This window comes from Erythrolamprus reginae, chromosome 6 (assembly GCF_031021105.1).
Source record: "Erythrolamprus reginae isolate rEryReg1 chromosome 6, rEryReg1.hap1, whole genome shotgun sequence".
Classification (NCBI taxonomy): Eukaryota; Metazoa; Chordata; class Lepidosauria; order Squamata; family Dipsadidae; genus Erythrolamprus; species Erythrolamprus reginae.
Window position 1 is genome coordinate 5,770,954 of NC_091955.1, and position 60,545 is coordinate 5,831,498.

The following is a 60,545-nucleotide window of genomic DNA, read 5'->3' on the forward strand; positions in this document are numbered from 1 at the left end:
GGAAGGGAGAAAGAGAGAGAGAGAAAGAAAGGAAAGGAAGGAAGGAAGGGAGAAAAAGAGAGAGAGAGAAAGAAAGAAAGACTGGGAGTTATTAAGCAGATGTTGGATAACCATCTGTCTCAAGTAGTGTAGGGTTTCCTGCCTAAGCAGGTGGTTGAACTAGAAGACCTCCAAGTCCCTTCCAACTCTGTTGTTGTTGTTTTTGTTGTGGTTATTATTATTATTATTATTATTATTATTATTATTATTATTATTATTACATTATTATTATTATTAAACTGCAAGAGGGATCTTGGAGTCCTAGTGGACAATCCATTTAAATATGAGCCCCAAAAATCCAATGCAATCCTAGGCTGTATTATCAGAGGGATAGAATCAAGAGGCTGACACAGTTCTACAGAGGAATCGTTGAGTCTGTCATCTGCACCTCTATAACTGTCTGGTTTGGTGCTGCAACCCAATAAGACCGACACAGAATCAGAACTGCAGAAAACACAATTGCTGCCAACCTGCCTTCCATTGAGGACCTGTAGACTGCACGAGTCAAAAAGAGGGGGGGGGTGAAAATATTTACTGACCCCTCACATCCTGGACACAAACTGTTTCAACTCCTACCCTCAAATACCAACTTTGTTGGTGCGTCCTTATTTTGTTGAAATTATCTCCATACAATTCCTGCATTGAGCATTGGACCCGATGACCCTGGAGGTCCCTTCCAACTCTATGGTTCTATGATTCTAAATATAATCTAACTCTATCACAGCAAATCGGAATGCAAGATTTATTTTATTTTATTTTATTTTATTTTATTTTATTTTATTTTATTTTATTTTATTTTATTTTATTTTATTTTATTTTATTTTATTTTATTTTATTTTATTTTATTTTATTTTATTTTATTTTATTTTATTTTATTTTGTCCAATACATAATACACATTGAAGAGAATAGATATGTAGTAATATAAATAAAGAAAAGAAGAGAAGAAAAGATATAAAAGTATAGGTGAACATATTTGAAAGGAAGAAAAGATAAATGAGATAAGGAGAGACAATTGGACAGGGGACGGAAAGCACACTGGTGCACTTATGCACGCCCCTTACTGACCTCTTAGGAATCTGGAGAGGTCAACCGTGGACAGTCTAAGGGTAAAATGTTGGGGGTTTGGGGATGACACTACGGAGTCCGGTAATGAGTTCCACGCTTCGACAACTCGGTTGCTGAAGTCATATTTTTTACGGTCAAGTTTGGAGCGGTTAATATTAAGTTTGAATCTGTTGCGTGCTCTTGTGTTGTTGCGGTTGAAGCTGAAGTAGTCATTGACAGGTAGAACGTTGCAGCATATGATCTTGTGGGCAATACTTAGATCGTGTTTTAGGCGTCATAGTTCTAAGCTTTCAAGACCTAGGAAAAGGCCTTGCAAAGCCTAGATCGGTATTGTCATTTCCAGTTATTGGAAGATTCCTATTGCTATTATCAGTTGGAGTTCCCAAATTTTACAAGGTTGGATTATTTGAGAAAGCCGTTGTTGAAAAGAAACCTTCTGAAACACACCATTATTTCTTAAGTCGGCGCCCTACTAGAGGTGTGGAAGTAGACGTCACACAGTTACTAAACGTTAGGGAGGATTAGCTTAAATCATTGCATTTATAGAATCTTGTCCATTTACCACTCATCAATTGAGCAAGAAGGGAAAGATAAGTCTAAGTACAGCTCCCCGCCAAATAACAGCAAACATTAAGGAGTAGGAAAAATTTCCACTGTGTGTACATAGCTGCAAAGAAGCTTCAAGAGTTGTTAAATTAATCTTACGCAGCTTCTGCACCGGTAATCTCACACTACTAACCAGAGCATACAAAACTTTCACCAGACCAATCCTTGAATACAGCTCATCCGCCTCGAACCCACACCCCATATCGGACATAAATACATTAGAAAGTGTCCAGAGATACTTTATAGAGGAGTCCTCCACTCCTCTACTCGTAACAGAATAATTTACGCAACCAGACTTGAAATCCTGGGCTTAGAAAGCTTAGCCTTATTATTATTATTATTATTATTATTATTATTATTATTATTATTTATTAGATTTGTATGCCGCCCCTCTCCGTAGACTCGGGGCGGCTCACAACAATAACAATAACAATGTAAAAAACAAATCTAATAATTTAAAAAACACTAAAAACCCCATTTTTAAAAGCAAACACACACACAAACATTCCATGTATAAACTGTATAGGGCCGGGGGAGATGTGTCAGTTCTCCCATGCCTGACAACAGAGATGGGTCTTAAGAACTTTACGAAAGGCAAGGAGGGTGGGGGCAACTCTGATATCTGGGGGTAGTTAGTTCCAAAGGGTCGGGGCCGCCACAGAGAAGGCTCTTCCCCTGAGTCCCGCCAAACAACATTGTTTAGTTGACGGGACCCGGAGAACGCCAACTCTGTGGGACCTAACTGGTCGCTGGGATTCGTGCGGCAGAAGGCGGTCCCGGAGATATTCTGCCTTATGTTGCCTTCCGCACGACCTAAGAATAGCTCATAAAATCATCTGATATAACATCCTCCCTGTCAATGACTACTTCAGCCTCCACCACAACAATAGGATAGAAAAATAGAAAGATATGAATAGAATAGAATGGAATGGAATAAAGTGGAATAGAATAGAATAGAATAGAATAGAATTTATGTCATTTATCATATATATTTTCTTCCTCTCATATACTTTCTCTTCTATATTACATATTATTTTTATATATACTACCCAATGTCTATTCTCTTCCATATGTATTGTATATTGGACAAAGAATAAATAAATAAAATAAAAAGAATAGAATAGAATAGAATAGAAAAATAAGAATAGAATAGAATAGAAAAATAAGAATAGACTAGAATAGAATAGAATAGAAAAATAAGAATAGAATAGAATAGAATAGAACACAAGTTACACTAATCTTACACTAATCTTGACTGTGCTGCTGCTGCAATAATAATAATAATAATAATAATAACAACAACAACAACAATAATTTGAAAACCATCGGAATTGACAACATCTCCACCTGTCAATTGCAAAAGGCCGCTTTACTGGAATCGGCAAACATAATTCGCTGCTACATCACGCAGTCCTAGGTGCTTGGGAAGCGCCCGACTGGTGATGAAATACGAAATCCAGCATAGTGATCTCGTTTGCTGTGTTGTATTGACATAATAATAATAATAATAATAATAATAATAATAATAATAATAATAATAATAATAATAATAATAATCCTAGGTGCTTGGGAAGCGCCCGACTGGTGATGAAATACGAAATCCAGCATAGCGATCTCGTTTGCTGTGTTGTATTGACATAATAATAATAATAATAATAATAATAATAATAATAATAATAATCCTAGGTGCTTGGGAAGCGCCCGACTGGTGATGAAATACGAAATCCAGCATAGTGATCTCGTTTGCTGTGTTGTATTGACATAATAATAATAATAATAATAATAATAATAATAATAATAATAATAATATATTAGATTTGTATGCCGCCCCTCCCTGGAGATTCGGAGTGGCAACACTGGAGGTTTTTAAGAAGAGACTGGACAATCAGTCTGAAATGACATAGGATTGCCTGCTTGAGCAGGGGATTGGTCTAGACTAGAAGACCTCCAAGGTCCCTCTCAACTCTGTTATTTTTTTTAAAATTACATTAAATTGGCTTGTGATAATTCTCATTGATGACTCTCTTCACTCTCCAGAGAAACAGCGTCTCCCTCCCAGCAGAGATTTGGTCCTTTCAAAAGCTATTCTTGTACCCTAGGTGCGGTGTCATCATCCTAGGTATAAACATGCTTGTGCCACACCTGTAGTGTCAAGGCAATTAACCCTTATCCTTTCTACCATGCCTCAAGAACAGTGCACATGAAGGTTGCTCAAGATATTATTACGTTCCAGTGAAAGAATCTTCCCAGTTAATTATTTACCTGGCCATATTGGAGAAAGAAAGAAAGAGAGGGAGGGAGGGAGGGAGGGAGAGAAAGGGAGAGAGGGAAAAGGAGAGGGAAAGAGAGAAAGAAAGAGAAAAAGAGAAAGAGAGAAAGAGAAATGAGAAAGATAGAGAGAAGGGGAGAGAGGGAAAGAAAGAGAAAGAAAGAGAGAGAGAAAGAAAGAGAAAGAAAGAAAGAGAAAGAAAGAAAGAAAGAAAGAAAGAAAGAAAGAAAGAAAGAAAGAGAGGGGGAGGGAGGGAGAGAAAGGGAGAGAGGGAAAAGGAGATGGAAAGAGAGAAAGAAAGAGAAAAAAAGTGTGTGAGAGAGAGAGAGAAGAGAGAGAGGGAAAGACTAAGAAAGAGAGAGAGAGAAAGAAAGAGAGAGAAAGAAAGAGAAAGAGAAATGAGAAAGAGAGAGAAGGAGAGAGAGGGAAAGAAAGAGAAAGAAAGAAAGAGAGGAAGGAAGGAAGGAAGGAAGGAAGGAAGGAAGGAAGGAAGGAAGGAAGGAAGGGGTGGGAATGGAGATTTTGCAATATCCTTCCCCCAGGAGTAAGGTGGGGGATGGAGATTTTGCAGTATCCTGTTAGTACTATGTACAAGACAGTTGGGTTTGCAATATATAAACAAGCTAACAATGAATGTTTGTTTGTACTGAAGTACTATAGCTTTAACAGGTAATGCTGCAAATTTCCATAAGAGGGAGCCAGAAAGAATGATTCTCTCTCTTTCCTTTCTCTGTTCTTTTCTGCTGATTAACTGTGACTGATGTAGTAAGCTCGGTGTGTTTAGAAACATACAAACATAGAAGACTGACGGCAGAAAAAGACCTCATGGTCCATCTGGTCTGCCCTTATACTATTTTCTGTATTTTATCTTAGGATGGATATATGTTCATCCCAGGCATGTTTAAATTCAGTTACTGTGGATTTATCAACCACGTCTGCTGGAAGTTTGTTCCAAGGATCTACTACTCTTTCAGTAAAATAATATTTTCTCATGTTGCTTTTGATCTTTCCCCCAACTAACTTCAGATTGTGTCCCCTTGTTCTTGTGTTCACTTTCCTATTAAAAACACTTCCCTCCTGGACCTTATTTAACCCTTTAACATATTTAAATGTTTCAATCATGTCCCCCCTTTCCCTTCTGTCCTCCAGACTATACAGATTGAGTTCATTAAGTCTTTCCTGATACGTTTTATGCTTCAGACCTTCCACCATTCTTGTAGCCCGTCTTTGGACCCGTTCAATTTTGTCCATATCTTTTTGCAGTTGAGGTCTCCAGAACTGAACTATTGATGATAGTTTGATGTATTCGAAAGCTGTGACCAACGAGGTTACAACCAGATGAAGACTTCAGCTATAATGTCTAAAAAGAGGAAAACTTTTGAACCCTCCCTCTAACAAATATCCCTCTGGGGTGTTTGAAAAGTTGATTTTCTGCACAATCTTGCATAGCGACAACTGGATAGGTCTTAGCAATCACACTGCGATAATCGTGTTATTAATTTACAGAAAGTAGGTTTTAAAGACTTCTAATAAGGTAGGTAGGTGATAGCAGCTACACGCAGGCATGATACAACCAGCCAGTCAGCCGCACAAAAGCCTGTGTGCGTTATCTCAAGAAATAATTACTCGCCGTATCAAAAGTAGTCAATATTCGAGTTCATTAGCTTTCGTCTCTAGGTAATAAAAAAATCAGGCCAATATTCCCTGCTCAATCCTGTGTAATCTCTGATCAGAACTGCAGAAAAAAACAATTGCTACCAACCTGCCTTCTACTGAGGACCGGTATACTGCACGACTCAAAAAGAGGGCCGTGAACATATTTACTGACGCCTCGCATCCTGGACATAAATTGTTTCAACTCCTGCCCTCAAAACGACACTATAGAGCACTGTACACCAAGACAACTAGACACAGTTTTCCCCCGAACACCATCACTCTGCTAAACAAATAATTCCCTCACCACTGTCAAACTATTCACCAAGTCTGCACTACTATTGCTATTAGTCTTCTCATCATTCCTATCACCCATTTCCTTCCACTTATGATTGTAACTTGTTGCTTGTATCCTTTTGATTTATATTAGTATTGATTTATTGATTTTTGATTTATATTTTATTGATTTTTGATTTATACTTATATTAATATTTATATTAATATATTAATATTCCTGGTTGCTTATTTCTACCTTATGACAATCATTAAGTGTTGTACTTCATGATTCTTGACAAATGTATCTTTTCTTTTATGTACACTGAGAGCATATGCACCAATGACGAATTCCTTGTGTGTCCAATCATACTGGCCAATAAAGAATTCTATTCTATTCTATTCTATTTATTCGGATCATAGAAGATTGACGGCAGAAAAAGACCTCATGATCCATCTAGTCTGCCCTGATACTATTTCCTGTATTTTATCTTAGGATGGATATATGTTTATCCCAGGCATGTTTACATTCAGTGACTGTGGATTGACCAACCACGTCTGATGGAAGTTTGTTCCAAGCATCTACTACTCTTTCAGTGAAATAATATTTTCTCATGTTGCTTCTGATCTTTCCCCCAACTAATCTCAGATTGTGCCGCCTTGTTCTTGTGTTCACTTTTCTATTCTATTCTATTCTATTCTATTCGGAACATAGAAGATTGACGGCAGAAAAAGACCTCATGATCCATCTCGTCTGCCCTGATACTATTTCCTGTATTTTATCTTAGGATGGATCTATGTTTATCCCAGGCATGTTTCAATTCAGTTCCTGTGGATTTACCAACCACGACTGCTGGAAGTTTGTTCCAAGCATCTACTCCTCCTCCTTCAGTGAAATAATATTTTCTCATGTTGCTTCTGATCTTTCCCCAACTAATCTCAGATTGTGCCCCTTTGTTCTTGTGTTCACTTTTTTATTCTACTCTACTCTACTCTACTCTACTCTAACCCACCCTACCCTACCCTACCCTACCCCACCCTACCCTACCCTACCCTACCCCACCCTACCCTACCCTACCCTATCCTAATACTATTCTATTCTGATTTGTCACTGGCCGGATTTCAAGGAACCAAGCAGTTAATAATGGGTAAACGAAAGAGGTGGAGTGTGGTTTTGTGGATTTATGTACAGCCCTTTTAGGATTGTCCATGAAAAATTGCCAAAAACCCAGTGATGGAAAATCTATAACATGGGAGACAGAGGTGGCACACAGAGTCATCTCTCCGGGACAACCGACATGTTTCAGCTCCAGTGCGCATGCCACCAGTATTCCTTTTGCTAAGTTCAGCCAAGTCCACAGGTCACTCCGGGGACAGGATTTGAATTGATGTCCTCTCCGAATGCGGGCAGGCGGCAATTATTAACAGCCGGCATCCACCCTGTTCTCACCAAGCGGCACTCCTTGTAGAAAAAAAAGGAGGAAGAAGAAGCGACAACTGTTTTATATGTTTTCCTTTTCATTGTTTAATTTTTTTCCTTCCATTTAATAGTGCATGAACCAATATCGTAATTTGCACTTTTATACATTAATTCCTGGCCTGTTCCCTCTTTATATCCTATCACGCCCATCCCTCTCTCTCCCTCTCCCTCTCTTTCTCCTTGTCTCCCATTTCCCTCCCTCCCAGTGAAGGGATGCAAAAAAATTTACTACCACACCATGGGCATGGCTTATTTTATGGGTGTGGCTTGCTGGCCATGTGACCAGGTGGGAGTGGCTTGATGATCATATGGCTGGGGGTGGCTTAAAGGTCATGTGACTGGCTTAGCCGCTCCGTGTCTTCGGAGAGGGGCGGCATACAAGTCTAATAAATAATAATAATAATAATAATTATATAATTATATAATTGATTATAATAATAATAATTATTATTATTATTATTATTATTATTATTATCATTATCATTATCATTATTATCATGATTATTATTATCATTAAAAGTGGCCAACTTGACGTCACTCACGTTAAAGGTTTGGGTTAAGATTACGGTGCCTGGCCTCTCCTCACCTGAAAGAGATTTCCCTATCTGTTTATTATTATTCATTATTTATTATTATTTATTGGATTTGTATCTGTTTTATTATTATTCATTATTTATTATTATTTATTGGATTTGTATGCTGCCCCTCTCCGCAGACTCGGGGCGGCTAACAACAATGATAAAAAACAACATGTAACAATCCAATTTAATAAAACAACTAAAAACCCTTATGATAAAAACCAAACATACACACAAACATACCGTACATAACTTGTAATGGCCTAGGGGAAGGAATATCCTAACTCCCCCATGCCTGGCGACAAAGGTGGGTCTTGAGTAATTTGCGAAAGACAAGGAGGGTGGGGGCCATTCTAATCTCTGGGGGGAGTTGATTCCAGAGGGCCGGGGCCGCCATAGAGAAGGCTCTTCCCCTGGGGCCCGCCAAATGACATTGTTTGGTCGATGGGACCCAGAGAAGGCCAACTCTGTGGGACCTTATCGGCCGCTGGGATTCGTGCGGTAGAAGGTTTACTATTCCTGAACATCCAAAATATACTATTTAATTCTATGTACATACGTGTACATTCATATTACACACCGGCACATAAAAACATACATTATCAACTATATAAACTGTATGTGTATGTGCACAAACATACATACAAGCACAGCTCTTCTAAAATGATACATATTCAACCTCATTTACCGCGATAGGAAAAACATACAAAGATGGGCTACAAGAATGGTGGAAGGTCTTAAGCATAAAACTTATCAGGAAAGACTTCATGAACTCCATCTGTAGAGTCTGGAGGACAGAAGGAAAAGGGGGGATGTGATTGAAACATTTAAGATTTCAAGGGACCAAGCAATTAATAATGGGGTAAACGAAGAAGATGGAGTGTGGTTTTTGTGGATATATGTACAGCACTTCCAGGATTATCATGAAAATTGCCAAAAACCCAGTGATGGAAAACCTATGGCACATAAGACAGAAGTGACACACTTTCTATTGTATTGTATTGTATTGTATTGTATTGTAGTCTACTCTACTCTACCCCATCCCATTCCGTATTTTGCATTCTGTTCCATTCTGTTCCATTCCATTCTATTCCATTCTGTTCCAAAAACAACCAACCAACGCTCTTCATTCTCTACATCAATGACCTTTGCGATTACATCACAAGCAACTGTGTCCTCCTCGCCAACAGTGTAAAACTCTTCAACACCACCGATAACACAACTACTCTCCAAAAAGACCTGAACTCTCTTTCTGAGTGGTCCAACACATGGCAACTCCAAATCTCAACTAGCAAATGCTCTGTCCTACACATTGGGAAGAAGAATCTGAACTCCAAATACGAACTGAATAATCAAATTATCACAGATAATCCCCACTCGGTTAAAGACCTTGGTATACTAATAACAAAAGATTTAAGTGCCAAAGCCCACTGCAACAACATAGCCAAGAAGGCTTCAAGAGTTGTAAACCTAATCCTACGTAGCTTCTGCTCTGGCAATCTCACACTACTTACCAGAGCTTACAAAACTTTTGCCAGACCCATCCTCGAATACAGCTCATCTGTTTGGAATCCATATCGCATCTCAGACATTAACACCCTTGAAAATGTCCAAAGATACTTCACCAGAAGAGCCCTTCACTCCTCCATTTGAAACAGAATACCCTACGAGGTTGAAGTCTATGAGACTAGACTTTCAATCCTGGGCCTAGAAAGCCTAGAACTAAGATGCCTTAAACAAGATCTTGTTTAAGATCTTTGCCCACAAGATCATATGCTGCAATGTCCTGCCTGTCGGCGACTACTTCAGCTTCAACCATAACAACACAAGAGCACACAACAGATTTAAACTTAATATTAACCGCTCCAAACTTGACTGTAAAAAATATGACTTCAGTAACCAAGTTGTCGAAGCGTGGAACTCATTACCGGACTCCATAGTGTCATCCCCAAACCCCCAACACTTTACCCTTGGATTATCCACGGTTGACCTATCCAGATTCCTAAGAGGTCAGTAAGGGGCGAGTACAAGTGCACTAGAGTGCCTTCCGTCCCCTGTCCTATTGCTCTCCTATATCTCCTATACCTTTCTTCTATTCCTATATCTCTTCTTCTATTCTTTCATTAATATGTTCTATTCCTATAACTTCTCTTCTATTCTTTCTTAGATATATTTTACTATGAGTATATCCTCTATAACCTTCATCATGTATTTTACTATGTGTATACCCACTAAAACCTTCATTGTGTATTGGACAAAATCAATCAATCAATAAATAAAATCTAGAATTGAAATTCTACCAACCCAGAAAAATCTGCAAGGCTCTTGCCCGTGTATTCCTGCTTTTGTCTAGTCTCTTGCCACAAAATTATGTCCCTTGGATCAGTTTTTATTTTATTGGAGTCAGAGTGACAGACAGCTGATAAGTAGACAGGCATGCGCGCAACCTGTCAAATCCAAGTGAGAAACAAGCTGTACCATGAGTTTCTTATAAGGAAAGGCAATCTACTTATCAGCTGTCTATCACCCTGACTCCAATAAAATGCGATCAATGATCAGAAGGGCATATAGCTCACCTAACTAAAAAAAATAGGGGAGGTAGGTTTGAAGGTCAACAAGGTTTCCCGTGCAATAATTTCACAAGTTGGCAGAATTAATATTGTTACCCGTGAGTTTATAACACACTCATTACACCATTGTTGATGGGAATGTAAATAAAAAGATGAGTTAAAGGATGATCTGGCTCAAAGAGCATTAGGAGGAAATTCACAGAAACAAAGCTCAGGAAAAGCCGAGATTCGCTGAAGACGTTTTTTTATTAACTCTGCAGACAATGTCGACTTATCACCTACTGGGTAGAACATACGAGGGTTATCCGGAAAGTAAGGCTACAAGGTACGTAGCTCTTGATGGGAATGCTCACGGGGGAAGTTGGTATTACTAACGTGTAGTGGGAAGCCAGCAGAAGAGAATGAACAGTGCCAATGGTCAGTAGATCATCGACTGGCGTTGTGGTGAAGGTTAGAAATGAGCGTCCTCATTCCGTTTCCCTCCAAGGGCGAAGTGCGCGCTGTAATAATTTATTTATTTATAGAAACATAGAAACATAGAAGACTGACGGCAGAAAAAGACCTCATGGTCCATCTAGTCTGCCCTTATACTATTTTCTGTATTTTATCTTAGGATGGATCTATGTTTATCCCAGGCATGTTTAAATTCAGTGACTGTGGATTTACCAACCACGTCTGCTGGAAGTTTGTTCCAAGGATCTACTACTCTTTCAGTGAAATAATATTTCCTCACGTTGCTTTTGATCTTTCCCCCAACTAACTTCAGATTGTGTCCCCTTGTTCTTGTGTTCACTTTCCTATTAAAAACACTTCCCTCCTGAACCTTATTTAACCCTTTAACATATTTAAATGTTTCGATCATGTCCCCCCTTTCCCTTCTGTCCTCCAGACTATACAGATTGAGTTCATTAAGTCTTTCCTGATGCGTTTTATGCTTAAGACCTTTCACCATTCTTGTAGCCTGTCTATTATTTATTTATTTATTCATTTATTTATTCATTCATTCATTCATTCATTCATTCATTTATATGCCGCCCCTCTCCGAAGACTCGGGGCGGCTAACAGCAATCATAAAACAGCGTACAATAATAATCCAATACTAAAAACGATTAAAAACCCATTAATATAAAAAACCAAACATACATACAGACATACCATGCATAAAATTGTAAAGGCCTAGGGGGAAAGGGAATCTCAATTCCTCCATGCCTGGCGGCAGAGGTGGGTTTTAAGTAGCTTACGAAAGGCAAGGAGGGTGGGGGCAATTCTAATTTCTGGGGGGAGTTGGTTCCAGAGGGCCCGGGGCCACCACAGAGAAGGCTCTTCCCCTGGGTCCCGCCAAGCGGCATTGTTTAGCTGATAAACAATTGTCATTGTCAAACCAACGAATTGTCATTGGCAACAAAAGTCGTGTGACACCCAGAGATCAGTCCCACCATACATAAAATTAGAATAGGTAAATTTAAAAATAGAATAAAAAAACAGAATAAAATGTCCCACCCACTACAAATTTCCCACCCTAAACCACTCAACCATCTACATGACAAACCAAGTAATATTGTCCAACATGTTCACTGATGGTGACCCTTTAGTTCGTTGTTAAGTGCGAGTATAGCTCTGGGATAAAAACTACTCAGGAAACGTATGGTCCGAGCTCCAGTTGTTCTGTATCTTCTGCCAGAAGGCAACAGTTCAAAAAGATTGTAAGCAGGGTGAGAAGAGTCTTTGAGAATGGTATGCGCCTTCCTAGAACAGCGAGATGTGAAGATGTCATCCAGGACACTCTCAATGGTGCTGCGATAGTAGGACAACAGTAGATGCTGAGATAAATTTATCTTCCTGAGCATTCTCAGGAAGTACAGCCTCTCTTGTGCCTTCTTCACAAGCATATGACTACTTCAGCTTCAACCGCAACAACACAAGAGCACGCAACAGATTCAAACTTAATACGAACCGCTCTAAACTTGACTGTAAAAAATATGATTTCAACAATCGAGTTATCGAAGCGTGGAACTCATTGCCGGACTCAATTGTGTCAACCCCTAACCCCCAACATTTCTCCCTTAGACTCTCCACGATTGACCTCTCCAGGTTCCTAAGAGGCCAGTAAGGGGCGTACATAAGTGCACTGGTGTGCCTTTCGTCCCCTGTCCAATTGTCTTTCCTCTCTTTCACCTATCATATATATTACTGATTTATAGATAGAAATTAATAACCGAAATAATTAGTTTGGATACCGACTGTATTTGCTAAAAATATAAGTGGATGGAAAGGAGTGACACCCTATCTTCTTTTCGTTAAGTAAATTTATCTTAGGTGTTATTCATATGTGTTTTTTCTTTTTATATATATATAGTATATTTTCATACCCAGCTCCCTTAAAACATTATATTACATTTCAAACTCCCTTAGAAGATGGTCTACGGTGATTCTCGGTCATCCAGATCATGGTTGTCCCAAAGGTGCTTTTTCAAGAGACAACTGGATTTAATAATTAATTCACTTGTAGGAAGATGTCTTTGTCTCAGCAAAAGGATATCAGAAGACACCGGTCAGGCTCTATCGAGATGTCTTCTCTTGTTTGAGCAAGTCAAGTCGAGATATTACCTCTTCAGTTCTCTAACGCAAGCTTGCAACTCAACAGGGCAACCAACAAAGAGTGCAGAGAAGAGCAACAAAGATGATTAGTTGGCTGGAGACTAAAACGTATGAAGAACCAGTTGTAAGAATTGGGGTTATGTCTAGTCTAGTGAAAAGAAGGACTAGGGGTCACATGGTAGCAGAGTTCTATTATCTGAGAACTGCCACAAAGATGAAGGTGTCAAGCCGGTGTAGAAGTTGGTGATAAATCAATGGCTTGCCACATTATCTGTAGAAAGTACAGTGGTACCTCTACCTACGAACACCTCTACTTATGAACTTTTCTAGATAAAAAACGGGTGGTCAAGATTTTTTGGCCTCTTCTCAAGAATCATTTTCCACTTACAAACCAGAGCCTCTGAAACTGTAACCAGAAAAGGCAGGGAGAAGCCTCTGTGGGGCCTCCCTAGGAATCTCCTGGGAGGAAACAGGGCTGGAAAAGGAGAGGAGAAAGATAAAGGGATAGAAGAGAAGATATATAGGTTACAGGAGAGACAATAGGACAGGGGTCGGAAGGCACTCTAGTGCGCTTATGCACGCCTCTTACTGACCTCTTAGGAATCTGGAGAGGTCAACCGTGGACAGTCTCAGGGTAAAATATTGGGGGTTAGGGGATGACACTACGGAGTCCGGTAATGAGTTCCACGCTTCAACAACTCTATTACTAAAGTCGTATTTTTTCACAGTCAAGTTTGGAGCGATTAATATTGAGCTTGAATCTGTTATGTGCTCAACAACTCTATTACTAAAGTCGTTTTTTTTTAATTTATTTTTTAAAATCTTAATTGCCTGTATTTGTGCCAATATCCATTGTTTGGAAAATTGACTCCTTTTCTTTTAAAATTATAAAGTTTATTAAATATAAATATAAAATCACATAACTACAATACATATACTGTAATACAACACAACGTACACACAATTGAAATAGAGAGAAGAAAAAGAGTAAGAGAGAAGAAAAAGGTGTGAAATTGAGAAAAATAAAAATAAAGCACTCTGCTTTATCAATTACATTTTGATATCGTTATTTACATTTGAACTACTCTAAGAGTAGTACATTTAATGTGCAGCTTAAGTCTAGTCCTTTTATTACTTTATTAAACATCAATTGCATATATACATTTTTTCACAGTCAAGTTTGGAGTGATTAATATTGAGCTTGAATCTGTTATGTGCTCTTGCGTTGTTGTGGTTGAAACTGAAGTAGTCGTTGACAGGCAGGATGTTGCAAACTATGATCTTTTAGACAATACTTTGATCATGTCTTAGGTTTTTTTAGTGAAACTACTACTTATAGTGGTTTTAGGCACAAAATTGCTGGGTTTTCCCCTTGGTTATTCAGCTTTTTGAAATCTTTGAAATGACATAAGAGATAGATAATCTGTCTGGGATGCTTTGCTTCGGTAATGAAATATCTGTAAGAAAGCAAACAAACAAGGCCGGAGAGGCATCAAGGACCCCTTTAAGACAATAAAATGTTTCACCGTCACTTCATTCATTGTGGGCGTAACAATGACGGAAGGATAGCAACATCTGATTAATGCCGTTGATTTTTCTCTCCGTGAGATATCTCTACTCTCAGCAAAATGGAATTCTATTTGCCAGACTCTGACGGGAAACAATTAAGTTTTAAATATACAGTAGTACCTCGACCTAAGAACTCCTCTGCTTACGAACTTTTCTAGATAAGAACCGGGTGTTCAAGATTTTTTTGCCTCTTCTCAAGAACCATTTTCTACTTACAAACCTGAACCTCCGAAACTGTAACCAGAAAAGGCAGGGAGAAGCCTCTGTGGGGGCTCTCTAGGAATCTCCTGGGAGGAAACAGGGCCAGAAAAGGCGGGGAGAAGCCTCCATGCGGCCTCTCTAGGAATCTCCCGGGAGGAAACAGGGCCAGAAAAGGCAGGGAAAAGCCTCCGTGGGGCCTCTCTAGGAATCTCCTGGGAGGAACCAGGCCCAGAAAAGGGAGGGAGAAGCCTCCGTGGGGCCTCTCTAGGAATCTCCTGGGAGGAACCAGGCCCAAAAAAGGCAGGGAGAAGCCTTGGTGGGGCCTCTCTAGGAATCTCCTGGGAGGAAACAGGGCCAGAAAAGGTGGGGAGAAACCTCTGTGGGGCCTCTCTAGGAATCTCCTGGGAGGAAACAGGGCCAGAAAGGGCAGAGAGAAGCCTCCGTGGGGCCTCTCTAGGAATCTCCTGGGAGGAAACAGGACTGGAAAAGGCAGGGAGAAGCCTCTGGGAGGGCCTCTCTAGGAATCTCCCGGGAGGAAACAGGGCCAGAAAAGGCAGAGAGAAGCCTCTGTGGGGCCTCTCTAGAAATCTCCTGGGAGGAAACAGGGCCAGAAAAGGCAGGGAGAAGCCTCCGTGGGGCCTCTCTAGGAATCTCCTGGGAGGAAACAGGGCCAGAAAAGGTGGGGAGAAACCTCCATGGGGCCTCTCTAGGAATCTCCTGGGAGGAAACTGGGCCAGAAAAGGTGGAGAGAAGCCTCCGTGGGGCCTCTCTAAGAATCTCCTGGGAGGAAACAGGGCCCGTGGTTTCCCCAATGCACACATTATTTGCTTTTACGTAGGACTAGGTTAACAACTCTTGAAGCCTTTTTGGCGATGTTGTTGCAGTGGGCTTTGGCACTGAAGTCATTTGATATGAGTATTCCAAGGTCTTTTACAGAGTAAGGGTTGTCTGTAAGTTCTTGTCTATTCAGCTTGTATTTGGTGTTTAGATTCTATTGTCTGAGTTTTGGTGGTTCTATGGACCAAACCTCTCCACAACTTTTCTGAGTTGCTCTGTACTCTGGCTGGCTTTGATGGTGTCCACGCTTAGACATTATTTCCAAAAAAACTTCCTAAATGACTCCATGGTATCCCAGAATTTTTCCCCTCTCTAATATTTTATTTTTATTTACTATTTATTATTATTTTTATTTATTTTGTCCAATACACAATGATGGTTATATATCTAAATATCTTTAGCAATGGAACCTCTGAATAGAATAGAATAGAATAGAATAGAATTTTTATTGGCCAAGTGTGATTGGACACACAAGGAATTTGTCTTGGTGCAGATGCTCTCAGCGTACATAAAATAAAATATACATTTGTCAAGAATCATGTGGTACAACACTTAATGATTGTCATAGGGGTCAACTGAGCAATGAAGAAGCAATATTAATAAAAATCTTAGGATATAAGCAACAAGTTACAGTCATACAGTCAACATGGGAGGAAATGGTTGAAAGGAATGATGAGAAAAATTAGTAGAATAGAAGTGCAGATTTAGTAAAAAGTCTGACAGTGTTGAGGGAATTATTTGTTTAGTAGAGTGATGGCGTTCGGGAAAAAACTGTTCTTGTGTCTAGTTGTCTTGGTGTGCAGGGCTCTGTAGCGACGTTTTGAGGGTAGGAGTTGAAACAATTTGTGTCCAGGATGTGAGGGGTCAGTAAATATTTTCCCCGTCCTCTTTTTGACTCGTGCAGTCTACAGGTCCTCAATGGAAGGCAGGTTGGCAGCCATTGTTTTTTCTGCAGTTTTGATTGTCCTCGGAAGTCTTATCTTGACCAAGTAAGCATCATTCTTCTTCTAGTCCCTTGATCTTCTATAGGTTGGTGTGCACCAATGTGCCTCTCTCTGCCTTCCTGCTCTTCTTCGCCACAGGTCTCGAGGCGAACCTGCGCAAACCAATCTTGCAATTTTCTTCATGGTGTTAAGCAACGCTGGAGGAAACTCCAAGGAGCCACCCCTTATCATCCTTATTGATCAGAGAGGGCTCAATGGTCAAGGCCATCATGAAATCTTCATGCCCTGTAAAAGTTAATGGGAGTTAACTATTAAAGCGGCACATATTGTGTTCTCCCCAGCTGTATAAAGGGAGGCGTTTAAATGGACAGGGTCATAACTCAGACTGCTTCTGTCTTTCTCTGCTGGGGAGGAAATCTCTAACTGGATGCATCTTCGGTTCCACGGAGGACTCTTCTGGGGTAAGGAACGGATCTGTTTACAAAGTGCTTGCAGAACTATAAAGAAGCTATAATTGGATAGATAGATAGATAGATGGATAGATAGATAGATAGATAGATAGATAGATAGATAGATAGATAGATAGATAGATAGATAGATGATAGATGGACGGACGGACAGACAGATAGATAGATGATAGATAGACAGACAGACAGATGATAGATAGATAGATAGATAGATAGATAGATAGATAGATAGATAGATGATAGACAGACAGACAGACAGACAGACAGACAGACAGATGATAGATAGATAGATAGATAGATAGATAGATAGATAGATAGATAGATAGATAGATAGATGATAGATAGATAGATAGACAGATGATAGATAGATAAATAGATAGATAGATAGAAAAAAAGAAAGAAAGAAATATAGATGATGGATGGACGGATGGATGGATGGAAGGAAGGAAATAAATAGATAAGTAGATAGGCAGACAGACAGATTGCTGTGTTGACAGGAGGACAGAGAGAGATGAAGAGAGGGACAGACAGACAGACAAGAGACAGACAGACAGGATAGCTAGACAGCTAGAGAGAGAAAGAGGATAGATAAATATGAATTACTGCTCCTGCAACAATACGATTGTTATTATCTATATTTAGAAGTCTCTGAATAGGAGAGGTCTACGCAATGTGTAGGACTGTCTACTCCTGTGTAGGAGGTCTACACAATCTTTTCGCAGCTCAACTTTTCTTTCTTCGCAATCGCAAACTTTGGAGTTATATTCTTCACATTATATATATATATACAGTATACTGTATATATCTTTTGTAAGTATTGTGGAACATCATGGGACCAATGGTGTTGATTGCTGTAGATATGTTCTGCATGGCACCTAAGCCTTTCAAAGAAGCAGAACTCAAGCGAAATGGATATTCCGAATAAATCTAGGATTTCTGCCGAGTGGAACCTATGGGTTTGGAGCTTCTCATAGGTATTGCCAATTGGTCTTTCAACCTGGGTGAGTCTGACGCTGAGCTGGAACCGTTCCCAAAAACACACGATCCATAGGAAACGTAGAATCCTTGAGAAACGTAGAATCATGGACTTGAAGAAACTTTGGCGGCCTTCGAAACCAATCTCCTGCCCAAGGCAGGCCTGCTTATAAAGTGTTGTGGTTAGCTCTGGCCCAGCTCCTGCCCCAAGGATTGTGGATGTGGGGGAGACATCCACATGCTGTAGGCCTGTTTTGCCCCCGGTGGAATCTGCTGATGAAGGCTCCTCTGACCAAGAAGACATGAGTGACAGGGAGGAGGAGTGTGCGGCAGACAGCTCAGAAGGAGATCAATTATCTAGCTCCTCCTTGGATTCGGAACAAGAGTTAATGATACAGCCACGCATGCAGAGAGCGATGCATAGGCAACAACAACTGAGAGATTATTATCAAAGAAAATGAGGCCACCTGTGGTTGGGCGGGGCTGTGGTCCTTAGTGAGGCTGCTATAAAGAGCAGCCTGTGGGTTTGGCCATTGAGGAGGATTATCTGATCGTTGTGATTCGTGACTGCTTTGCTGACTTTGACCTTTTGTGTGCTCATTTCCCCCCGCTTTGAAACTAAACCAGAGCAAAGTGTGTTTCACTTTGTGAAAGAAGAAGGACTGTGAATTGCCTCACAGCTGCAAGCTAAGTATCACAGAACTGATAAGGGACTTGTACAAATTACCAGTTTGTTTGGAGACGAGTGCTCTTTGCTATACCAAAAGAGGGCTTAGTTTAAGTGAATTTTCATTATAAAGAACATTGTTTTGAATTTTCAAACGTGTGTGTGTGTGAAATTTGTACCTGTGAATTTTTGGGAGGAGTCTACCAGAGAGCCCGACAGAACATAAAGTATCCCACACAAGATTGTCCACGTTTTTCTTCAAACCTGCACCCATAATTCCAGGAGTCGAGCTATCCCATTGTTCCCACTATCAGGAAATTTCTCCTCATGTTCCAGATTGGATCTCTTCAAAACAAGCTTCCACTCATCGCTTCTTGTCCTGCGCTCTGGTACTTTACGGGATCGACTCCTGCCGCATACCTCCTAGCAACCGATTAGAGCCCACAGATTTGGCCTCCTCCGGGTCCGGTTGGCTAAGCAATGGGCCTGCGGGGGAAGGGCCTTCTCTGTGGTGGCCCCAGCTCTTTGGAATCAACTACACACACACCCCGAGGTCCGTACTGCCCCCCACACAACTGGCTTTCCTTAAGGCCCTGAAGATCTGGCTTTGCCAGCAGACCTAGGGGCCGTGAGACTGGAAAAGAGGCCTTTAAAACTACTTTAAACTACTGAAGTTTGCAGATGATACAACAGTGATCGGACTCATTCAAGACAACGATGAATCCGCATACAGACGGGAAGTTGAACAACTATCCTTGTGGTGTGACCAGAACAATCTAGAACTGAACACACTCAAAACCGTAGAAATGGTGGTAGACTTTAAGAGAAACCCTTCCACCCTTCCACCTCTCACAATACTAGACAACACAGTATCAACAGTAGAGACCTTCAAATTTCTAGGTTCTATCATATCTCAAGACCTAAAATGGTCACCTAACATCAAAAACATCATCAAAAAAGCACAACAAAGAATGTTCTTTCTGTGCCAGCTCAGGAAGCTCAAACTGCCCAAGGAGCTGCTGATTCAGTTCTACAGAGGAATCATTGAGTCTGTCATCTGCACCTCTATCACTGTCCGGTTTGGTGCTGCAACCCAACAGGACCGACACAGACTTCAGAGGAGAATCAGAACTGCAGGAAAAACAATTGCTGCCAACCTGCCTTCCATTGAGGACCTGTATACTGCACGAGTCAAAAAGAGGGCGGGTAAAATATTTACTGACCCTTCACATCCTGGACACAAACTGTTTCCACTCCTACCTTCAAAACGTCGCTACAGAGCACTGCACACCAAGACAACTAGACACAAGAACAGTTTTTCCCCGAACGCATCACTCTACTAAACAAATAATTCCCTCAACACTGTCAGACTTTCTACTAAATCTGCACTTCTATTCTACTAGTTTTTCTCATCATTCCTTTCACCCATTTCCTCCCATGTTGACTGTATGACTGTAACTTGTTGCGTATATCCTAAGATTTTTATTAATATTGCTTCTTCATTGCTTATTTGACCCCTATGACAATCATTAAGTGTCATACCACATGATTCTTGACAAATGTATATTTTATTTTACGTATGCTGAGAGCATCTGCACCAAGACAAATTCCTTGTGTGTCCAATCACACTTGGCCAATAAAAATTCTATTCTATTCTATTCTATTCTATTCAGAGGTTCCATTGCTAAAGATATTTAGATATATAACCATCATTGTGTATTGGACAAAATAAATAAAAATAATAATAAATAGTAAATAAAAATAAAATATTAGAGAGGGAAAGAATTCTGGGATACCATGGAGTCCTTGTGTGTCCAATCACACTTGGCCAATAAAATTCTATTCTATTCTATTCTATTCTAAAAATCATGGAATATTTCCACTGATGCCTGCTAAGCAATAAATAGTAAAGACCTTACTTTTGAACCTTATCGGATTAGATAAAGGCACAGGGAGATGTGAAAGTGTATTTTTCATTTAGATCCTGCATTCAGATGGCATTTCATTATCATTTACTGCATGGGTCATATTCTGGTTCTACAGATTTTATCATATGAAACTTTAGACCTGGTTTCTTCACCTGGTGTCCACATATTCACCAATAGCTTTCCAAATGTACACGGACTTTGATGGGAAACAAAAATACAATTTATTTATTTATTACTAACCTCTAAGTGAAATGTAATTTTTCCTTCAATGATTCTCAAGCAGGCAACAAAGTGGTTTATGGCCTTTAAAATCTACCATATAAAATTACTATACTTTAAAAATAGAATAGAATAGAATTTCATTGGCCAAGTGTGATTGGACACACAAGGAATTTGTCTTGGTGCATATGCTCTCAGCGTACATAAAATAAAATATACATTTGTCAAGAATCATGTGGTGCGACACTTAATGATTGTCATAGGGGTCAAATAAACAATGAAGAAGCAATATTAATAAACATCTTAGGATATAAGCAACAAGTTACAGTCATACAGTCAACATGGGAGGAAATGGGTGATAGGAATGATGAGAAAAACTAGTAGAATAGAAGTGCAGATTTAGTAGAAAGTGTTACTTTTTAACTTGCTACTGCTTTAATGATTCCTAAATGTTAGGTTTTAGGTTAGGTTAGGTTTATTGGATTTATATGCTGCCCCTCTCCGCAAACTCGGGGCGGCTCACAACAATAATAAAAAACAGTACGGTACACAATACCAAATCCAATGCCCACCCATCCAGTTACAATTTAAATTAATAATCTCATAAAAACAGTATATATAAAAAACAGGCACACAGTCAATCAATCAACAGAACAACATGGGCAAGGGGGAGGTGTTTTAGTTCCCCCATGCCTGACGGCAAAGGTGGGTCTTAAGGAGTTTACGAAAGGCAGGGAGGGTGGGGGCAATCCTAATCTCAGGGGGGAGCTGGTTCCAGAGGGTCGGGCCCCCCACAGAGAAGGCTCTTCCCCTGGGTCCCGCCAGACAACATTGTTTAGTCGACGGGACCCGGAGAAGGCCAACTCTGTGGGACCTAACCGGTCGCTGTGATTCATGCGGCAGGAGGCGGTCCCGAAGATATTCTGGTCCGGTGCCATGAAGGGCTTTATAGGTCATAACCAACACTTTGAATTGTGACCGGAAACTGATCGGCAACCAATGCAGACTGCGGAGTGTTGGAGTGATATTGGCATACTTGGAGAAGCCCATAATTGCTCTCGCAGCTGCATTCTGCACGATCTGAAGTTTCTGAACACTTTTCAAAGGTAGCCCCATGTAGAGAGCGTTACAGTAGTCGAGCCTCGAGGTGATGAGGGCATGAGTGACTGTGAGCAATGACTCCCGGTCCAAATAGGGCCGCAACTGGCGCACCAGGCGAACCTGGGCAAACGCCCCCCTCGCCACAGCTGAAAGGTGTTTTTCTAATGTGAGCTGTGGATCGAGGAGGACGCCCAAGTTGCGGACCCTCTCTGAGGGGGTCAATAATTCCCCCCCAGGGTAATGGACGGACAGATAGAATTGTCCTTGGGAGGCAAAACCCACAGCCACTCCGTCTTGTCTGGGTTGAGTTTGAGTTTGTTGACACCCATCCAGGCCCCAACAGCCTCCAGGTACCGGCACATCACTTCCACTGCTTCGTTGACTGGACATGGGGTGGAGATGTACAACTGGGTATCATCGGCATATTGATGATACCTCACCCCATGCCCTTGGATGATCTCACCCAGCGGTTTCATGTAGATATTAAATAGCAGGGGGGAGAGGACCGACCCCTGAGGCACCCCACAAGGGAGAAACCTCGAGGTCGACCTCTGACCCCCCACTAACACCGACTGCGACCGACCAGAGAGGTATGAGGAGAACCACTGAAGAACAGTGCCTCCCACTCCCAACCCTTCCAGCCGGCACAGAAGGATACCATGGTCGATGGTATCGAAAGCCTCTGAGAGGTCAAGGAGCACCAGGACAGAGGACAAGCCCCTGTCCCGGGCCCACCAGAGATCATCCATCAACGCGACCAAAGCAGTTTCCATGCTGTAGCCGGGCCTGAATCCAGACTGCTGAGGACCTAGATAATCGGCTTCATCCACGGACCGCTGGAGTTGAAGTGCCACCACCTTCTCGACAACCTTCCCCATGAAGGGAAGGTTGGAGACTGGACGGTAGTTATTAAGCACGCCTGGGTCCAGGGAAGGCTTCTTGAGGAGGGGGCGCACAACCGCCTCCTTATAAAGGGGCAGAAAGGACCCCCTCCCCAAGGAGGCGTTGACAATCTCCTGGACCCAGCTCCGTGTCACCCCTCGACTGGCCAAAACCAGCCAAGAGGGACACGGATCCAGTAAACAGGTGGCGGAACTCACAGCTCCAATGGCCTTGTCCACTTCATCAGGTGTCACCAAGTCAAACTCCTCCCAGACAGATGGACAAAGACGTTTAGCCCCAGTCACCTCGACTGACTCATTGTCAGTCGACTCTGTTTCACAATTGGAGTCGAGGTCCGCTCGGATCCGGGCGATTTTATCAGCGAAAAACGTGTTAAAATCCTCGGCACTACTCTGCAAGGGCTCCCTAACTCCCCTCTGATTAAGAAGGGAGTGGGTTACCCTAAACAGAGCGGCCGGGCGGGATTCCGCTGATGCAATCAAGGTGGCATGATACGCGCATCTTGCCGCCTTGAGCGCCACTTTGTAAGTCTTAATATGAGCTCTTACAAGTGTTCGATCGGATTCGGACTTACTCTTCCTCCATCGCTTCTCCAGACGTCTCTTCTGGCGCTTCAACACCCGGAGCTCCTCGTTGAACCATGGAGCTCTACGGGGTCTAGTGCCGCAGAGAGGTCGCAACGGCGCAATCCGGTCAAGAGCCTCCCCTGCAGCCTTGTTCCAGGCCTCAGCAAGAGACTCTGCCGAACTGTGGACAAGTGTATCTGGAATAACCCCAAGCGCCATCTGGAAGCCTTCTGGATCCATCAGGCGTCTGGGGCGGAACCTCCTAATTGGTTCCGCCTCCCTGCGGGGAAGGATTGGAGCCAGGAAGTTAAGCCTCAGTAGGAAATGATCTGACCACGACAAAGGCAACACTTCTAAGCCCCTTAATCTCAGATCATTACTCAGTTGCTCAGAGAGGAATATCATATCGGGTGCGTGCCCACCCTCGTGAGTCGGACCCTGAACTACTTGAGTCAGGTCCATGGCTGTCATGGTGGCCATGAACTCCTGTGCCAGTCCAGAGGAAATGTATAATATACGTTACTATATTATATTTTGTTACTTTTGTAATATTTCAGTAACTGTATTTTTGAGCATAATTGGTTTCCTTTGTAATGCTGTTTTGAATAGAATAGAATAGAATGGAATGGAATGGAATAAAATAGAATATAATTCCTTGTGTGTCCAATTACACTTGGCCAATAAATAATTCTATTCTATTCCATTCCACTCCACTCCACTCCACTCCAGAATAGAATAGATTGAAATGGAATGGAATGGAATAGAATAGAATTCCTTGTGTGTCCAATTACACTTTGCCAATAAAGAATTCTATTCTATTCCATTCCATTCCATTCCACTCCACTCCAGAATAGAATAGAATAGAATAGAATAGAATAGATTGAAATGGAATAGAATAGAATTCCTTGTGTGTCCAATTACACTTCGCCAATAAAGAATTCTATTCAATTCCATTCCACTCCGCTCCACTCCACTCCAGAATGGAATAGAATAGAATAGAATAGAATAGAATAGAATGGAATGGAATAAAATAGAATAGAATTCCTTGTGTGTCCAATTACACTTGGCCAATAAAGAATTCTATTCTATTCCATTCCATTCCACTCCACTCCAGAATAGAATAGAATAGAACAGAACAGAACAGAACAGAATACAATAGAATTGCAAAGTTGAAAGGGACCTTGGAGGTCTTCTAGTCCAACCCTCTGTTCAGGCAGGAATCCCTATACCCTTTCAAACAAAATGTTTCTAGATGTGTGCATTAAAATACATTTTTCAGGGAAGGGAATCACTTGACTCCCAAAGGGATTCATGGCAGGGACTGCAAAGGTTCAAAACCTCCTATCCATGATCCAGAATCTCCATTGTTAAGCAAAGGTGACTTGCTAAGTAAGTCCCACTTCTTTCTTGACGTGGTCGTAAAGGAAATTCCTGTAGTTGTTAAGTCAATCGGATTTCCCTGGCTCACTTTCCTAGCCGTAGTAAAAAAAAAAAGGGGGGGGGAGCAACTCAGTTTCCATCCATCGTTCCTTGTCTGGCCTTCCGGTGCTTTGGAAAATAGCTGGACCCCCTCCTCTCTGTGGCAGCCCCTCAAATAGTTAGTTTAGTTAGTTAGTTAGTTAGTTAGTCCAATACATAATACACATTGAAGAGAATAGATATGTAGTAATATAACTAAAGAAAAGAATAGAAGAAAAGATATAAAAGTATAGGTGAACATATTTGAAAGGAAGAAAAGATAAATGAGATAAGGAGAGACAATTGGACAGGGGACGGAAGGCACACTGGTGCACTTATGCACGCTCCTTACTGACCACTAAGGAACCGGGAGAGGTCAATCGTGGATAGTCTAAGGGAGAAATGTTGGGGGTTAGGGGTTGACACTACTGAGTCAGCTAATGAGTTCCACGCTTTCACAACTCGGTTGCTGAAGTCATATTTTTTACAGTCAAGTTTGGAGCGGTTCATATTAAGTTTGAATCTGTTGCGTGCTCTTGTGTTGTTGCGATTGGAGCTGAAGTACTCATTGACAGGTAGAACGTTGCAGCATATGATCTTGTGGGCAATACTTAGATCGTGTTTTAGGTGCCGTAGTTCTAAGCTTTCAAGACCTAGGATTGATAGTCTGCTTTCGTAGGGCATTCTGTTTCGAGTGGAGGAGTGAAGGGCTCTTCTGGTGAAGTATCTTTGGACATTTTCAAGGGTGTTGATGTCCGAGATGTGGTATGGGTTCCAGACAGATGAACTGTATTCAAGGATGGGTCTGGCAAGGCTGCTATCATGTCATCCCTGGTCCTTCTCACTAGAGTAGCCAAGCCCAGTTCCTTTAACTATTCATCGTATGTTTTACCCTCCAGACCTCTAATCCTCTTGGTTGCTCTTCTCTGCATTCTTTCTAAAGTCTCAAAGTCTTTTTATAATGTGGTGACCAAAACAAGACGCAGTACTCTAGGTGTGGTCTTACTAAGGCTTTAGAAGACAGACAAGCAAAGGAGGAGTAGCACTTGCTAAGGCGACGGTTTAAAAACAGTTCATAAACTCTCTAAGGAGCTTAGACGGCTTATTAACTGTTCTTTTTCTGTGCTACTCTGTCCTTTTTCCCAAGTGTAAAAAAAGGGAGTTAAACAAACAGAGCAATTGAGCAAAACCGCTGTGTAAGGACAATGTTTGGGGGAACTGAAATATCTTCCCCAGGCCTATACTGTTTGTGTATGGTATGTTGTGTGCATATTTTTTAAATTATGGGTTTTTAGCTTTCTAATTATTGAATTTGTATTATATATTGTTTTCTGTTGCTGTTGTGAGCCGCCCCGAGTCTGCGGAGAGGGGCGACATACAAATTTCACATATTGAAATGTTTTGATCGTGTGCCCCCTTTCCCTTCTGTCCTCCAGAGTCCAGACTATACAGATTGAGTTCATTAAAGTCTTTCCTGATACGTTTTATGCTTAAGACCTTCCACCATTCTTGTAGCCCGTCTTTGGACCCGTTCAATTTTATATTTATTTTATTTTATTTTATTTTATTTTATTTTATTTTATTTTATTTTATTTTATTTTATTTTATTTTATTTTATTTTATTTTATTTTATTTTATTTTATTTTATTTTATTTTATTTTAATTTATTTTATTTTATTTTATTTTATTTTATTTTTTATTTTATTTTATTTTATTTTATTTTATTTTATTTTATTTTATTTTATTTTATTTTATTTTATTTTATTTTATTTTATTTTATTTTATTTTATTTTATTTTATTTTATTTTATTTTATTTTATTTTATTTTATTTTATTTTATTTTATTTTATTTTATTTTATTTTATTTTATTTATTTTTTGATTTGATTTGATTTGATTTGATTTGATTTGATTTGATTTGATTTGATTTGATTTGATTTGATTTGATTTGATTTGATTTGATTTGATTTGATTTGTATGTCACCCCTCTCCGTAGACTCGGGGCAGCTCACAACACAATAAAAACAGTTCCTGACAAATCTAATAATTTACAATTTAAAATTTAAAATAGTTAAAAAAACCCATTTTTAAGCAGACATACTTACAAGCATACCATACGTAAATTATATAGGCCCGGGGGAGATATCTCAGTTCCCCCATGATGCCTGACGACAAAGGTGGGTTTTAAGGAGTTTACGAAAGGCAAGGAGGGTAGGGGCAGTTCTAATCTCTGGGGGGAGCTGGTTCCAGAGAGTCGGGGCCGCCACAGAGAAGGCTCTTCCCCTGGGGCCCGCCAACCGACATTGTTTAGTTGACGGGACCCGGAGAAGGCCCACTCTGTGGGACCTAATCGGTCACTGGGATTCGTGCAGCAGAAGGCGGTCTCAGAGATATTCTGGTCCGATGCCATGAAGGGCTTGATGCCATGAATTTGATCCATATCTTTTTGTAGGCGAGATCTCCAGAACTGGACACAGGATTCCAAATGGGGTCTCACCATCTTGTAGGATGGGCTTGAATTTCTATCTCTGTTTTAATTGTGTTGGGTTTTTTTAATTGATTGTGATGGTGTTTTAAATTACAAATCTGCGGTTTGAGCAGGGCAGGTCATCCTTTAAAGCCCTACATGGCATTGGACCAGAATACCTCCGGAACCGCCTTCTACCGCACGAATCCCAGCGGTCGATAAGGTCCCACAGAGTTGGCCTTCTCGGCATCCCATCAACGAAACAATGTCATTTGGCGGGCCCCAGGGGAAGAGCCTTCTCTGTAGCGGCCCCGGCCCTCTGGAATCAACTCCCCCCGGAGATTAGAATGGCCCCCACCCTCCTTGTCTTTCGCACGTTACTCAAGACCCACCTATATCGCCAGGCATGAGGGAACTAAGACATCTCCCCCAGGCTTATTATATTTCATGTTTGGTGTGTATGTGCTGTATGGTTTTTAATTGTTGGGGGTTTTATATATTTTATTATTAGATTTGTCCCATTGTTATACTGTTTTTATTGCTGTTGTGAGCCACCCTGAGTCTTCGGAGAGGGGTGGCATACAAATCTAATAAATTATTATTTATTATTATTATTATCCTGCACTTACGATAGTTCATTGAGAGTTCGAAGTTCCCACAGCAATGGAGGGGGGGGAATTAAATGGCTGTTTTTCACACTTACGACCTTTGCAGGCCTAAAATTTAATCTCAATCCAAATCTAAAATTTCACATGCTGCTGATGTTGTGGGATTGCACCCAAGGTGGAGGTGACTATTCTCGTTGTTTATTAATACTGTAAATTAAAGTAGCCTTTATAAATTTAGTTTCCTGTAATAAATGCTGGGGCAGGCGACGAACCATCTGAAATTTTACAAAGGGATTAGTTTGCTGAAGTATTTGGTGACCCATCTTTTTAAAAAGGAGCATCTTTTGACATCAATCTCAAAGCACCTTCTGCTGAGATTTCCAAACTGAGGAACTTCAGTAATGAAGATAGTCCTCGGCTTACAACAATTCATTTAGTGACCGTTCAAAGTTACAATGGCATTGGAAAATGTAACTTACGACCATTTTATTTATTTATTTAGTTATTTATTTATTGGATTTATATGCCGCCCTTCTCCGGAGACTCGGGACGGCTAACAGCAATAATAAGACAGCATATAATAATAATCCAATACTAAAAACAATTAAAAACCCATTATAATAAAAACCAAACAGACATACAGACATACCATGCATAAAATTGTAAAGGCCTAGGGGGAAAGGGTATCTCAATTCCCCTATGCCTGGCTGCAGAGGTGGGTTTTAAGTAGCTTACGAAAGGCAAGGAGGGTGGGGGCTATTCTAAGCTCTGGGGGGAGTTGGTTCCAGAGGGCCGGGGCCGCCACAGAGAAGGCTCTTACCCTGGGTCCCGCCAAGCGGCATTGTTTAGTTGACGGGACCCGGAGAAGGCCAACTCTGTGGGACCTAACTGGTCGCTGGGATTCTTGCAGCGGAAGGCGGTCCCGGAGATAATTTTCCACATGACGGTCACATGATTCCCCTGGTCACGTGATCAAAGTTCAGACATGGTGGCAGCTGGCAAGAAGGAGGAAGAGGAGGAGATGAAGAAGTGGAAGCGGAAGAGGAGGAGGAGGAGAAGAGGAGGAGGAGGAGGAGGAAGAAGGAAGGGGGAGGAAGAGAAGGGAAAGAGGAAGAAGAAGAAGAAGTAGAAGAAGAAGAAGAAGAAGAAGAAGAAGAAGAAGAAGAAGAAGAAGAAGAAGAAGAAATAGAAGAAGTAGAAGAAGAAGAAGAAGAAGAAGTAAAAGAAGAAGAAGAAGAAGAAGAAGAAGAAGAAGAAGAAGAAGAAGAAGAAGAAGAAGAAGAAGAAGAAGAAGAAAGCTGCTGTTTTGAGATGCCCAGTTCACAGAGAACACTAAAAGGAAACAAATTTCTGGTAACTGTTACTATAAACATCCATATAAATCCCAAACCCGCAAACCTGGTTCCACAATTTCCTCAAGTAAAGAACAATGAACCCTTTTATAAGCTTGGCTCTGCTCCAGTCCTCCAGGATGAAAGAACGGGCTCAAATGAAGTGGACCTGCCTGATTTTTATTTTTTATTTTTTTTGAAAGCAACAAATCTTCCTCTTTCTCACCATTATAACTGGAGGCACACAAAAAAAGGCCTTGGTGGTTCTAATCTTTGAAACCATTGACACGGAGAGGGCCAGATAGCCTTATATTTTAACTCTTCTGTCAAAATGTGGTGGCGGTTGGTGATGGGGATACAGAGTTTTATTTTTCCTGGCCAAAAGGTGTGAAAATGGAGGAGGAGGCGGAGGAGGAGGCAGAGGAGGAGGAGGAGGAGAGGAGGAGGAGGAAGGCCATCACAAGGGAATAAAACCTTCTAGCTTAAATATTATATTCCTATTCTGTTTGATCTTCAAAGGTGGTAATACTTAGGGCTCCACTCAGCTGTGATCTTTACAGATACTAAGTTATGTTTTAAAGCACACCCTGTTATTTATTCCCAAGGCTTCGAGGGATTTAAAAGATGAAGGACTCAAACGGCTACCAGAAGGAGCCATTCGCCGGAGAAACGGTGGAACCTATGAGTAAGCAGTACGTGGTCGCCCGGTCAGTTTATTCAGATCTATCGTTCGACGAAGAACATCAAAAGGTCCACAGGTCCCATAAAACCTTGGTGGATCATCTCAGATTATGCTTTAGGTAAGGGGCTTCCTTTTCTAACAATTTGTAACACAATTTCTGTTGAGTTTAATTTTTGAGCTTTTTTACAGTTATAGCTGAGTTTGATTTTTGAGCTTTTTTACAGTTATAGCTGAGTTTGATTTTTGAGCTTTTTTACAGTTATAGCTGAGTTTGATTTTTGAGCTTTTTTACAGTTATAGTTGAGTTTGATTTTTGAGCTTTTTTACAGTTATAGTTGAGTTTGATTTTTGAGCTTTTTTACAGTTATAGCTGAGTTTGATTTTTGAGCTTTTTTACAGTTATAGTTGAGTTTAATTTTTGAGCTTTTTAATAGTTAGTTCGGCATACTGGTTTCAAAACTGTTGTTAGTTTTCTTCTACCACATCAAGTTTTTTCTCTACAAGTTTTTTCTCTATATAATATATATTAAGAGGCGTGCATAAGCGCACCATCATGCCTACCTAATGCTCCATTGTCTTCTATCATTACTTTATTTATTTATTTAATTTATTTATTTATTTTGTCCAATACACAATGAGGGTTTTAGTGGGTATACAGTATATATCTATATACACATGGTAAAATACATGATGAAGGTTATAGAGGAGATACTCATAGTAAAATATATCTAAGAAATAATAGAAAAGAAGATAAAGTAATAGAACATATCAATGAAAGAATAGAAGAAGAGATATAGGAATAGAAGAAAGGGATAGGAGATATAGGAGAGCAATAGGACAGGGGACGGAAGGCACTCTAGTGCACTTGTACTCGCCCCTTACTGACCTCTTAGGAATCTGGATAGGTCAACCGTAGATAATCTAAGCTCTAAGGGTAAAGTGTTGGGGGTTTGGGGATGACACTATGGAGTCCAGTAATGAGTTCCACGCTTCAACAACTCGGTTACTGAAGTCATATTTTTTACAGTCAAGTTTGGAGCGGTTAATATTAAGTTTAAATCTGTTGTGTGCTCTTGTGTTGCTGTGGTTGAAGCTGAAGTAGTCGCCGACAGGCAGGACGTTGCAGCATATGATCTTGTGGGCAATACTTAGATCTTGTTTAAGGCGTCTTAGTTCTAAACTTTCTAGGCCCAGGATTGAAAGTCTAGTCTCGTAGGGTATTCTGTTTCGAGTGGAGGAGTGAAGGGCTCTTCTGGTGAAGTATCTTTGGACATTTTCAAGGGTGTTAATGTCTGAGATGCGATATGGGTTCTAAACAGATGAGCTGTATTCGAGGATGGGTCTGGCAAAAGTTTTGTAAGCTCTGGTAAGTAGTGTGAAATTGCCAGAGCAGAAGCTACGTAGGATTAGGTTTACTATTTATCATTACCTATCTAATGTTTATTTGTACAAATTACCATCTTGTCATTGTTTGACAAATAAATATATATAAATAAATCTTTATTTAGGCAACATGAGCATCAAATTGCATTTTTTACATAGCCATCTTGCTAACTTCCTGGAAAATCTTGGGTGCAGTCAGTGATGAAGGGTGAGTTATTCCACCAAGATTTGAAGGTCATGGAGCCATAGTATCAAGGTAGATGGGATACACATATGATGGCTGACTATTGTTAGAGCACCAAGCGAGAAGGTCCACAGATTAAACCCTTCAGAAAAATCTATGAGCAAAAATTTTCACCTTAATATGTATAATTACCATTAGATTAAAAAAAACAACTATTCATATGAACACAGTTTAACTTGCAGTAACTATTATAGCCTTTGTATGAATAAAATTATTCTTTACAAACAGTAGATTTGGTAAGTTTTTACTTTCTTTTATATGCGCAATTTTGAGGATATCCTGTAGCTTAAAAAGTTGACATGGTAGACCAAAACTGTGGTTCAGGAGGGAAGTGTTTTTAACAGGAAAGTGAACCCAATAACAAAGGTTAGTTGAGGGGGTTAGTTGGGGAAAAGATCAGAAGCAACGTGAGAAAATATTATTTGACGGGAAGCGTAGTAGATGCTTGGAACAAACTTCCAGCAGACATGGTTGGTAAATCCACAGCAACTGAATTTAAACATGCCTGGGATAAACATAGATCCATCCTAAGATAAAATACAGAAAATACAGGGCCGGAAAAGGTGGGGAGAAGCCTCCGTGGGGCCTCTCTAGGAATCTCCTGGGAGGAAACAGGGCCTCCACCCTCCCTGTGGTTTCCCCAATCGCACGCATTATTTGCTTTTACATTGATTCCTATGGGAAAAACTGCTTCTTCTTACAAACTTTTCTACATAAGAACCTGGTCGTGGAACAATGCTCTCTTGTCTTTTCAGGTGTACTCCACAAAGAGTCAAAAGTGCCGGACTTCAGTTGTTCCCGGTGGCTTCCTGGTTACCTGCGTATCAGATCAAGAATTGGCTTCTTAGCGACATTGTTTCTGGAATAAGCACAGGGCTGGTCGCCATCCTACAAGGTAACTGTTTTAAGTTCTAGTTAAATGTGTGTGTTTTTTTGGGGGGGTGTTCCTATATGAAATGCTGTCCTCGTCACTGCTGATCCCGGTAAAGCGGCCTTTTGCAATTGACACATGGAGATTTTGTCAATTCCGATGGTTTTCAAATGTCCACTGAGATCCTTTGGCACTGCGCCCAGCGTGCCAAGTACCACTGGGGCCACTTTCACGGGCTTATGCCAGAGTCGTTGCAGCTCGATTTTTAGATCTTCGTATTTCACTAATTTCTCTAGCTGCTTCTCCTCAATTCTGCTGTCCCCTGGGATTGCGATGTCGATGATCCATACTTTCTTTTTCTCCACGATCACAATGTCTGGTGTGTTATGCTTCAGAATTCGGTCAGTCTGAAGTCGGAAGTCCCACAGTAGTTTTGCTTGCTCATTTTCGACCACTTTTTCGGGCTTATGATCCCACCAGTTCTTTGCCACTGGTAAATAGTAGTTCCGGCATAAGTTCCAGTGGATTATTATTATTATTATTATTATTATTATTATTATTATTTCTTCCATTGTTATGTATTAATATGTTGTAAGCTGCCCCGAGTCAGGGGAAGTGCGGCGTAGAAATGGAAAAAGCAAACCAACAAACAATTATTTTTTTTCTGAAGGCCTAGCCTTTGCTTTATTGGCAAACGTCCCGCCAAGTTATGGACTCTACGCAGCGTTTTTCCCCGTGGTTGTCTATTTCTTCTTTGGCACTTCCAGGCATATCTCCGTTGGTAAGTTGAACTAAATTCTGGTTGAACTTGGGGCTAAGTTTGTAATTAGCCTGACAATAGTGCATGCTCGACCAAACCAGTCCTCCAATTACATAATTTATGATCCAGTGCGGCCCGAGAAGAACCATAAAACATTGGACTCAAGGGCCCGCACAAACTTTGGTGTTGCAATCACATAAAAGGCAGGCAGCATAAATATGTGATTTTTATGAGTATGGAGGATTATCTAGCATGGGAAGGACTTAAAATTCAATTAAATATAGATGTGCCTGCAGAGAACAATATCATGTCTCGATTAAATGTTCTGTTTAAGACTCCAGAAAGAGTGCAGAGAAGAGCAACAAAGATGATTAGGGGACTGGAGGCTAAAATATATGAAGAATGTATTTATTTTTATTTTTTTTAAAGTATCTTTATTGTTTTTCAAAAAGAAAAGAGAAAAATAAAATAAAAAAAACAAGGAGTAAAAAGATATTTCTCACATATTTTGTTCTAGTTTAACAGATCTTAATCCATTTCTATTACCTTTTCCAATACATCTCTTCATATATTTGTACATTTACATAAAAATGTCGTAAGTAGATTTTACTATTAGTGTAGAAAGAAATACATAGAAAAAGAGATCATACATCTTAAGGTAATTGTTATCTTTCTTTTGTATACTGGTACTTTGTATTGTTACATTTTCAATCTTTGTTTCGAATCCATTCGAATGGATTCGAATATATGAAGAATTTATTTATTCATTCATTTATTTATTGGATTTGTATGCCGCCCCTCTGCGTAGACTCGGGGCGGCTAACAAAAGTAATAAAAACAGCATATAACAATCCAATATTAAAACAGTTAAAAACCCTTATTGTAAAACTAAACAAACATACATACAGACATACCATGCATAAAATTCTAAAGGCCTAGGGGGAAAGAGAATCTCAATTCCCCCATGCCTGGCGGCAGAGGTGGGTTTTAAGTAGCTTACGAAAGGCAAGGAGGGTGGGGGCAATTCTAATCTCTGGGAGGAGTTGGTTCCAGAGGGCTGGGGCCGCCACAGAGAAGGCTCTTCCCCTGGGTCCCGCCAAGCAACATTGTTTAGTTGACGGGACCCAGAGAAGACCCACTCTGTGGGACCTAACTGGTCGCTGGGATTCGTGCAGCAGAAGGCGGTCCCTGAGATAATCTGGTCCGGTGCCATGAAGGGCTTTATAGGTCATAACCAACACTTTGAATTGTGACCGGTGCTTGGACTCTTTTTCAGTTGATTAAGTCACATATTTGAATAGGATAAATGATAGACAGCATTATTTGTTGAGGAGCACAATCACATTTTAAGGTTTTGTACTGAACCCACAAGGTTCAGTATGATAATCGATTGGGCAAGTAGCTCAATTTTCTTTCATCTCTATAAAAGTTCATTTCTAGATAATGATTAAAATGATTAAAGCGTTTATGGATAAAAACATACTATTTAATTATTTCCTATTTTAAAAGTAATTAAGGATCACACTAGGGTAATGGAGAAGGAAGGACAATTAAAAAACCTTTTAAATATTCAATAAATTTACTACCTCCGCTGTGTCGCCCCATCACTACAACCCATCACTGGGTAAAAGTCATGGGGACTGTTTGACAGGCAGATCGTGTCAATTAAATCATGTCACACAGGGCCTTTCCCCATCCTGAGCCTGATGGTAGGAGGAGCCGTTATAAACATGGTACCCGATGTGCCTGGGGACGCCAATGAAGCAATGAACAATTCGTCGGAAAGAGTTATGGTGGCCTTATCTGTTACTGTCCTCGCTGGTATCTTTCAGGTAAGACATTTTCTGTATCCAGGGGTGTTTAAAGACGGCGTTTAAAGACGGCGTTTAAGAGGTGACTTGATCGAAATGTATAAAATCATGTGTGGGATAGAAAATACTAGGACGAGGGGGCCCTCCCTAAAGCTCATAGGTAAGAAAGTGAGGACAAATAAAGGGAAATATTTCTTCACCTTGAGGGTCCTTGGTTGATGGAATTCACTTCCAGAAGAGGTCGTGACAGCTGTCAGCCTGGATAGCTTCAAGGCAGGATTAGACAGATTCATGGATGCCAAGTGTATCTGTGGTTATTGAAACGGATGTCCAAGTGCATGCAAGCCCAAAATTCACCCCTTTTGCCAGCTGAACGCACCCGTTTTTGCACTGCTGGGATTCCCCTGAGGCTCCCCTCCATGGGAAACCCCACCTCCGGACTGTGTTTTTGTGATGCTGCAGGGGAATCCCAGCATCACAAAAACGAGCGCTTCGCTGGCAACGGAAGTCCGGAGGTGGGGTTTCCCAGCGGAGGTGGGGTTTCCCAGGTGGGGTTTCCCATCAGTGAAATCGCAGCATCGCAAAAACACCGAAGTCCTCAAAACCCCACCTCCGGACCTCTGTGTTTTTGCCATGCTGCGATTTCACTGAGTCTCCCCTTGCTGGGAAACCCCACCTCTGGACTTCCGTTGCCAGCAAAGTGCTCATTTTTGCAATGCTGGGATTCCCCTGCAGCATCGCAAAAACACAGAAGTCCGGAGGTGGGGTATCCCATGGAGGGGAGCCTCAGGGAAATCCCAGCAGTGCAAAAATGAGTGCTTCGCTGGCAACGGAAGTCCGGAGGCGGGGCATCCCAGCGGCAGCAGTGGGTTTGTATGGTGAAAATAGTTTGTAAGAAGAGGCAAAAAAATCTTAAACCCCGGGTTTGTATCTCGAAAAGTTTGTGTGAAGAGGCGTTTGTAAGACGAGGTATCACTGTATTTGTCTCTATATTTTGCCTGATACAAAATGAAGAATTATATTATTTTTAAAAATGTCCGTGATTTAAATTTTTCAGTTTTTCCGGAATAACCATGAATCTCCTCGTTTCTTTTTCCATCAATAATGTCTGTATTCTTCTGCTCCAGTTAGTCCTGGGTGCCTTACGTTTTGGCTTCATCGTCATCTATTTATCTCAGCCATTAATCAGTGGATTTACTACGGCTGCTGCGATACACGTTTTTGTGTCTCAACTGAAGTTCATTTTTCAACTCAAGGTCGAGCCGTTTAATAAACCGCTGGGTCTCATCTGGGTAAGTATTGCCAATATAAGTCCAATTAAAAATGAATAAATAAATAAAATACAGTGGTACCTCTACTTACGGACTTAATTCGTTCCGTGACCAGGTTCTTAAGTAGAAAAGTTTGTAAGAAGAAGCAATTTTTCCTATAGGAATCAGTGTAAAAGCAAATAATGAGTGTGATTTGGGAAACCACAGGGAGGGTGGAGGCCCTGTTTCCTCCCAGGAGATTCCTAGAGAGACCCCATGGAGGCTTCTCCCTGCCTTTTCTGGCCCTGTTTCCTCCCAGGAGATTCCTAGAGAGCCCCCCCCCCCCCCGGAGGCTTCTCCCCGCCTTTTCTGGCCCTGTTTCCTCCCAGGAGATCCCTAAAGAGGCCCCATGGAGGCTTCTCCCTGCCTTTTCCAACCCTGCTTCCTTGCAGGAGATCCCTAGAGAGGCCCCATGGAGGCTTCTCCCCGCCTTTTCCGGCCCTGTTTCCTCCCAAGAGATTCCTAGGGAGGCCCCACGGAGGCTTCTCCCTGCCTTTTCCAGTTACAATTTGAGAGGCTCAAGTTTGTAAGTGGGAAATGGTTCTTGAGAAGAGGCAAAAAAATATTGAACACCCAGTTCTTATCTAGAAAAGTTTGTAAGTAGAGGCGTTCTTAGGTAGAGGTACCACTGTAAACCCTGAACCCTTATTTTTCTTTAGGGTTTTTTGTTAAGTTTTTTAAACATTTTATATTGCTTAAACATACCTGCATATCATACAACTAAGGACACATAAACATAGTATTATTACTCATAGTTATTACATTTCATTTTCATTTCATATTGTTTAAATATATCTAATGCTACTGCCATTCAATTTCTAAACTTATTGATTAATTCTTATTGCTACGTATATCTTGTTATGTTAAAATATGTATATTGTTGTTCCCGTCTTACTTAGTACACATAAACATAATATTATTACTCATAGTTATTACGTTTCATTTTCATTTCATATTGTTTAAATATGTCTAATGCTACCGCCATTCAATTTCTAAACCACTCTCTTATTATTACGTATATCTTGCTATTTTAAAATATATATATTGCTGTTCCCATGTTATTTAGTACTTATAAACATAATATTATTACTCATAGATATTATATTTCATTTTCATTTCATATCGTTTAAAGATATCTAATGCTACCGCCATTCAGTTTCTAAACCTCCCTCTTATTATTACATATATCTTGTTATGTTAAAATATGTATATTGCTGTTCCCTTATTTAGTACATATAAACATAATATTATTACTCATAGTTATTGCATTTCATATTGTTTAAATATATCTAATGCTACCACCATTCAATTTCTAAACCTCCCTCTTATTATTACATATATCTTGTTATGTTAAAATATGTATATTGCTGTTCCCTTATTTAGTAGATATAAACATAATATTATTACTCATAGTTATTGCATTTCATATTGTTTAAATATATCTAATGCTACCACCATTCAATTTCTAAACCTCCCTCTTATTATTACATGTATCTTGTTATGTTAAAATATGTATATTGCTGTTCCCTTATTTAGTACATATAAACATAATATTATTACTCATAGTTATTGCATTTCATATTGTTTAAATATATCTAATGCTACCGCCATTCAATTTCTAAACCTCCCTCTTATTATTACATGTATCTTGTTATGTTAAAATATGTATATTGCTGTTCCCTTATTTAGTACATATAAACATAATATTATTACTCATAGTTATTGCATTTCATTTTTCATTCCATTCGTCGTTTGCAATTATATCGTGTCAATGCCCAGTCTGTCCTTCCTCTTTAACAGACCCTTAAGAGCATATTTGAGCAAATCACCGACACCAACATCGCGGATTTAGTCACCGCGCTCATCATCTTAGTCGTGGTGAGCGTGGTCAAGGAACTAAACGACCGTTACAAAGCCAAACTCCCGGTACCGATTCCTATTGAAGTCATTGTGGTAAGAAGGCCTACGTTTCTTTCGCAAGACCATTGTAAAATTTTTAAATGTTAACGTTTCGGGGTTCTATTCACATCTATCGCTTGTCCTCAGCTGAGGGAAAGTCAATTCAATAAATAAATAAATAAAACGAAATTCAAGATGGCAGCCACAGCGACACGATTGAAGCTTTTTGTTTACTGTGAAGTACCTCAGAAAGGAATGATTCTTCAGTCATGGCCGCCATCTTGTTTTCTGTGATCTGACTTCCTCTGGAGGGCAAAAAGAACCCAGAATATTGTCACTTTCTACATCTGGAACCAAGCTGTAAGAGTATAAATGAAAGGTGGGCTCCTTGGTACTCTCAGAACTTGGTTGCTTTCTTAAAGACATTTCATTGCCCAACTAGTTAGAATAACTTTATTGTCCCTTTGAATGTACGCTAATTGTCATACAATAAAATGAAATGAGTTGGGTTCCCTACCTACCTACCTACCTACCTACCTACCTACCTTTCTTTCTTTCTTTCTATCTATCTATCTATCTATCTATCTATCTATCTATCTCATCTATCTATCTATCTATCTATCTATCTTATCTATCTATCTATCTATCTATCTATCTATCTATCTATTTATCTATCTTTATCATCTATCTATCTATCATCTATCTATTTACCTATCTTTATCATCTATCTATCTATCTATCTATCTTTATCATCTATCTATCTACCTACTTACCTACCTACCTCGCACAAGGACGCTCTCGCACATGAGATTTTGCCAATGTTCAGCTATTTCTTTGCATGTGTGGAAGCAAAAACCCCGCCGAAAATAGGCAAAATCTCACAAAAGCGACCCTCCTCGTGTGAGATTTCATTTCCTGCGCATGCATAGAAACTGAATCCCATGCCAGCGCATGCGTGCATGCCAAACACATGCATGCATGTGCCTGTCACGGGGAGTGCACCAGAAGCACTGGCGACGGGGAGCTCTTCACTGGGTGGTACCTATTTATCTACTCGCCTCTGCATGCTTTGGAACTGCCAGGAATAGGAGCTCACCCCATCATGCGACCCAGGGGTCTTAAATCACCATCTTTCAGGTTGGCAAGTCCAGCATCTTCATCGCTACAGCTCACCACACCCAGTAAATGCTATAACCCTGACCTTAATCAACCCAATTTGTATTTTCCTCAATAGAGAAACATTAGTTTGTTCCTCGGTTGGGAGAACTCTCGATTTCCTACTGATATGAAAAGGAAATGTCCCCGTAAGACCTTACTATTAAAAACATCTCCATTAATTCAAACCCAGCTTCAGGTTTCAGAGGTTTTTCAGGCGTAAAGACAATGAGAACCTTGACAGTTTCGCTCCATCATTCATGGTCGAAAGGACAGGCGAAAATTAGACAGGCAATCGGTCAAAGATGAAGGCAGGCGTGAAATGCTCCCAGTTTGCTCGTGATTGTGGGTTGTCGGAGAGCCAGCCGCGAAGGGAGCATGAGGCTCCGCCCACCCACTCGGACACCGCCATTTGGATGTTTTTACCCTCAGCACCAGTGATATCTCCGGAACTGCCTTCTGCTACACAAATCCCAGCAACCAGTTAGGTCCCACAGAGTTGGCCTTCTCCGGGTCCCGTCGACAAAACAATGTCGATTGGCGGGACTCAGGGGAAAAGCCTTCTCTGTGGCGGCCCCAGCCCTCTGGAACCAGCTCCCCCCAGAGATCAGAATTGCCCCCACCCTCCTCGCCTTTCGTAAGCCCCTTAAAACCCACCTCTGTCATCAGGCATGGGGGGACTGAGATATCCTTTCCCCCTAGGCCTATACAATTTATACATGGTATGTTTATGTGTGTGCTTGTTTGGTTTTTAATAAGGGGTTTTTTTTAGTTATTTTAAATTTTAGACTTGTTATATGCTGTTTTTATTATTGTTGTTAGCCACCCCGAGTCTACGGAGAGGAGCGGAATACAAATCTAATAAATAAATAAATAAATAAATAAATAAATAAATAAATAAATAAATAAATAAATAGGTAAGTAGGTAAGTAGGTAGGTAGGTAAGTAAGTAAGTAAGTAGGTAAGTAGGTAAGTAAGTAAGTAAGTAGGTAAGTAGATAAGTAAGTAAGTAAGTAGGTAAGTAAGTAAGTAGGTAAGTAAGTAGGTAAGTAAGTAAGTAAGTAAGTAGGTAAGTAGGTAAGTAAGTAAGTAGGTAAGTAAGTAAGTAGGTAAGTGGGTAAGTAAGTAAGTAGGTAAGTAGGTAAGTAGGTAAATAAGTAAGTAGGTAGGTAGGTAGGTAAGTAGGTAGATAGGTAAGTAAGTAGGTAGGTAGCTAAGTAAGTAGGTAAGTAAGTAGATAAGTAAGTAGGTAGGTAGGTAGGTAGGTAGCTAAGTAAGTAAGTAAGTAAGTAAGTAAGTAAGTAAGTAAGTAAGTAAGTAAGTAAGAAAGTAAGAAAGTAAGAAAGTAAGTAAGTAAGTAAGTAAGTTGCTGCTAGCACAGTTCAGTGCTCCGTCCCGGTAGGAAATTCTGGGATATGCGCGCAGCTGCATGTCTCCGATGCATGCATGCATGCCCCGCATGAGATTTGGCTTCTGTGCATGCACAGCAAACAAAATATCATGTGACGATTCTCGCGCAAGTGAGAATTCGGCGATTTTTGCTGGTTTTCTGTTTCTGCGCATGCGCAGAAGCAAAAATATCACTGAAAACCACCGAAATCTCACTCGCACATGTGCGTCCTCACACATTGGCTTCTGTGCATATGCAGAAGCCAAATCTTGCATTGACGGGCGTGCATATGTCCACACCGGTTTCGGAGACCGCACCAGTAGCGCCGAAGAAGAGCGACCCTTCACTGCTCTGCACATGTACAGAATGCTTTGCGCATGGGCAGAAGGTAAAAGAATCCAAGTGACAGCGTCTGGGCAGGCGGGCAGAGCCTCGAACTCGCTTCACGACTGGTTCTCCGACGAACCACAAGCACGAGCAAACTGGAGGCATGTCACGCCTGGATGAAGGTAAATATTGAAATAGTCCATTGAAAACTTGTAATCCTTTTTTATTATTATTATTGTTTTGTTCCTTTCCAGACAGTCATAGCGGCTGGGCTATCTTACGGTTTTAATTTCAAAGAAAAATTCCAGGTAGACACCGTTGGAACATTAGATATCGGGTAAGTAGACACTATACTACATACATACATACATGCATACATACATACATACATACATACACACACACATATATATATACTACATACATGCATGTGTGTGTAACATTTTTGCTGATAATGAAACGGAAGGGAAACTACTATAGATCTATTTCAAGCTTATTTGCTCTCATCATGTAGCCGCACCCTTACTGGGATTTGAACCCGGGCCTCTGCCTTCTAAGGCAGTGCTCTTCGCCTCAAGGCTACAGGCTCACCTCCTTATCCACTTGTACCAGGGAAGGGTTGTGTGCGATTTTTTTCACGCTGGTATATGGAAGGAGCATCACAGCTTCCTTTTTGCCTCTCAGCCCCATGAGGGGCCATATTCCAAGGCATATAAACTTTTCTTTTTTTATAGCCCACAACTATAATCTATAACCCACCTCTGCCGTCAGGCATGGGGGAATTGAGACATCTCCCCCGGGCCTATACTGTTTATGCATGGTATGGTTGTGTGTATGTTTGCTTTTAATAATGGGGTTTTTAGTGTTTTTTAAATTATTAGATTTGTTGTACATTGTTTTATTGTTGCTGTGAGCCGCCCCGAGTCTACGGAGAGGGGCGGCGTACAAATCTAATAAATAAATAAATGAATGAATAAATGAATAAATAAATAAATAAAATATTTTTGCTGATATTGAAAAGGAAGGGAGACTACTATAGATCTATTTCAAGCTTATTTGCTCTCATCTGGTAGCCACACCCTTACTGGGATTTGAACCTGGGCCTCTGCCTTGTAAGGCAGTGGCCTTTGCCTCAAGGAGAGATATTAATGGAATATGTGTAGGACAAATAAGCAGAATTAATACATATTAATGGAACCAGATAGCTTTGCCTGTATTGAGTCAACCAGTGTTAGCAAAACAACCCATGGTCACCATCGTAAACACCCCCTGTGCCTTCGTTCTAGATTTCAAGCGCCAGTGGCTCCCGATCTCAAGTACTTCGAACGTTGCGTGGGAGACAGTATCTCCATCGCTATCGTCGGCTTCGCCGTTGCCTTTTCAGTGGCCAAAGTTTATGCCATTAAGCATGATTACCCCATCGACGCCAATCAGGTAAGTATCTAGCGAGTGACAGATCTGCCGCTTCGCTACCGCTTCTTGTCTTACTTCCTGCCAGGCCACCGTAGCATGCGCAGAACCAAAATCTCTCCGGGATGCTCGTGTGCGCACACCAGAAATTTGACACTGGGTGTGCAGGACCAGTTTACCACTGGTGCAGCGTCCTCAAACATACCAGCAGGAACCCAATACTGGGCCGGAGGGAAGCCCTTGGGAATGGGGAAGGGGGAACTCTTTAAGCCAGGAGTGTCAAACTCAATTTTATTGGGGTGGTGTTTGATCTTGGGGGAGGTGGGGCTGGGCAGAATGGGCGCGGCCAGCTTGATGGCACTTGTGTCAGGAATGTCTGTGATGGCCTGAGCGCTATGCTGACCAAAATGGGCCGTGCCCGGCCCTCCCAAACTCTGGTTTTGCACTGCGGACCAGTCCTTCACTAATCAGTGATGGCGAACCAATGGCACGGGTGTTATAGGTGGCACATGGAGCCATATCCACTGGCACATGAGCCGTTGTCCTAGCTCAGCTCCAACATGCATGTGTCTGCCGGCCAGGTGATTTTTGGCTCACACAGAGGCTCTGGAAGGCATTTTTGGCTTCCAGACAGCCTCTGGGAGGATGTGGGAGGGCGTTTTTACCCTTCTCCGGCTCCGGGGAAGCCTTTGGAGCCTGGGGAGGGCGAAACACGAGCCTACTGGGCCCACCAGAAGTTGGGAAAGAGGCTGTTTCCAGTCTCTACAGAGCCTCCGGGGGGACAAGGGAAGCTGTTTTTGCCCTCCGCAGGCATTGAATTATGAGTGTGGCCACTTGCACATGTGTGTAGCGCGTGCCCAAGCTCTTTCGGCACCCAAGGGAAAAAAGTTATGCCATCACTGGGCTAGATCTAAGCATCCCACAGTCCTTGAGATTGACATCCCTGTTCTAAGCAGTTTCTGCCAACCAGTGACCACACATCAAGGAGACCCAGACCCAAAGAAGAATTTGTATTTGTATTTATTAGATTTGTATGCCGCCCCTCTCTGAAGACTCGCGGCTAACAACAATATAAAAAGACAATGTAAACAAATCTAATATTAAAAATAATCTAAAAAACCCCAATTTAAAGAACCAATCATACATACAAGCATACCATGTATAAATTCTATAAGCCTAGGGGGAAGGAATAGTTCAATTCCCCCATGCCTGACGACAGAGGTGGGTTTTAAGGAGCTTGCGAAAGGCAAGGAGGGTGGGGGTAACTCTGATATCTGGGGGGAGCTGGTTCCAGAGGGTCGGGGCCGCCACAGAGAAGGCTCTTCTCCTGGGTCCCGCCAAACGACATTGCTTAGTCGACAGGACCTGGGGAAGGCCAACTCTGTGGGACCTAACCGGTCACTGGGATTCGTGCGGCAGAAGGCGGTCCTGGAGATATTCTGGTTCGATGCCATGAAGGACTTTAAGGATAGCATTCTAAGGATGGCCGTTCTTAAAACATCTGGTTTGAATATGGTGGGGATACCAGAGGACTAACAAGAGGGCAGGTGTGGGAAACTAGTCGTAAGTCAAATTTTTTGTAATTTCAAATGGTCACTAAGTGAATCATTGTAAGTCGGGAACTATCTGTATTGCCTTACAATATGTGTTTATGTGTGTGTTGATGTGTTTTAAAGGAATTAATTGCCTTTGGAATTGCCAACGTCTTTGGAGGGGTGTTCAAAGGATTTGCGGCAAGCACTTCTCTGTCTCGGTCTGGAGTTCAAGAAAGCACTGGAGGGAAGACGCAGGTATTTTGGCATTTTAAGGTTTTGCGGTAAATGAATTACCCCAAAGTTGTTTTAGAGGAATGTGTTAATCAAGGGATTTTTTTTTTTGTCCTGCAGGTCGCTGGACTCCTTTCAGCTATCATTGTCATGATTGCTATCTTAGCCATTGGATATCTCTTGGAACCACTGCAAAAGGTACTGACTTTGGGGCATAGTAGTTGGGTTGGGTTGGATTGCTTTAGGTAGGTTGGATTGGGTTAGGTAGAGTTGGGTTGCATTGGGTTGAGCTTGGGTTACTTTGGGTGGCATTGATTTGGGTTGGGTTGGATTATGTTGTATTTAGTTGAATTGCATTGGGTTGAGTAAAGTTGGATTGGGTTGGGTAGAGTTGGGTTGGGTTAAGTTGAGCTGGTTAGGGTTGGGTTGGGTTGCATTGGGTTGAAATTGGGTTGGATTGATTTGGGTTGGGTTGGGTTGGATTACATTAGATTGAGTTGGGTTGCATTGGGTTGGGTTGGGTAACATTGGATTGGGTTAAGTAGAGTTGGTTTGGGTTAAGTTGGACTGGTCAGGGTTGGGTTGCATTGATTTGGGTTGGGTTGGATTATATTGGTTTGATTTGTATTGTGTTGGGTAAAGTTGTATTGGGTTAGGTTAGGTTGAGCTGGTTAGGGTTGGTTTGCGTTGCGTTGCGTTGCGTTGCTACAGGTGGGAATCATTTTCTGTAATAGGTAGTCCTCAACAATTGAGCCCACAACTGAGCCCAAAATTTCTGTTCCTACGGGAGACAGTTGTTAAATGAGTTTTGCCCCATTTTATTACGTTTCCTGCTACAGATATAAAGATGCTGAGTTCATGGTGATTAAGTGAAACTGGCTTCTCCCAATGACCTTGATTGTCAGAAGGTCACAATAGGGAATCACATGATTTGGATCGTGTGACCATGGGGATGCTTCAATGGTCATTAAATGTGGGAGAAAGGTCACAAGTCACTTTTTTCAGTGCCGTTTTAACTTTGAACGGTCATTAAACCCATGGTTGCAAGTCGAGGACTACCTATATTCTGAGATATCCAAATCTCCCTCTTGTCTGTCTTCTTGTCTCGTATTGTGAGCTTCTGTCTTTAAACGTGTATGTCATTCTTTTGTCAACAGTCAGTCCTTGCAGCTTTGGTCCTGGGAAATCTGAAAGGCATGTTGTGGCAGTTCAAAGAGATTGGAGTTTTGTGGAAAAAAGACAAGTGCGATTGTGTAAGTGACTCCCCACCAACCCAGCTGCGCAAATAGCGATTCAAACATTTAAAAAGTCATAGAACATATGTCTGAGAGAGAAACCAAAGAGAAAACAAAGCTGTTCGCCATTTTGTTCCACTTTGGTGAAGTTGGCGGTTCTCCAACTCTGCTCTTATCTTCATGAAAAGTTTGTTTAAACAATAGGGTGGCACCGTATTTGGAATGTGATATTGGAGGCTAATTCTGCCCACTCTCAAGAGTTCGATCCTGACCGGCTCAAGGTTGACTCATCCTTCTGTCCATCTGTGATTGGCTCAAGGTTGACCCGGATTGTTGGAGGCAATAGGCTGACTCTGTAAGCCACTTAGAGAAGGCTGTAAAATGGTATATAAGTCAAGTGCTATTGCTTGCAGGAAACAAACTTGTAGATGACCCTCACTCTGTCAAAGACCTTGGAGTACTCATATCCAACCATCTAAGTGCTAGAGCTCACTGTAACAACATTGCCACACAAAAAAAGCCCTAACAGTTGTTAATCTAATCTTATGCAGCTTCTTCTCTGGAAATATTACACAGCTAACCAGAGCTTACAAAACATTTGTCAGACCAATTCTAGAATACAGCTTACCTGTATGGAATCCCCATTGCATATGAGACATTAATACAATTGAGGGAGTCCAGAAATATTTCACAAGAAGAGTCCTTCACTCCTCCGTTCGCAACAAAATACCTTATTCCACCAGACTTGAAATACTGCAATTAGACAATTTACAACTATGTTGCCTCGATGTAGTTCATAAAATCATATACCAAAATGTCCTTCCTGTCAATGACTACTTCATCTTCAACCACAGCAATACACCAGCACATAATAGATTCAAACTAAATGTCAATCGCTCCAAACTCGACTGCAAGAAATACGATTTTAGCCATAGAGTGATCAATGCCTGGAATTCACTACCTGACTCTGTGGTTTCTTCCCCAAACCCCAAAAACTTTAACCTTAGACTGTTTACTGATGACCTCTCCCCGTTTCTAACCCTACCTTCCCTGTCCTACTGTCCTATCTATCTATCTATCTCTATCTATCTCCTTTATCATTACTTTTTACTTATGTTATGTTTATACAAACTACTACTATCCTATACATGTTTGACAAATTAAAGATAGATAGATAGATAGATAGATAGATAGATAGATGATAGATAGATAGATAGATAGATAGATAGATAGATAGATAGATGATAGATAGATAGATAGAGGTAGGTAGGTAGGTAGGTAAAGTGAGAGAGATGATAGAGATAGATAGATAGATAGATAGATAGATAGATAGATAGATAGATAGATAGATAGAGGTAGGTAGATAGAGTGAGAGAGATGATAGAGATAGATAGATAGATAGATAGATAGATAGATAGATAGATAGATAGATAGATAGATAGATAGATAGATAGAGTAGAGGTAGGTAGGTAGTAGAGTGAGAGAGATGATAGAGATAGATAGATAGATAGATAGATAGATAGATAGATAGATAGATAGATAGATAGATAGATAGATAGATAGATAGATAGAGGTAGGTAGGTAGAGTGAGAGAGATGATAGAGATAGATAGATAGATAGATAGATAGATAGATAGATAGATAGATAGATAGAGATACATAGATAATAGATAGATAATAGATAGATAGATAGATAGATAGATAGATAATAGATAGATAGATAGATAATAGATAGATAGATAGATAATAGATAGATAGATAAATAAATAGATAGATAGATAGATAATAGATAGATAGATAGATAATAGATAGATAGATAGATAGATAATAGATAGATAGATAGATAATAGATAGATAGATAGATAGATAGATAGATAGATAGATAGATAGATAGATAGATAGATAGATAGATAGATAGATAGATAGATAGATAGATAGATAGATAGATAGATAGATAGATAGATAGATAGATAGATAGATAGATAGATAATAGATAGATAGATAGATAGATAGATAGATAGATAGATAGACAGACAGACAGACAGACAGACAGACAGACAGACAGACAGACAGATAGATAGATAGATAGATAGATTGTCTGCCTGCCCACTCAAAAACCTACTATGTCTCCATGTCAAACATTGGACATTGTTTATCAGCAATAATATTTACCACCAAAATATAAATGTTGTAAAAATGTCAAAAGGGCTTCAGGCGTAGCTGCCCCTACCTCGTTTTGAGGAGGGTCCAAAATGCCTTGCTGAGAATTCTCTCCTTTTTGCTTCTAGTGACATCTGCCAATGGCATCTCCTTTGATATTTACTTTTTGTTCTTGCTGTTAGATTGTCTGGATTGTTTCTTTCCTGGCTGCCTTTCTACTGGGATTGGATCTTGGTTTAGCCGCCGGCCTTGGATTTGAGCTCCTGACGGTTGTATTCCGGGTTCAGTTGTAAGTAAATGCGCATTTCATTGCTCGGCTCAGCTTCCTAAAGCGGATTAAAGATATCAAGTCATTTCGGATGGAGTAAAATCATTTATCAATCAAGTTATGGTCCCCCCCCTTTTTTTGGTCACAAATACATTGGGGGAAATATGCAGAGCAATATACCTGCCATATATTTGTGCTTGGATTTCCAAGGAAGCATCCTTCATGGTGCTACCAAGTGGTACCAAGCCTGCCCTCTTAGGTACTTGGTACAGGTTATCCTCATGTAATGAGCGGTTGCTTAGCAACCATGACAGATTCCCCGCAAAAGTACTTAGATTAAAAGAGTAGAGTAGAGTAGAGTAGGGTAGGGTAGGGTAGGGTAGGGGTGGGGGTGGGGTGAGGGTAGGGTAGGGTAGGGTAGGGTAGAGTAGAGTAAGAATGGAACAGAGCAGAATAGAACAAAATATGGAATGAATAGAAAGTAGAGTAGAATAAAATAGAATAGAGTAGAGTAGAGTGTAGAGTAGAGAGTAGAGTAGAGTAAGAATGGAACAGAGCAGAATAGAACAAAATATGGAATGAATAGAAAGTAGAGTGAATAGAACAAAATATGGAATGAATAGAAAGTAGAGTAGAATAAAATAGAATAGAGTAGAGTAGAGTGTAGAGTAGAGAGTAGAGTAGAGTAGAGTAAGAATGGAACAGAGCAGAATAGAACAAAATATGGAATGAATAGAAAGTAGTAAAATAGAGTAGAGTGTAGAGTATAGAGGTAGAGTAGAGTAAGAATGGAACAGAGCAGAATAGAACAAAATATGGAATGAATAGAAAGTAGAGTAGAATAAAATAGAATAGAGTAGAGTGTAGAGTAGAGAGTAGAGTAGAATGGAATGGAATGGAATGGAATGGAATGGAATGGAATAGAATAGAATAGAATAGAATAGAATAGAATAATTTATTGGCCAAGTGTGACTGGACACAAAAGGAATTTCTCTTTGGTGCAGATGCTCTCAGTGTTAAGATATAACTGAGGTATAATAGAGATATAAGCAAAGGTTCACATTGCGGGAATAACATTTGGTCCCTTTTATTCTGCATTAATCAGCTTTCTTCTTCCTTTTTCAGTCCAAAATGCACACTTTTGGCTAACGTTGGAAGGAACGACATCTACAGAAACAGGAAAGACTACTCAGACGTAAGAATTGGATATTTTGTTGGGAGTCATTTAAGATGGGTGTTGTGGTGGGTCTAGAGGTGGAGCTCTCGCCTCACAATCAGGAGGCTGTGAGTTCGATTCTAGGTAGAGGGCAGTGAAGAACCGCTTGTCTTCGGCGTTACTATTGAGCCCTCAGAGGCCATCGGGGGCACGCAGGTGTCCGGCGGGTGCCCGGCGGTTGCCCCTGGCGGTGGGAGATTTGGCTTCCGCGCATGCGCAGCAAGTGCGCAAGTGAGATTTTGGCAAGTTTTGCTGATATTTTTGCTTTTGCGCATGCGCAGAAGCAAAAAATTATAGAAAACTGCCGAAATCTCACTGGCGTAAGCATTCTCACATGAGATTTCACTTGCTGCGCATGCGCAGAGGCCAAATCTCATGCAGGGGCATGCACATGTACATCGGGGGACACACAGCTGTGTGCGCATCCCGGAATTTCCCACCTGACAACACCAGCTACTGCCCCCCAGTGGTAGAAGGTGATATTTCACTCTGCGGCCACAAGGAGAAAGTATCTGCTGAATGGAACTCCCCATTGGCGACAGGGAAGGGCAATGGGCCAGTAAACATTCAGCTCTATTTGTTTGCCCCGACTTCACTCTGCAAAGGGATTACGGGGTCATTTAAACGACATGAAAAAGAAACGGGAGAAGTTTAGCGTGTCCGGTTTTGGGCAGCGGAGTGCCAGACAATTAACAGGGGATATTTTGCTGCCTAGATCTATGAGCCAGAAGGAGTGAAGATTTTCAGGTGCCCGTCTCCGATCTTCTTTGCCAATGTTGATTTCTTCAAGGAAAAATTGACTGCTGCGGTAAGCATTTCGTAAGGCAGAATCTTAACAGGAATGAATTCCCACCAAAAAAAATTAAACGATAGATAGGTAGGTAGGTAGGTAGGTAGGTAGGTAGGTAGGTAGACAGACAGACAGACAGACAGATGATGGATGGATGGATGGATGGATGATAAAATAGAAAGTAAGGAAGGAAGGAAGGAAAGAAGGAAGGAAGGAATATAAATAGATAGCTTTACTGTAAGTAGATTGATAGATAAGAGAGAGAGGATATAGAAATAATAATAATAATAATAATAATAATAATAATAATAATAATAATTTATTAGATTTGTATGCCGCCCCTCTCCGAGGACTCGGAGCGGCTCCAAGATATATAGGTAGGGATAGCTAATAGATAGATAGAGATAGATAGATAGATAGATAGATAGATAGATAGAGATAGATAGATAGATAGATGATAGCTTTACTACAAGTAGGTTGCTAGATAAGAGAGAGAGGATATAGAGAGATAAATAAGTAGGGATAGCGGATAGACATAGATAGATAGATAGATAGATAGATAGATAGATAGATAGATAGATAGATAGATAGATAGATAGATAGATAGAGTGAGAGAGAGAGTGAGAGTGAGAGAGTGAGAGAGTGAGAGAGGTGAGAGAGTGAGATAGAGAGATGGAGAGGAGGGTGTCTTTTAGGCCTCACAAACATTTGTACTCACTTAAATACTGCCTCACTAACAACAGAACGTTGGGGCTCAATTATGATTGTACCTTGAGGACTACCAGCACAATTTAACATAGACCCGGAGTCTATTTTAAATAAAGGCAGTGTTCTCTACTCGAAAAGAAACTGAAAACATACTCAGATGATTTTAAAAAATAATAATCAAACCTCCGCTAAAGCAATTATTCCATATTTCAGGTTGGTTTTAAACCGTTGAGAGTGTTACAGAAACGCAACAAAGCTCTGAGGAAAATGAAGAAGATGTTAAGTAAAGGAGAGCTTCAAGAAACGCCGGTAAGAAGCCTTCATTATTTAAATGGCAGCAGGAAAATTATCTCCGATCTCTCGTTTTATTTACTTTACTTTACTTTACTTTACTTTACTTTACTTTACTTTACTTTACTTTACTTTACTTTACTTTACTTTACTTTACTTTACTTTACTTTACTTTACTTTACTTTACTTTACTTTACTTTACTTTACTTTACTTTACTTTACTTTACTTTACTTTACTTTACTTTACTTTACTTTTATTATTTTATTTTATTTATTTTATTTTATTTTATTTTATTTTTTTTACTTTACTTTACTTTATTATTTTATTTTATTTTATTATGTTTTGTTTTGTTTTGTTTTACTTTATTTTATTATTTATTTTTATTTAATAATTTTATCTATTTTTTCTATTTTACCTATTTTTTCTGTTTTATTTATTTTATTTGTTTTTTAAATTTCTGTGCATGTGTAGCATGCAATATTTCAAACCAATGCACGCACGAGAGTAAGATTTTGGCTTTTTTGGCTGATATTTTTTTTGTTTCCACATAGGCGGAGAAGCAAAAAAATGGAGAAAATCATCAAAATCTCACTTTCACAGGCGTCCTCTCGTGAGATTTCACTTGCTGCTCATGTGCAGAAGCCAAATTTCTGCACATGTGTAGCAAGCGAAATCTCATGAGAGGACGCACACGAGAGCGAGATTTTGGCAATTTTCACTGATATTTTTGTTTCCGTACATGCGCAGAAGCAAAAAATCAGAGAAAATCACCAAAATCTTGCTCTCACACACGCTCTCGTGTGAGATTTCACGTGCTGCGCATGCACAGAAGCTAAGTCTCACACGGGGGTGCATTGGTGCCCGTATTTTCCTTACAGGAATGGAGCACCTGATCACACAGTGGCTGCTGGCCACCACTGCTTGTATTGTACTCCAAAGCAAACGGCAGCCAATGCAGCTCTCGCAGGAAAGGTGATGCATCTAGAATAGAAATATAATAGAATAGAATAGAATAGAATAGAATAGAATAGAATTTTTATTGGCCAAGTATGATTGGACACACAAGGAATTTGTCTTGGTGCATATGCTCTCAGCGTACATAAAATAAAATATACATTTGTTAAGAATCATGTGGTATGACACTTAATGATTGTCATAGGGGTCAAATAAGCAATGAAGAAGCAATATTAATAAAAATCTTAGGATACAAGCCACAAGTTACAGTCATACAGTCAACATGGGAGGAAATGGGTGAAAGGAATGATGAGAAAAACTAGTAGAATAGAAGTGCAGATTTAGTAGAAAGTCTGACAGTGTTGAGGGAATTATTTGTTTAGTAGAGTGATGGCGTTTGGGAGAAAACTGTTCTTGTGTCTAGTTGTCTAGACCAGCGTTTCCCAACCAGTGTGCCGCGGCACACTAGTGTGCCGCGAGACACGGTCAGGTGTGCCACAAAGCTCCTTTTTCCCGCCTTCCTTCTTTGGGGCCCAGCAGGAGAGCGCCGGAAATAGCGGCATCGGGCAGTAGCCGGGGGACAGTTGCGAGTGGGAGCTCCAGGTCAGAGGCACCGGCACCGGCAGCGCCCCACCCAGCTGGAGCTTCCCTGGCATCAGTGGCAAGTGTCCTTTGGAGCCCGGCGGGAGGGCACTGGCAGTGGGAGCGGGAGGGTGCCGGCTGCAGTGGCCCCAGGCAGTCGCGGGGAGATGGCGGCGGCAAGAGGGAGCTCCAGGGTGTAGGCACCGACGGTGGCGGTTGGACGTGCTGCAAGAGAGGCAGAGAGAGAAAGAGAGACAGAGAAAGAGAGAGACAGAGAAAGAGAGATAACAAGAGAGAGAGAGAGAAAGAAAGAGATAGCAAGAGAGAGAGAGAAAGAGAGAGAGAGAGAAAGAGAGAGAGATAGCAAGAGAGGAAGAGAAAGAGAGAGATAGCAAGAGACAGTGAAAGAGAGAGAGAGAGAGCAAGAGAGAGATAGCAAGAGAGACAGAAAGAGAGAGAGAGCAAGGGAGAGAGAAAGACATAGAGGGAGGGAAGGAGGGAGAGAGAAAGAGAGCAAAAAAGAGAGGAAGAAAGAAAAAAGGGTTGGAGAGAGAAAGAAGGGAAGGAAGGAAGAGAGAGAAAGAGGGAGGGAGAAATAGAGCGAAAGGGAGGAAGAGAGAGATTTTTTTTGTCCAAACTTTTCTTTAGCCGCCCCCCCCCATCCCGTCCCCCCGTTCAGTGTTCCCCAGGATTTTGAAAATATGAATAATGTGCCGCAGCTCAAAAAAGGTTGGGAAACACTGGTCTAGACCACCAGGGTATGCACAAAACTATGCGAGCCGCTACATTATGCACCAACTGGAGCTTCCAGATGCTCTCCAAGGGCAGCCCCATATAGAGTGCATTACATGCATTCTCTATGTACAAGGAAGCAACTTACCTTAAATTTCAGAACTGTTCAAGGTCGAATGTTCCGATTTCTCTTTTCAGGGTTAAGAAGCATTACAAATATTGGCCTTCTCTCTTTCTTTTTCGTTCAGAAAGGTTTTCTCTGTACGGTCACTGGTGCGACCGATTCGGAAGAAGAGCTGGACAACAACATGATCGAAGAACTGAACCAACCCATCAACACCAAGGATTTTCCAATCCGGGTCGACTGGAACGCAAGCCTGCCTCCCAGCATCAAAGTTCCTAGAATTGACATTCATAGCGTCATTCTTGATTTTTCGGCTGTATCGTTTCTTGACGTTTCAGCCATGAGGATCGTCGGAGAGGTAAAATTATTTCCTACATAATATATACAGACTTTGTGGCAGGTGAATAGCGTAAAGATTAGATTAGATTTATTGGATTTATATGCTGCCCTTCTCCGCAGACTCGGGGCGGCTCACAACAATGGTAAAAATAATAATAATAATAATAATAATAATAATAATAATAATAATAATAATAATTTATTAGATTTGTATGCCGCCCCTCTCTGAAGACTCGGGGCGGCTCACAACAACGATAAAAACAATATTATGCTGGCACAAATCTAATATTAAGAAAAAAACTAAAAACCCTATCATAATTAAAAACCAAACAGCACATACATACCAAACATAAATTATAATAAGCCTGGGGGAAAGGTGTCTCAAATCCCCCATGCCTGGCGGTATAGGTAGGTCTTAAGTAGTTTACGGAAGACAAGGAAGGTGGGAGCAGTTCTAATCTCCGGGGGGAGTTGATTCCAGAGGGCCGGGGCCGCCACAGAGAAGGCTCTTCCCCTGGGTCCCGCCAGATGACATTGTTTAGTCGACGGGACCTGGAGAAGGCCAACTCTGTGGGACCTTATCGGCCGCTGGGATTCGTGCGGTAGCAGGCGGTTCCGGAGGTAATCTGGTCCAATGCCATGTAGGGCTTTAAAGGTCATGACCAACACTTTGAATTGTGACCGGAAACTGATCGGCAGCCAATGCAGGCCACGGAGTGTTGTAGACACGTGAGCGAATCTGGGAAAAAATAGTACATAGTAACAAATCTAATATTTAGAAATCTAAATTACAGTTTTAGATTAAAAAGTCCAAAAAACGAAACCCCAGTATATAAAAAACAATCACACAATCAAATCATACACAAAAACTACATGGGCAAGGGGGAGATGTTTCCATTCCCCCATGCCTGATGGCAGAGGTGGGTTTTAAGGAGTTTACGAAAGGCAAAGAGGGTGGGGGCAATCTTAATCTCCGGGGGAGCTGGTTCCAGAGAGTCGGAGCCACCACAGAGAAGGCTCTTCCCCTGGGTCCCGCCAGACGACATTGTTTAGTCGGTGGGACCCGGAGAAGGCCAATTCTGTGGGACTTAACCGGTCGCTGGGATTCGTGCGGCAGAAGGCGGTTCCGGAGATATCCTGGTCCGATGCCATGAAGGGCTTTATAGGTCATAACCAACACTTTGAATTGTGACCAGAAACTGATCGGCAGCCAATGCAGACTGCGGAGTGTTGGAGTAACATGGGCATACTTAGAGAAGCCCGTGATTACTCTCGCAGCTGTATTCTGCACGATCTATAAGTCAATGACTCCCTATAAGTCAATGACTCCCTATAAGTCAATGTCTGGGGAGGGCGAAAAAGGCTTCCCCCCTTAGAGGCCCTGAGGAGGCTGGAAATGGCCCACTTCCTGATTTCTGGTGGGCCCAGTAGGACCATTTTATGCCCTCCTCAGGCTCTGGAGGCTTCCCTAGAACCTGGGGAGAGTGAAAAGGTCCCCCTGGTCCCCCAGAAGCCAAAAACGCCCTCCCAGAGCCAGAAATCAGCTAAGCGAGGGCTACAGCTCACATGCCAGCAGATATGGCTTCCGAACACTCTCCAAAGGTAGCCCCATGGGACTCTATCTCAGGAATGTCGATAAAGAATGAGTTTCTGGAGTTTCATTCATGTATGCTTGATTTTGAATAAAGAGTGAGTTTTTATTAATAAATGATTTCGGAGATTGGAATTTGCCGTGGGCCCATGAATCAGAACACTATGAAACTCCAAATCCTTCGTTTTCCTCCTTAGAAGGTTATTTCTTGAAGTTATTACATTCTGAGTTATTATTATTATTTATTAGAATGATATAGTTATGATGGCAAGTTATTATCATCTTTTAAATTATTGTATACGCCTTTGTCTGCCTAGAGTTAACGATCACCCGTTCCTCTTTTTAACAGACATTGAGAGAATTTATCCGGGTTGATGTTGAAGTCTATATTGCGGGCGCCTACGGTAAGGCTCTTTCTGATTGGCTCTGTGACCACTGTATAAATGCCCGTGTGAGTGATCCGTGGCTTAGAGGTGGAGCTCTCGCCTCACAATCAGGAGGCTGTGAGTTCAAACCTACGTAGAGGCAGATATTCAGTGATGCGCTGCCAAAAATTTTATTGCCACACTGTGGGCATGGCTTATTTTGTGGGTGTGGTTTGCTGGTCATGTGACCGGGTGGGAGTGGCTTGACAATCATGTGACTGGAAGCGGTTTAAAGGTAATGTGACTGGGTGGAAGTCGCTTAGCGACCAAGATAAATTTTCAAACAAGTGCTTGGACTCTTTTTCACTTGATTGAGTCACCAAAAGGACAAATGACAGACAGCATTATTGGTTGAGGAGCACATTAACGTCTTAAGGTTTTGTACTGAACCCACAAGGTTCAGTATGATAAAAGATTAGGCAAGTAGCTCAATTTTCTTCAATTGCTATAAAAGTTTATTTCTAGATAATGATTAAAATGATTGGGTAGAAACATACTACTATTTAATTATTTCCTATTTTAAAAGTAATTAATTTATTATTATTATTATTATTATTATTATTATTATTATTATTATCATCATCATCACGGAAACATAGAAGACTGACGGCAGAAAAAGACCTCATGGTCCATCTAGTCTGCCCTTATACTGTTTCCTGTATTTTATCTTAGGATGGATCTATGTTTATCCCAGGCATGTTTAAATTCGGTTCCTGTGGATTTACCAACCACATTTGCTAGATGTTTGTTCAAAGCATCTACGACTTTCAGTCAAATAATATTTTCTCATGTTGCTTCTGATCTTTCCCCCAACTAACCTCAGATTGGCCCCCCATAATAATAATAATAATAATAATAATAATAATAATAATAATAATAATAATGATAGTGATAGTGATAGTGATAGTGATAGTGATAGTGATAGTGATAGTAATAATAATAATAATAATAATAATAATAATAATAATAATAATAATTTGTTAGATTTGTATGCCGCCCCTCTCTGAAGACTCGGGGCAGCTCACACAACAATCATAAAACAGTGTGACAATGTAAACAAATCTAATATTAAAAAAGCATCTAAAAACCCATCGTTTAAAAACCATGCAACGCACGCATATCATACATAAAACTATAAAAGCCTGGGGGAGATGTCTCAATTGTTCTTGTGTTCCCTTTCCTATTAAAAACAAGTGTATGTTTAAGAATTAGCTGCTTGTAATTCTGATTTTTCTCTCGCTCCCTCTTCCACCTTTTTTCCCGCTCCCCTTCCCTACACCCCCAATTTACACATACACACACCCATAAAAGAGGGTCTCCTGGAGAAGCTACAGCGGTGTGGATTTTTCGACGAGGAAATTAAGCCATCCATATTTTTCCTGACCATTCACGACGCACTTTTATATATATTGATGAAGAAAGAGGGGATAATCCGCTCATCGAAATTCAAAGCCATTGCGGTAAGACTCTATATTTATTCGTATATACACTGCTCAAAAAAAATAAAGGGAACATTTAAACAACACAATATAACTCCAAGTAAATCAAACTTCTGTGAAATCAAACCACCCACTTAGGAAGCAACACTGATTGACAATCAATTTCAGATGCTGTTGTGCACATTCAACTTTGTACAGAACAAAATATTCAGTGAGAATATTTCATTCATTCAGATCTAGGATGTGTTAATTGAGTGTTCCCTTTATTTTTTTGAGCAGTATAGTATATTTGGGGTGCTTACTAATAGTAAATAGATAGGGAAATTGCATTTCTTTGAGGCAAGGAGAGGCCAGGCACCCTAACCCAAACCCTTGACATGAGTGACGATGAGTGGGATGTGTTATTTGAATGTTTCCTTTATTTTCTTTTGAGCAGTGTATAAAACAGCATATTAAATGTAGTATACAGTGTTCCCTCGATTTTCACGGGGGATGCGTTCCGAGACTGCCCGCGAAAGTCGAATTTCCGCGAAGTAGAGATGCGGAAGTAAATACACTATTTTTGGCTATGAACAGTATCACAAGCCTTCCCTTAACACTTTAAACCCCTAAATTACCACTTCCCATTCCCTTAGCAACAATTTAGATTATTACTCACCATGTTTATTTATTAAAGTTTATTAAAAAAAAATATTTATTAAAGACAGACGAAAGTTTGGCGATGACATATGACATCATCGGGCGGAAAAAACCATGGCATAGGGAAAAAACCCACGAAGTATTTTTTAATTAATATTTTTGAAAAACCGTGGTATAGACTTTTCGCAAAGTTTGAACCCGCGAAAATCAAGGGAACACTGTAAATGGATAGAAAAAAGGAAAACAGGCCTATAACAAAAATGTGTATATTAGAGTATAGGTATAGATATGAAATTTTACAACATATGAATAAGAAGAAATTAGTTGGATGTTAACTTACTGGAAAAATAGCTGAAATCTATGTTTGTATTTTTCTTGATAGGTTTTTGAATGTTATTTTTTTTTAATGTATAAAACTTAATAAAAATTATTTTAATATAAAGCAGCATTTAAAACCATGCATCTTGGGAATGCAAAAATGCAAAAACATCATTTGAGGATGACTGGAACCTTTTGCAACCAAGAATGATCCCAAGGATAAGAACATGTTGAGCCACGGTCTAAAACCCTGACAATTAAAAAGCATTTAACTAAAAACCGATCGTAATCCATCATGAACTATTTTAAGTGAAGGGCTACCTGTCGGGTTTTTTCTGGATCCAATTCACGTTTCACACAGGGGTGGCATTCACTTACTTTCTCTACCAGTTCACAAATGTGAGCGCAGAGCACTGAAAGGCTGCAAAAAAAATGTATTACCACACTGTGGGCGTGGCTTATTTTGTGGGTGTGGTTTGTCAGCCATGTGACCATGTGGGAGTGGCTTGATGATCATGTGACCGGGAGGTAGCTTAAAGGTCATGTGACTGGCTTAAAGGTGGCCAACTTGACGTCACTCTCATCAAGGGTTTGGGTTAGGGTACCTGGCCTCTCCTCGCCTCAAAGAGATGCAATTTCCCTATTTATTCATTCATTCATTCATTAGATTTGTATGCCGCCCCTCTCCGTAGATTCGGGGCGGCTAACAACAGTAATAAACAGCATGTAACAAATCTAATGTTTGAAATAATTAAAAAACCCTTATTAAAACCAAACATACAAACATACCATGCATAAATTGTATAGGCCTAGGGTTAAAAGGGTAGTTCAGTTCCCCCAAGCCTGACGACAGAGGTGGGTTTTAAGGAGCTTACGAAAGGCAAGGAGGGTGGGGGCAATTCTGATCTCCGGGGGGAGCTGGTTCCAGAGGGTCGGGGCCACCACAGAGAAGGCTTTTCCCCTGGGTCCCGCCAGACGACATTGTTTAGTTGACGGGACCCGAAGAAGACCGACTCTGTGGGACCTAACCGGTCGCTGGGATTCGTGCAGCAGAAGGTGGACCCGGATGTATTCTGGTCCGATGCCATGAAGGGCTTTATAGGTCATAACTAACACTTTGAATTGTGATCAGAAACTGAACGGCAACCTATTTACTATTACTGAACATCCAAAATATACTATTTAATTCTATGTATATATGCTATGTGTGTACATACATATTACACACAGGCACACAAAAATATACATTATCTACTATATAAACACACACACATGCACACATAGCTCTTCTAAAATTAAACACATTTAATCTCATTTACTGCAATCGGAAAAACATTCCCAGAGCCCAGAAGGGGAAAAAAAGAAAAACAATTTTTTTTCTATCGGTTCTGTGTACATGACCAAAATTTTTGCCCTGGTTCTGTGTACCTGATCGTACCCATAGTAGCCCATCACTGGTACAGAGTCTCGAAAACGTGAATAAATGGGACATCATTACATCTGGGTAGGTGGGCGGGGTCTCTCCACAATCGCCGATAGCGTTTTGCCCGAACCAGATAGAACTAGATGAATACCACCTCTGGTTTCACCCTTTTTTTTTCATGTGGTTGCCATCTAAAACATTTTCAACCGTAAATTTATGGACCCCCTTGGACCAAGGACTTCATGTAACGTAAGTCAGTAAACATCGGTAGTCCAGCTGAGATCACCGTAGGATTCATTAGCTATAAATCAGCAGAAGTTTTTTTTCCTTTTAAATCAAAAGAGCTAATGGCAGAACTTTTATTCCATTACAGGATCATCAAAACAACAATCACTTTATAATTAACACAAGCGGAGGATTGCGCAACCGAGACCCGACGGTAAGGCTCTCTACTTGAATCATGTTGAATGTTGAATCATGTTGAATCATCATGGAGGACAGAAGGAAAAGGGGGGACATGATCGAAACATTTAAATATGTGAAAGGGTTAAATAAGGTCCAGGAGGGAAGTGTTTTTAATAGGAAAGTGAACACAAGAACAAGGGGACACAATCTGAAGTTAGTTGGGGGAAAGATCAAAAGCAACATGAGAAAATATTATTTGACTGAAAGAGTAGTAGATCCTTGGAACAAACTTCCAGCAGACGTGGTAGATAAATCCAAAGCAACTGAATTTAAACATGCCTGGGATAAACATAGATCCATCCTAAGATAAAATACAGGAAATAGTATAAGAACAGACTAGATGGACCATGAGGTCTTTTTCTGCCGTCAGTCTTCTATGTTTCTATGTTTCTATCATCATCACCGAGCTTCCAATTGGTCTCCTTTCTGAAGCCTGGTCAGCAATGGTGGGTTCCTACGGTGTGA

The 60,545-nt window shown here is 40.7% G+C and overlaps 1 protein-coding gene across 1 annotated transcript; it reads left to right on the forward strand.

Moving 5' to 3' along the window:
- Positions 1 to 30,051: 30,051 nt before the first annotated feature.
- On the forward strand, positions 30,052 to 60,072 carry SLC26A3 (solute carrier family 26 member 3). Its single transcript, XM_070754696.1, has 19 exons — positions 30,052 to 30,173; positions 32,438 to 32,577; positions 33,224 to 33,334; positions 34,997 to 35,145; positions 36,252 to 36,416; positions 38,235 to 38,387; positions 41,460 to 41,542; positions 42,492 to 42,639; positions 44,292 to 44,405; positions 44,502 to 44,579; positions 45,539 to 45,634; positions 47,958 to 48,064; positions 49,169 to 49,238; positions 49,975 to 50,067; positions 50,971 to 51,066; positions 53,566 to 53,799; positions 55,721 to 55,775; positions 57,108 to 57,256; positions 59,989 to 60,072. The coding sequence occupies exons 1-19, from the start codon at positions 30,055 to 30,057 to the stop codon at positions 60,070 to 60,072; spliced, it is 2,244 nt and encodes a 747-aa protein (XP_070610797.1). The 5' UTR covers positions 30,052 to 30,054.
- Positions 60,073 to 60,545: the final 473 nt, after the last annotated feature.

Bases quoted from the DNA above. Each gene is read 5' to 3' on its own strand.
- SLC26A3 (XM_070754696.1), top strand. From the start codon at position 30,055: ATGAGTAAGCAGTACGTGGTCGCCCGGTCAGTTTATTCAGATCTATCG. The intron at 32,578-33,223 runs GTAACTGTTTTA...TTTTTTCTGAAG, and splicing joins GCTGGTCGCCATCCTACAAG to GCCTAGCCTTTGCTTTATTG. The intron at 41,543-42,491 runs GTAAGTAGACAC...CCTTCGTTCTAG, and splicing joins GTTGGAACATTAGATATCGG to ATTTCAAGCGCCAGTGGCTC.